This window comes from Amblyomma mixtum, chromosome 2, assembly GCF_055824585.1.
Source record: "Amblyomma mixtum isolate Tamu chromosome 2, ASM5582458v1, whole genome shotgun sequence".
Lineage (NCBI taxonomy): Eukaryota > Metazoa > Arthropoda > Arachnida > Ixodida > Ixodidae > Amblyomma > Amblyomma mixtum.
This window is the reverse complement of record NC_143013.1, coordinates 197,535,874-197,607,837: the sequence shown is the minus strand read 5'-3', so window position 1 is coordinate 197,607,837 and position 71,964 is coordinate 197,535,874. Positions and strand designations below refer to the sequence as shown.

The window sequence follows — 71,964 nt, the reverse complement described above, 5'->3', positions numbered from 1 at the left end:
CGGTACTAACCTATGGGGCAGAAACGTGGAGGCTAACAAAGAGGGTTCAGCTTAAGTTAAGGACAACGCAGCGAGCTATGGAAAGAAAAATGATAGGTGTAACGTTAAGAGATCGGAAGCGGGCGGAGTGGGTGAGAGAACAAACGTGCGTTAATGATATCCTAGTTGAAATCAAGAGGAAGAAGTGGGCTTGGGCAGGGCAACGCCCAAGCCCACTTGCTTATCATGCGAAGGCAAGATAGCCGCTGGTCCTTAAGGGTAACGGAGTGGATTCCAGGAGGCAAACGTAGCAGGGGGCGGCAGAAAGTTAGGCGGGCGAATGAGACTAAGAAATTTGCGGGAACATGGTGGCCGCGGCTGGCGAAGGACAGGGTTAATTGGAGAGACATGGGAGAGGCCTTTGCCCTGCAGTGGGCGTAGTCAGGCTGATGATGATGATGATGAACATTGCGGAAGCCTCTGGTGGCCCAAGGTTCAAGGTTCGTTTATTATATGTTTATGGTACAAGAATAAAATAACTGGAATACAGAAGGAGGTCGCAAAGTCTGAGAGTGTGGACGTGACCTCCTGTGAGAACAATTGTAAAAATGAATATGGAGACAACACATGCAAAAATTATGAAGGTGTTGACATCAGTAAAGAGCAGTAAGTTAGATACCAGAAAGAATGCAAACACTTATTTGCATGAAAAAGATTACACGCCTAAAAGCGTACAGAACAACACAAAGCAAAAATGAAAGAGTGATATAAATGACAAAACTAGTACCATTTACCATGAGAAATACTTTTAGGGGGATTGTACAAACTGACGAAGAGCGCATTTAAAGGCACAGATATTTGATGATTGCTTTATGGTAAAGGTAATGAGTTCCATAAAGTGGTAGTGGAGAAACGAACTGTTTGTTTACCATAATTAGTGTTAGGTTTACGGAGTAAGAAGTTATTCTGATCAGCAAAACGTGTGTCGTTGCGACGCGGAAAAGGAAGTAGTTCTCTAACAGATTTGTACATAATGGTACATAATTTGTATTCGATTATTTTGTGCACATACCAAATATCGTGGGAGAGGATCGAGCAGACGCGCATTTACAGAGTAGTGACAATAAGTTATAATGCGAATTCTTTGGTTTTGGACAGCTTGCCACAGATGATAAATGCGAATGATATGTGTTTCGCCAAGATGAAATGCAATACTGAATGTGGGAGTGGATGAACGATTCACTTTGCATGCCTCCGTAACATCTCTTCTACATGTGGCGCCCAAACCCTGTGTAAAATCAACCACAAGGCACGCGAGCTGCTATGAGCATCTCCACCGAGATGGAAAGCAGAGGTAGCGTAGGTTGACCGGTAAAGATTTATTCAACAGCATCGAGCATATAAACGCTGTCCAGTCCTCCCCACCCTCCGTTCTCTAGCAGCAGCAGCTCTCACATGCAGCCACTCTTTAGCGCAAGGGAGTCGGCGCAGCGGATATGCCGCTGTATGGGCCGATGAACCTAGCCGAGCGCCTCAGCCAGTAGGTGCAGGAACTTGACATGCGTGCGCACGAATGTCACATGGAGTACGGGGAGGCTTCTTTGCAGGCTTCGGTGGTGGCCACACCATCTAGGCCAGCCAGTGCTGGACCGCCGCTGCCGCCAGGCAGGAGCACTAAGCTTTAACATGTCGAACAGTTTTGCTTCTCTCCGGTTGCACAGCAGACTGTCGACACTAGTCAGCTTTCTTTAAAGTACATATCCGTGTTGAACTGGTAAAAGCAGATGACAAAAAAGCCACATCAAAGATCACAAAGAAAAAATTCTGCCTGTGATGTCAGCAATGCAACTACTCTTGCTTGTGCTAAGCACTGCTGCGCGGCGCCCACGTTGGTGTGAAGCTTCGGGGAAGTTCTTCATGAGCGCGCATGTTTCGTAGATGGTGAGTTGGTTTAGTGGTGGACGCACTCAGGGGAACCAGTCGTTTATAATCTCCAGTAAATATCACGACACGGCCTCCGCAACTGTTTGAAGCGGAGTGACAAAGACCAGACTGAAGCGTGGCATTGAACATTTACCTCGGTGCTCCAAGCCTCAAATGAACAGAAGTGCGACTGAGGCGCACGATTGAGGGTGTCACACCATAGAGGGACCAGTCACTCGGCTGTTTGTTAAACTGAGTGAAGTCAGAAACTCACATAGCACAACTATGACTAGGATGTCGGTACCTATTGGATCAAAGATTTAGAACACCCCTCTAAAGAGTGAATAAGGAGTGTTCTCGACTTATGCAACGTACAGAGGGCAAAACACATGCTAGAACAATCGAACTATGCGTTCCGCAGCTCCCATAGCCGTTGCGACCAGGAAGGCAAAAAATGACAATGAAATCTTGAGGCTAACTGCAGCACATGCTTACATCCACACCATTTTTATCCAGACACTATCGGTAGATATCGCGTGTTCAGCACGAAACAATTAATTTTGTCTGTTAATCAGATCCTCATTCATGCTGAGCAATTTCTCGCCGGAATTACTTAGTAAAGCAATGCTACCTGAAAATGCAGTTTCATAAGGGGCCCTTAAATGAACAGGCGGTTGCAATATCACGCTGCAACTGCCTGAATTATTTTCAAATCGTTATTGACAGTGCGCAGAACTCTTACGCACAAATTTCCACCACTACGTTCTGCTCATTTTGCGCTGTTTGAATTGTTCAGAATGCGACTTCCTCAAAATCTCAATGGAGGGGAAATTCTAGAGGTCCATGTGCTGTGCGATGGCAGTGCACGTTAAGGAACCCCATGTGATCGAAATTTCCGGAACCCTTCACTACGGCTTCTCTGATCATGGCCTGAGTCGCTTTGGGACCTTAAACCTCAATAAACCACAGACTTTCGCCAGATTATATGGAAATGACCACAGGCAATGAATGACCTGACGGGTAACCTTTGCTGTACTTTGTTCTGCTTGACAGATGTGCCACATGCAATGTTTGCTGCTCTTCGCGTTGTGTGGGGAACAGGTGCAGCCAAAATATTACGAAGCACGCTTCGGCCTTTGAAATTTTTTCGCGCGTTGCGTAGCGAAGATATCAAGTTTCTAACATACGTAAAAAGTACTTCCTAATTTTCGCTAAATATCGCGTTAAAAAAGGCTGATGGCCGACGCGGGATCCGTAATATTATGGCAAGGAATGTACCTGGTAAAGTGCTGCCATTCTGTATTACCTGTCAAGAACATGGTCGACTGCAACGTTCGCGAAAGTGACAACTAAAACTTATGAGACCTCAGTTGCACTGCCAGCGATAGCTGCGTCGCTCTAAGTGCTGGGTAGAAAAAATGCTCTCGGCATGACATACATTTCCGACGAGGCATGTGTTTTGAAGTAAAGCGGGGAAGTCAACAAAGCCAAATTTTTTTTTATTCTTATGTTGCTTGGCGAAGCTGGCAGCGCAATCACGTGAATTCCAAACACCCGAAGGTAATGTGTACGTTTTCCTCCAATAAAAAATTGCGAGAGTTTGTCATTCTGCGTCTGTGCCTCTTTTCCTGTGAGCCCGCAAAGCTCCTGAGTCCCGGAACTCAACACGTAAACAGCGATGAACTCGGATAGCATATCGGCACAGCAGAATCACTCGCTGTGGTCTATAGTGCTCTCCGGAGGCGACCCCAGGGTTCGTGATTGGCCTTTGATGGGATCGCTATCCCATCAAAGGCCCTTCGCTATCCGACCGATTGTGGTAGTCTACAACGCAGTGATGGTACTGATCAGCGTCTACCTCTTTTGTCGAGTGCTTAAGCTAAGCTACCTGCGCGACGAGGGAAAAGCTCCGCGATACAGCCTGTTCTGCCAGGGCAGCGACTCGACGTCCGGAACAGACGCGCTGCTGTACAGTGGGTGGTACTACATACTTCTAAAGACCGGAGAGCTCCTGGACACCGTTTTCTTCGTTCTGCTTAAGAAGAACGACCACATCAGCTTTCTGCACCTGCTGCAAGGGCGTCCGCAGAATTTTTTTCAGGGGGGGGGGCCATTGGTTGTTGGCGCCGGAGGGGGGGGGGGGTATATTCGTAGCGAAAAGGCACTATTTGCGGAGTAAATTTATTTATTTATATATAAATAAAAAATAAGTAAAATACACACATGAAAGAAAATTACAAGCAGCAAATTAAAGCGCGGATTGTAGAGATACATTGGAGTTTATCAACAAAGAAACAATTAAAATTAATAAAAATGCAAAAAGATACTATCAATACTCGAAGTGCTCAGTCTTACTGCATACGGGTTCTCGACTCACCCGAATTGATGACCAGCACGCAGCGCAATATGTTCACAAACACGCAACTACAGTCACTCAGTCAGTCTTCCTTGAACAGCAACTGTAGGCGCCTCGGATTTTTCTGGGCGAATTGCGTAGTTACACGGGTGATAAATTCATTTCTGTGCTTCATTACACGCTCTCAGTGCACAGTCATCATATATATTGATTGGAAAAATGGTTGAACGAGTACGTTGAAAACAAAAGATGACTATATACAACGAAAACTTATTTACAAGATAAATGCACGCTCGCAGCTTCATACACCTCGCTCCATCTTGCTCGCGCATCCGCACAGTCGAGCAACCGCACACATACTGCTCGTCGCTCGTCGTTTTCTCGTCCGCTGTCTTGGTTGTTCTCACCTTCGTTGACAACCCGCCACTAAAAACACCGAAGCACAAACACAGAGGCGCGCACATGTGCAAGGGCTTACTTGCCACAATATCCACGAATGTGCACTTTTGGGGTGTAAGGAACGCCGCGCGACTTCCGAGGGGAAGGGACACCCGCAACTAATTCGGTCGGAAAATTTGTTTTTGTGCTTTTATGGGGTTCAGAGCCCCAAAACGACTCAGGCTATAAGGGACGGAGTAGTACAGAGTTTCGGATAATGTCGACCACCTGGGTCTCTTTACCATGCACTGACACGCACAGTACATGGGCGCTGTTGTGATTTGAGGCCCAGCCAGAGGTGACAGGCGAGCCAGGCAGGCGCCATCGGGCTGCGTTGACCAAAGGCGCTGGTTTTCGGAGAAGACGCAAGGAACGCTGGTGTGGGGGCGCCTCTGGAGACTGCGTCGCCGTGAACAAAAGCAGCTAATCCCCTTTGCCGAAGGTTCTGAAAGCGGCGCTTCTACCGCACTGAGCTCTCCCGTGGATCGGAGGAGACAGCGAGCGGCGGCGGCGCCAACTCGTCGCCCGCTTGCCCCTGAGCAGCCCGACAAAGCGGGGGTGGACACGGCTGATTTGTCCTTCCCCCCTCAAGAATTCATCGGTGGCCGGCGTACGAACGTATCCTGATTCTAGCGAGCGACCTGTGCCCTCTTAGCGCGCGAGCGGCGCGAACTTGATTACTTTTGTATTTTGTAAATAGTGTACAAAGCTCTCCCCTGTCCTTTCTCGCTGTCGCTCCCCTCTATACTTCTCCTCACTATCCTCTCCCTTTCCCTTTCGTTTCCGCCGGCTGCAGCTCGGGTGCTTAAGATATTAGATAGCAATTGCCGCGGCCGGCAACACTCTTTTGCTTCACTTTTTATTTTTTTTTTTTTAAATAAACCACTACCACCACCACCACCTGTGCCCTGTGCACTGTCTGCCTCCGTGTCGCTATCTCTCTAGAGATCAAAGAAACAGACACCCATCTCGAAACACATGCTCGCCGGTGCCGCTGCATGTCTGCAACAGGTCGTCCTTCAGCAGAGCTGGCGGTGGCGTGGTTTGAAAACGGCGGAACGACGCGGCATTTCGCAGATGTGACCAAGCGTCGAAGCGGGGCTGCTTTTACCCTTTTGGCTGAGCGCACCACCGCCCCTGGCGTGCGGCCATCACTCACGGTTCGAGTGAGTGATTTTCCAGGGGGGTGCAGCCGCCCCCCCTTGCCCCCCCCTCCGGACGCCCATGACCTGCTGCACCACACGCTGGCGCTCTCAACCGTGTGGATGGTCGTAAACAACGGCATCATGGGCCAGGCGGTCATGTTTGCAGTTCTCAATACGGCCGTGCACTCGGTCATGTACGCCTACTACGGTCTTGCCGCGCTAGGGCCGTCGTTACGGCCCAACCTGTGGTGGAAGAAGTACGTCACGCAGCTGCAGATGGTCCAGTTCATCACGCTTATGGTACACAGTGCTATTCCTCTCTTCTACGGCTGCGGATTCTCGCGCGTCATAGCCTGGATCGTGATCCTTGAATCGGCAGTGTTCGCTGGATTCTTCTCACATTTCTACTACCGCACTTACCTGCTCGTACGGAAGGCTTACTAATTTGCCGTGTCTGTCCAGTGAAGAACACGCCATTGGCGTGACGGCAGTGTCGATTCGGTTTCCTTGCCTTCTTTCCCCCCCGTTATCTCTCTCCCGAAATGTTTTGCCACGCTGAACTGCGTCCTGGATTGAAGAAAGACATACAGGCACTTTTGCGTCTATTTCGCCGCTCTTTCCAATGGCGGGCGGCGAAGGTGTCACAGCTGTCTTTGTTCTCTTCTCAAACGCAGATTTCCTCAAGTCGCTCTTGGAGCAAATTAACCAAGAGCCGTTGGCACCTTCACTAAACACAAGCATTATTTCCTTAATTATACGTCAACACCCGCCGTCTAAAATTTATAGAAGGCGGCTCCTTAGATCAAATTTAATTTCTCTGCCTTTAAAGCGTACCACTTTGAATTGAATTATGTGCTTTGTAATTCGCACAACGAAAATTAGACAACTTATATCTACCCAGGATGTATGGAAATACGGCGATCAAATATTTTTTCCCTAATACCCACAGGTAACAAGCTGTTGTTTACATGCAGCACTTCACACTCGAAACTACTTAAACGAGGAATTGTTCTATTTTGTTTCCGAGGTTTCCTCACAAAATCTTGTGTCCAAAAGTCGGAGCACAGCTTTCACCATCAGCCTCGTAGGCCTGTGGCTTCCGGCTACCCATTGCATGTTCTGTCGTGGGTAGCTCAGAGGTGCGAAAAAAGTCCAAATGTGATGTAACAGTCCCTTCCAGTCGCGCTGGTAGAAGAAAAGAGAGTAGCAAATAAAAATCGATTAAGATAATTATTTGCTTGCACCGCATTTCAGCTCGAACAGACTTGACCACGGATGGAAGATTAAAGAAATTAAATGCAAAACTAACACTTATCAAAATGCATTTTTTCCATCTACCATTCATGACTGGAATCGCCTGCCACATGAAATTGTTGAGTGCCGTTCTGAATCTATGTTCCGAGCGCTGCTATCGGATGTATGAGCGCGTAGTTGGCTTCTTTTTTTGTACTTTCTTGTCATGCTTTGTTGTTTCTTCATATTCATTTTGTACTTGCTGTGTCATGCCTGGGTGTATTGCTTTTTCTTCCTTTTTTTCTTTTTTCTGGCCTATTCTTCTGTTATGTATCCTCACCCCCCCCCCCCCCCCCCCTTGTAATAATCCCTACGGGCGCTGCAGGTATTTCCAATAAATAAATAAATAGCCTTTACAGCTTACGTTCAGCTATAACGGCTATAACGGCTTCAGCTATAACAATCCCGGCCGTGGTGGTTGAATTTCCATGGAGCGAAATTTTAGAGGCCCGTGTACTGTGCGATGTCAGTGCACGTTAAAGAACCCCAGGTGGTAGAAATTTCTGGAGCTCTTCACTACGGCGTCTGTCGTAGCCTGAGTCGATTTGGGACGTTAAACCCCATAAACCAAACCAAACCCTCACATAATCTGGAACAAGTCGGTAAAAAAGTAGGTAAATTGTTAAACTGGTTTTCCAAGAAAGGATATGGCGCAGGATCTGTCTCACATATCTCGGCGGACACCTGAACCGCGCCGTAAGGAAAGAGAGGAAGGTGGGAGTGAAAGATGAGAGAAAGAGGAGCCGTAGTGAAGGTCTCGGGATATTTTAGACCACCTGGGAATCTTTAATTTGCACTGACATCGCACAGCACCCGGTCGCCTTTTGCGCTCCACCGCTAAGAAAACGCGGCTAAGTTTTGTTTTCGGCAAGTTCGTGCCCGTGTGTTTATAACTGTAAAAAAACTTACCGTACAGTCAAATATCCGCGACAAAATTGGTAACATGCTAAGAAAACATAATATATTCGATTCCTTTGCCTCGCGGCAACTCTTACATTGGTGAAAGCGGTCTTAGCTTACTAACAGGCTCGGCGAGTGTCGCAGCTATGTTACCAGAGGCGTTTCCTAGGTTGCCACTGCCGCCACTGTGCTTGTGTCCCAGTGTTGAAAAAGAAAAAAAAATATCGGTTCTTGATTTCCACTCAAATTTTCTGCTTAATTGCACGGTTTTCAGTGCCTGTGGGTACGTGATGGTCTTTTATAATGGGAATTTTTCGCTTTTGTCCGTTTTTTTTTATTTGCCTGCGCGTGTTCTCACGTTGGCGTGCCAATAAAGGTCAGCTGTTAGAGCTTTGTTGCGTCCTTTCTGTTCGTTTGTGTTCATGTGTTCTTGTGCTGTGTCACCCTTGCGATAACGAATAGGGCACGCAGGAAGGCAGTGCCACTTATCATGACAACTGTGGCCATCGCCATCGACACCCTACCGCAGGCTGCACATCCGCCACAGAAGGTCTAAGTGTTTGTCCCTTGAATGCTTAGGATTTAAAAGAACCGAGATATTACCATATGTAAAGATGGATGTTGGAAATTATAGTTACTGGCTGCTCAGCCACCACAGTGCCCCATGAAGAAAGTAATAAATCCCAATCAAGAAGGGTCCCAGGCCGTCAGACACGATCCCTCTAGCACTTTTCACATTATTTAATATGATTTTGAAGATTTTCGGATGCGTCGCTCAGCATTTGCAACCGCATTAGTGACTTCAAAGTGAACTTGCCCCAATTATCGTGAAGTCAAAAAACCCAGTGATTGCTCAGAGGAGCAACCTGCTTGCCGGCGACGCCGTGGTCGCCAGGAAACTGGCCGTCCAGGTTCGCAGCTCGACGGTGACGTCAGCGTGCACTTTTTCGCTGGCGGCAACCGAGGTCGAAACTGCCTGTACAAAATCGTTTCTAATCAATTCTTCATCAATTAATATCTTGGTGCGGGCTGGTCGGTCGCTCATCTTGGAAAGTGGCAGCGCGAAAGATAGGAGGACGAAGACGCAGAAGCATGGAAGACAGGACAAGCGCGTGTCTTGACTGCGAATTTTTGGAATACCAAAAATTAAGCTCCAGCAACCCATTTCAGCTCCACTTTTTGGTCGATTAGGTCCGAATGCACAGATTTGAAGTCTGTTTCCAAATAAATGGTGTTACAGATGAAGCTCTGCCAAGTGTTTCTCCCTGTTCTGTGTTTTCCGCTGTTGTAGTGCCGCTTATTTGGACACATCAGTTCCCGAAACCTCTAATTAGTGGGCAACTTCACATATCGCCTGGCATATATCAAAGCGCTCCACACGCGCACATATCTCGCACTGAAGTACAGTATCGTGTGCATAGAAGGCGCTGCAAGCGTGCCTGCCTCTTTACACAGCTGTTGTGCACTGCCGTGGCAGGAGCCATAAGCAGCTGCAGGGTTGCAGTGTCATTAAACCATCTGAATGCTTCCCTGTCTTTTGTAGGTACATTTGATGTATTGCCCACATCCATTTCTGAGCCGTCGCTGGCCTCCTGCGAAGCATGATTGCGTCCATTATCTCAAACGAAAAATAGATAGGTTCGATAAGCAAGCATGAATCAAAACTGAAAAAAAAGGCTCATATTCATCCAAAATCCTAAACCTGGTGAGCGTAAAATAATCAAGGTTAATCTTCCGGAACACAAAGGCTCTGTGAATAAGTCTAATACTGCTGTGTGAACTCTGCTAATCCTTTCGTCGTTAGTGTAGAAAAGACACCCACAAAAACAAGCAAAATGAAGATGACGTCAACCGATCGATTGAAGGAACTAGAGACGTTTTCTTAAATACAAGAAAAATGTCCTCCCACAGAAACATTGCGAGAAGTCCAGGAAAGTAGAAATAACCATTAACCCAAAAATCGATGCAACCGTATTAACGCAAAATATTTTCCCTGCGGAATTCGAAAGCTCGATCCAGGTAACAGCCTCGTTGTCCTATCCTGATTTTTTGCTAAGAAGAATAAATTCCACGGCAAGGCACGGCAGGCATGCATTAAAACAGACTACACTGCCTCTCTGGGCCACCTGAGAATGCAACTGTTGTCAGTGGGGAGCCATGCTGCTGTAAAAAATGCTTATTGCTTTTAGTTTTGACGCGCCAAAAAAGAAAACAACTGGCGGTATTTCGTGACTGACATCTGTGTAATTAAATCGTGGCAGTAGACTGAATGCAGGGCACTTCAAAAAACATGTTAGAATGCGTTGCTCTATTTGTCGCGCTGTCAAGCGGGCTGTCACAGACTGTTTCACTATTCAAGAATTATCCAGCATGTTACACGAGAATGGCCCCAATCCCCACAAAGGAAAGCGAAATAAGATAAAAGGAACACGGATTGCACGTTTCACCCGATAAGCTATATTTTTAGCGAAAAGCAGACACACATATGCCTACGGCAAGGAATAAAACGGTCAAGGAAAAAATTTAAAAGTGGGGCAAAACTACTCGCCGCACATGTGTGGTAGGTCATGAGGTGCTAACAATTGCTTTGGGCTACTGATTGCTTCACGTTTAGAAAGTCATCCTTCTTTTGCAGTGGTAAAAAACACGCCTCGAATGGGCACTTTTCCACTCCCTCCGTACAAAACTTCTTTTGAGTTGAGCGTCGTAGTACCTCCATAGCAGAAATTCGCTGTTGAGTGCATGCTTTATTGGGTTGCGAAGTCTGGATGCGCATTTCCTGCCGGGCTAACATGTTCTCTCGAACTTTATCCTGGAACATCAACTAGTTTGTCAAACTACAATGCTACATCAAGAAACTACCGCGCACCATAGCTTGAGCCAAATCTTGCAAAATCTACGAGAAAGGCACCGAATTTTGTGCAGTCGGGAAATTCATGAAACTGAGAAACATAAAAAAGCTCAGATGACGCACAAATATGTTATATTTAAAATTGCTTAGTTACTTTCTTTTATGATCGTTATGAGGAAATGCACTGCGGATATCGTTTAGAAGCAGTACTAATATCAAGCCTTCTACACCTTTGGCTGAGATCTCTCTGAAGAAAACCTACATTTAAAACTCTCTTCCTAGTCATGGCTGTTATGGAGTCTAACCTTACGTACAGATAAAGATAAATTACTCATGAGGCTGCGTTAGCTACTAAATCAACTCTCAAGGCATGCGAGCAGCTTCAACAAGCTGGAGTTCCAGGCAAGCGAAAATAGCCCGGTAAAGTGTTTGCTCAGCGTTAGCGTGATAGGGAACACAAAAAAATTACGTAAGCTCGCCGTAACGAACTTATTTTCGTTGATAGAGCTTTAGTATAGCGCTCAGAAAACGTTAAACGGGATCTATTCTACACGGAGCAGAAATGCCCACAAATTTACCAGACATTATATATCTTAGTCATTTACACCCAGTTATTACAGTAACGCTTAATTCCGCTGGCAAAATTTTTAAGAAATACCTCGGCAATTTAAATCCTGTGAAATAAGAGGCGTAAACACAGTGGCGCATTGTAGTTAAGGAAATTCAAAGAAAAAACCGCTGGAGCAGGAATGAATGCTTTCTATCACGTGACAGGTAATGTTCGAAATATCTTTGACAATTTTATACATATCGGCATGGTAAACTGTTGAAATTTACAAAACACAGTGACAAAGCTCTTACGTTCCGAGCAGTTGCAGACGATTGCATATCAGCTGCATGATGGTCGCATTAGTCTTCGGACCGCAGAATCGAGAGTGAATCTCCAAAATTGCGGCTGATTTACGGCTGGCACTTAGCTGTGGAAGCAAGGCCAATTAGAGGGAAATGCAACAGCACGAACCGTTGCCCATAAACGTGCCGACCAGAACCCCATCGACTGCTTATTTGGCTGAATGAGGTGGCTTTCCTCTTTCCCCACCTGGGACGCTTGGATTGCCTCCGACCAGCTCGAGGACCAGTTCTTCCTGGTGAGCCAGATCCATGACGTCATCTTCGGCGCCAGTACAATATATTACAAAGATTCTGTCTTTCTGTCTCTATTCACGAAGATCGGCATTTTATCTCTGTTGCCTCTGACTGAAGAAGAATATTGACAAGGATCTTTCTACTGTTTGTTCACACTCAAGGCCGCCGGCACTCAGCTTTATCATTTTGTTTGTGACGCGAGATTCTACCAGATTTATCTCGAATGATCGCAGCACTGCGGTACTGCTTGCGCATTGTTCCAGATAGTTGTAGTTGCTTTGGCGACTTCTGCGGATGGCTCCTTGCCAGCTTTAAACCGAGCGCCGCGGAGAGCGACTGATATTCTGCTCGACGACCACCAAGCACGCTTGGCTGAGTCGCGCCTACAAAGAACGATGCCGACTGTTTCTCAAAGTCTCTAGTTGAGGTTGCGCGCGAAGTCGAAGAACCGGACGAGCCGGAGCTGAAACCTCTCATAGACTTCCTCGAAGCCCGCGCTTCAGAGGTGCTCCTGCCCCTTGCAAGAACACAGTCCTCCTTTTGCATGCGCAACAACGTGCTGTACAAGGATCACTCTGCTCCAGCAGAAAGATACCACCTCCCCGTGGTCCCAGAGTGACGAGCCCATCGCCGGTCATCTAGGCTATGCCCGTACTCTGGCTCGCACCCATCATAACTATTACTGTCCGAAGCTGGACTTTCACATCCTGTACAAGTGCCCAGAGTTTCTATTGAGCGGGTTGGCATGGATCTTCTCGGCCCTTTTTCGAATTCATCTTTTGTACAACAGGTGGATCATCGTGGCCATTGATTATCTTACGCGCTAAGCAGGAACCAAAGCCTTCCAGTGCGGTGCAACAGCTGAGGCTGTGAATTTTTTTGTCGAGCAAGGATGCATGACGTGCCGGCACCTATTGTCGCGGATAGAGGCAGCGCTGTGAAACTCCTGGAATGCCTGATACAACTGAGCGGCGCTACTCAGAGGACAACAACCGCCTACCATCCCCACACGAGTAGCCTGACTGAGTGTCTCAATAAAACTCTCGTCGACATGCTGTCCATGCACTGTCAGCAGCAAACGTTTGCGGCATCTCCAGCGCGTGGCGGCGTGCCACTGCCACTGCCGCATCCAAGCATGTTGATGAGGCTCACGGAATTTTGAGTTTGAAGCACGCTTTGCGCATGCTTATCCTTTCTTCGCTATCAAGCATGCCTTGACGCTTGCTTCCCCGTGACGCGCTTATCAGACTCATGAAAGCTGCTGAGGCGCTGTGTGCGTTCGCAGCCAGTCCTACTTAGGCTCGCGCGAGATGACGGAGCACTGTTCACCATCGCAGCAGCCTAAACAGACGCGCAAGGATGGTGACGAAGCGATTCATTGCCAGCAGCCAGTGGCAAAACCGGATCCCGGCGAAGAACGCGATGAGCTATGTCTGATAACAGAGAAAGGACAGGCGTGCACAAATAATGGCCGCATTTGTTTTTCCAGTCCCGGACTACTTGCTGACAGGTCTCGGCTTCCGCTCTGACAGGAAACAACGTCATGGTCACATGACCTACTTGCCATAGGCTGCTTTCGAACTCGGCGCCAGAGCCGGGCTCCCCCTCGGTTACCGTACAAGGACGCTGTCATCTGCTAGCAGACGACGCAAGCCACGGCCACCACGACGCCGAAGCAACGCCGTGCGCTCGATCATGATACTGAGTCGATTTAAAGACTGTACTGTCAGCTTAGCGTAGGTGCATTACAGAACTCAGCTTCGGAGGTATGCTCGCCGCTACTGCTTGCGGCGAAGTTCGCACAAAGTAGCCCAACTCGTTGCGGATCGGCAGATAGACGAAAGCCTTCGCAAAAATGTTGACAACAAGCTCTATAGCTGCTCCAGTATACGAGTAGTTCACCTACGATGCTTTCAGGTAAGCGTACAGACAGCATGTCGCAAAACAAGCGAACGAGAACCTCTTGACGACACGAGCAAACAATACGCGCTCGCAGCTTCGAACGTGCGTCCGTGTGCGGTGGATTTCAAGAAAATAAACGAAGATGCAAGAACAAAAAGTATTGCGATGGCTCAGAGAGCAGCTACGGAGCTCATGTGAAGGTTTAACGCATGATATCGACCTCCAGGAACACGAAAAATACTCAAAATGCACACAGAGTCTAACTCAATATGGCTGCCAGCGCGGCGCGCAGCTATCGTCTGCTGCCTTCTCAGCAGCCCCAAGCAGCCCGCGGACTGCCATAGGCTAAAAACGAACGCGTTGCTATGGCGATGCAGGCAGGTAGGCGGAGCTTTCGGGCTGCCCGAGAAAAACAAATACCGGACTCGAGTCCGCAAGTAGTCCCGGGCAGTCCGGGACTGAAAAACAAATGCGCCCAATGGTTAACGCTGAAGTGCTGCGAGCCTCGACATCGGGCGTAATCACGGAAGATGGCGCTGGAATGCAGTTTTGCGTTGCTCCGCCACGGGCTGGAGATCCCGCAAACTTTTGCTGCTGACAGTACGTTGAACACGTTTCGCATCGGTCTTGGGACGTTATCATGCCATATATAACGTTCGCGTACAACACTGGATGGGTTTTCTTGGACTACTCGCCATCAACAAAGATCTGAGATTGCTGATGTCGTGCGACTGAAGGCTAACTTTTTTAGGAGACATTTAGCGCCTAAGCGCCGCGCGTTACCAAATTTTGTTTTTTTTTCACCCTGTTTTCTTATTAAAGCTTCGCGTCGATTCTTTTAACGCGAGAGTGTTAAGCGGCTTGTGCGGCGGAAAGCCGTGCATCGTCGGTGACGCCAGAGTCGCCAGAGTCTAAAAGCTGCCTCGGCTCTGCCGCGTTCGTTGGAAACCGAAGATGAACATGCGCTTTAGCAGCAGCATTGTCATGCTTGTGTGTCTGTGCTTGCCTTGGCTTAGGTCACCCTGTTTTTGCCGCTGCTCTCGTGGTCCCAATTCCTTCAAATAAACCCCCGTCTTACAAAAGAGGACGACTTGGTGGGAACTGCGCAAGCAGCAGATCCTGACTCGTCAGTACCCCAGGCATGTTGAGTCGCTTGCTGGGCTGACGCCGGCAGCTGACATCTCCTCGCTGCTTCTACAGATAAACGATTTTATGCGCGAAGAAGTGGCGCGTCAGCTCTCCCTTCTACCGAGCCCTCCAGAACCACCGCCATATTTGGCTCTGGCTCTGTGGCTTGCCATGCAAGCCGTAGAGCCATGCAAGCCTCTTCAGCCCGCCCATCCACCCCCACCTGTCATTGCTCCGCTGACATAGAACGAGAGAAAGAAAGAACTTTATTTGCCCGTTGAGGTTTGGGAGTTAGGACAGGTGAGTCGAGTGTGGTCCCCAGGTGGGCACAACTGGTACTCGTGTGTGCCAGTTGTGGGGCTACGTCTCGAGCCCACGATACAAGTGCCAATTGTGTATTCTTGTGTGGTCGTGCGAGAAGTTTGATCCAACCCTCTGCGGAGGAAGCTGGCAGTAAAATTTGGGGAAACGGGGGGGGGGGGGGGGGGCACTACCCTTGTATTCTCAGGGGATGTGTGCCTGAGTGGCGGAGACACAGGAGTCGGTTGGTGAGTTCAGCATAGAAATGGGGGTCCTCGGTGAAAGGATCCGGGTTCGAAGGCCCGGCTGCCCGTGTGGTTGGGCCTGAGGCAAAACGATTGTCCCCTTCGTTCCCATAGTTCCCCGCGTGGACAAGTACAGCTTACAGTGCGGTCGAGAGCGCGCCGAAGTCGGCGCCCTTCCGCCAAAAGCTGTCGCTGCTACAATGACGTACGCCGACCTCGTCGCCAGCAAGACCTACTGAACTATAGACCTGCACAAATGGCGGGGTCCTATGGAGCCGAGTGCGCCAACGTTCGTTAGCGTTTTGGCCGTTGAGGGCTCTCGGTTGCCCTGTTTGTCTGCTATGATCACCATCATTATTTGCCATTTCGTGCGCGCTATTTAGTACATTTGTCCTGTCTTTCTCTGCTACCTTACCATCAGCAGTGGAAATAACCATAATAACGACTTTTTTTCGCTCCGGAAGAGTATAAAAAATGTTTTCCTTTTTGTCCGCTTTCTTTTCGTCGGCACCACCGTGCCTAGAATGGATAATTAGATGATAATGATTACGTGGACAAACGACAAAACTGCCCTGCTTGAAATAAAATGATAGAAGAGGCCATTTTCTCAACAGGCATATATTATCACCACGCCGCCCGTAATGTTTCTACTCTAACGGCAAGACATGAACTAGAACATGCGCGCTAGAGCAGGGCCATCTGTGCAGGTCTGTAGTTCAGTAGGTCTTGGTCGCCAGACCTGAGCCGCCTAGCTATCCTTCGCCTCCTGTACCTGTGTGAGTGTCGTTACCTTATTTTCGACCGGCTCTAGCAGGCAGCAATCCCTAGCGCACCATAGACAAGCGGCCAGTTTTCTACATTTTCTGATTTCCTGGTCATGTGGCACGTCATTGCCGCCGTCGTCTCCAAGCCTCAGCACCGCCTGCTCAAACTTCTGGATATTGGGCTACCACTAATTGGTACTCCGCCCCTGCTGAGCTCCCACCAAGTCGTCCTATTTCCCTGACCGTTCGGCCCTGCCTACCCGCCGTCCACCTTCGCAGTGACGCCGCTCCATCTCTCCAATGCAAAGTCGCCCCAACGCTCCGCAAGAGAATAACTAGGCGCCACAGTTCCTGAGGCGAGAACTGCGCCCCCGTCCAACTTTCCAAGGCCTCATCTATCACCTGCTAGTGTGATTGAAGTTTCTGTCGAAGGCGTTTCTGTCATGGCGCTTGTTGATACTGGTCTTGCGATTTGTGCGTGGGATGAACGGCTTTGTCGCTCCATAAGGAAAGTGAAGACGCCAATCGATAGACCTTCGCTGTGCACGACCAGTGCTCAGCACATCAAGCCGTCCGTAGCGTGTGCCACTCGAGTCGTGATCCAGGGCCTTCAGTATACGATACAGTTCGTCATGAAATCAGTCTAGGCTAGGATTTTATGTCGCGCCATGTCGCTATCATCAACTGTACTCGAGCTTAGGTCGGGTTCTGTGCTCTACCCTAATCCTTGCTCCTTCTTTTCTTTCCCTGTGTGAAGGCCCTCGCTGCCGAAGACATCGATTTTGCTTCACACTCTTCTGTCCTTTTCCACCTCTCTTGTGACACTCTTCGCGAAGACACAGTCGCTTCACTCCGGCCCATGCTTTTCTGCACCGCAGCACTGACTGTATCCGATGCAAAAATCAGTCCTTTTGGCCTCTGGACTATTTTACTCCCTTATCGCGTTGCGCCTTGGGGAACGTCTCGGTGGTGTCCAACCCATCGAGTCTCTGCTCTCCCGCGAGGAGAGTGACGAAACACCGCACCTCCACCAAATGCAAGACAGCGTTTGCTTAAATGAATTGGGGTGATATGAGCAGCGGCGAACACACACGCAGGTTATCCAGATCGAACACAGACACACGCGGCGTTGGCAATGTAGCTGACGCGCATGTTCACCCTTGCGTTTCTCACGAATATGCGTCTTCTTCTTTACAGTTTACATTTCTCACGAGGGCCCCTAGGAGCATGCCACCGTGTGGATGGTATTAAGAGCGGGCGCTACAGCGTTTCACGCTTAAGGCGTAGCTTAAGCGTCTCCTAAGTTTTTTACAAGAGGAAGGGTACTGCGGCGCGTGTGCAACAATAGCAGTTTTGCGGCTGGTGGACACAAAAGCTCGTGCGTTAAGCTGGTGGATTTGATTAAGAAACTAAAGTTTCGCTCCGGCCGCCTTCCGGTGCTGTTACCGCTTCTCGGTGTTGAATTTCCGTTGCCATAGGCCTCGAATTCCCAACCTGAACTGCTACGTGACAATATTGCACCATAGAGTAAGGAGAGAGAGAAACAACTTCACTACACAGCATTACCGTCGAGAATATCTTGCGCCAGGGTCACCAAAACCAACTGATCTGTCAGCTGGTCGATGTCACATATTTTAGCGCATTGGTATTTTTTGCCACTATTCTGCAAAAACGTAACACACGTGTGTACACACGATTTATGCTCAGACCTGTGCGGCACTTGCTTTATGTATATCATTCTCACGCAAATTTTCCCATTTCTTATCATGGTTAAGAAGCACACTGCGCAAAACAAACATGCACGAGGGGGGGGGGGGGGGGGGGGAGGTGCGGGACAGATGCAGTGTTCAACACTTCGTCCATGTTTTTCGCAGTTCCTTCCCTAATGATGCGCGACCCACTCGTCTAGCAGCGTGTTCTCTTATTATTCGTGCTGTATGAAGCTTTTGTACAGCGTAGATTTTATGCACACATGTATAGCATGCCTTTTTGCTGTTTTCACGCGCTGGCATGTTCAATTTCGATTTTCTTCGGATCGTTAATTAGTACAAGTGGACATGGGCATTGCCACTGTCATATTCGCTGCCATCGCCTGCAAATACCGACCCTGTTGTCTGCATGGAAACCTCACAGGCCTTATGTGGGTGCCTGGCTCCGTCGTTTCCCCCTCCCCTGGTTTCTGCTATTACGGAGCACGATTGATCTACGGCAGGTGTGTGCTTTCTTCTCTGTAAGCCACTGCACTGCGATTGCTGTGAATTTTACTTTGCCATAAAGAAATTGATTGGGGCACTAACACCCTCACAGCATTAAGCACGTCATAAGCAAAACATTTACAAAAATTCTTTCTGAACTTTGGTCTCACGTATGTTATCTGGGCACCAAAAAGAATAACACTAAGAGCGCTAATATCTTATAGCTTATTACTCGCGAAACATCGTGAAAATGTAAACTCAGTTACGTTTCTTATGGCGTAAGTGACCACCAAGGAGTTCACTCTCGAGGGTAACAACGGAAAAGACGAGGGATTGGCTCTAATATAGTCTAACCTCGCTTTGACTTGAAGTTTTCAAAAAGAGAATCCGCTTGTGCGACAAGGGCGACTATCCTAATTTTAACAATGAACTCAACGACTCCTTAACAATTTTCGAAAAAAAATTCATAGCAGGTCCATGCAGGAAAAATTCAGGGGGCACTTTGACTGTCTAAAGTGGGTAGAGGCGGAAGCGTTTTCCGCACCACCTTCGCTGTTTCTGTGGCACCGGTGGCGTCACATATAACTGAGTACTAATTACTAAGTGATGACAAATCACTAATTAATGGTTAATTACTGATTAATGCCTGAATACTAATTAACTGCTAATTAATGACGCTTAAGCTTCGCCTTTAGGAGTGGAACGTGACAGCGCGTTGTAGCGCTGCCAGGGTGGTGGTGGTGTGACATTTTTATTCGAACATCCTTTCTGTTAGGCGTTCAGTACATCCTGGCCAAGGCGACGAGGGCACGTTGCAGTCTCAGTTCCAGGGAGGCGAGCCAGATGGGCCACGGTGGGGGTGGGGGGAAAGGATAGGCGGGGGACTGGAAGGCTGCGTGACACTGTGTAAGGCAGTGTTCTATGTCTGCATATGTGTGTGGACAGTTTGGGCACTGAGGCGCTGCCAGGGAGTCCACGAAACACCACCCGTTCAGCGCGATGCCTTGCCCTTTGAACGCAACGCTTTTTGAGGAAAGGAAATGGCGCAGTAATTCTCTGTCATCTCGGTGGACACCTGAACCGCACCGTAGAGGAAGGGAGGAAGTGGGAGTGAAAGAAGATAAAGAGGAGCCGTAATGAAGAAAATGAAAATTGCATTTGAGGAAAGGAAATTACGCAGTAACTGTCTCACAAAATTCAGGGGGGCACTTTTTTGACCTCAAGTGTGGTCACTGATGCCCCTAAGAGTGGAACGCGACAGCGTCTTGCAACGCTGCCAAGGAGCCCATAGAACGCCATCGCCCATTCGGTTCTACGCCTCGCTCGTCAGTAAATTGATTTTTGAGGAAAGGAAATGTATCTGTCTCTCATTTGTCGGTGGACACCTAAACCTCGCGGGAAGGGAATGGAGGAGGATGAGAGTGAGTGAAGACACCGTATTCACTAGACGCGCCTTTGTTCATTCCAAACCGTCGAGCTGGCATGGCGGAGTGGACAGCATGCTCGTCTCGCACGCCGAAGACCGGGGTTCGATTCCTGAGCTCGACCAATTTCTTAATCGGTTTTAGTTATTTATATGGCCTGACTAGTAAAGCTAATTAGGTTAATTGGGTAATTAAGCAATTAACTTAGCTCAGTCCCACTTAATTGGAGCATCACTATACGATCCCTTCAATTGGTTGCATGGTTACTAGCCAAAGTACAACTGGCCCCGTTTGAAATTCGCGCACTGTGACGTCACGACCGTTTCCACCAATTGAAAAGCGTGACATTTTCTGTCGACAACTGCTGCTTACAACGATGAGACATTAAAGGCTTCCGCCTTAAAATGCGACCACATTTAATGAACAAATTGCTGAATCAATCAACTTTACTTCAAGTTCACCTTTCGCGCTAGTTCGCCCTAAAACCCTAAAACGACTATACAAAATGAACAGTCGTCCTATTTGTGCATCAATGAGGCAAATTGAAAACACGGCCTAGGATAGGTACTACACTACACAAGATGAATAGAAAAGATTCGTTGGCAACGCAAAGCACTCTTTTTTTTATAAGCGGAACTTGCCCAAATTATGAGTACTAACCCTCTCAAATTCTTGGACATCATCAACTCCTCGTACACAAGTACACAGCCACCGAAATCGACCTCGATCTCGACATACCATACTCGTACGCTATGGTAAGGATCCTTCCCCTTCGCTGATCGGATCCTCCCCTGCACGTACTTAATGTATACTGCTCCCCGAAAGTGAAGCGAGTGACCTTCGCGGACCTCTTTAGCCGTGCACTTAAAGAGGCGGGTCGCGACCCCCTACTGATTTTGGGCGACTTCAACGCCCCTAGTCAGCTATGGGGCTATCGTAAGGAGAAAGTGCGCGGACGCATGCTGGCGGACCTGGCGTCCACACTGGGCCTCACCCTCCACACCGACCCGGCATTTCCTACCCGCGTACGCAACTCGGTGACCCGAGACACATGCGCGGACCTCACCTTCACTCGTAACATAAGACACGCAGACTGGATCAACACCGAGGATACCCTCGGCAGCGACCACTGCATCATCAACACCACTGTTTATACACGCCCCCTAAAGCGCCCTACCACACTAGCACGCATCCCCAATTGGACCACCTTTCGCAAAAATTTCCCATCCGACACCAACACGACTATCACAGAGCAAGGATACGCAAACTGGTCCCGGTCAGTCATATCGCACCTTGGCTCCCACGAGAAGCAGATACAGCTTACAGAGGTGGTCACGGACGCGGACAACCACCTCCTCCACCTCTGGGAAGCGCGCCGCGGCCTCACGCGCCGCTGGAAGCGCCAGAAACACAAGAAGCTCAAAGCGCGCATTGCGGACCTCACCCGGCAGGCAGCAGAGTACGCGGTCCAACTCTCTGACTCCAACTGGGTAGATCGCTGCAACACGGCGGCAAGGCAGATGTCGAGCCGCAACACGTGGCGGCTCTTCCGAGCCCTCATCAATCCAACACATACCCGCACAGAAACGCAGAAGCAACTACACAAAGCCATGCACGCATTCCAAGGAAATACAAAGCAGTTGGCACAGGCGCTCCGGGATCGCTACCTGTGCACAACGCAGGACGCCCGCAGATCGGCCTACTCCTACGCCGGCAGGGAAAACTCGGAGTTGGACAAGCCTTTCCAGCTTCACGATCTGCGGGCGGGTCTGGCCAAAATGAAGAGGGGCACCACGCCGGGCCGGGACAAGGTCACCGTCAAACTTTTGGCGAACCTTCCTGATTCAGCGTACCAGTGCCTTCTAGAATACATCAATGCGATCTGGACGGGGGAAACCCCGCTCCCCATTGACTGGAAGACGGCTCTTGTCACCTTCATCCCGAAGGCCGGCAATCCGATCGACACGGACAACCTCCGCCCCATCTCTCTCACCTCGTGTGTGGGAAAATTGATGGAGACGATGGTGCGGGATCGGCTGTCCGAGTACCTCGAACAACACAACACCTTCGCGGACACCATGGTCGGATTTCGCCCACATAGATCCGCACAGGATGTCCTGCTCCAACTCGACCGCGAAATCTTGAACCCCGTTACACAACCCCAAAACGATAAAATTGTCCTTGCGCTCGACCTGCAAGGAGCGTTCGATAACGTAACTCACGAGGTCATACTCACACATTTGAGTCAAACTCACTGCGGCACCAATACCTTCAATTACGTTAAACAATTTCTCACGGACAGACTGTCCTACATCCGAATACAGGACGAAGAGCACGGACCTTTCCTGCTCGGCACGAGGGGGACTCCACAAGGCGCGGTGCTGTCCCCTCTGCTATTCAACATTGCCATGATGCGCCTACCCGCCCTGCTTGGTGCGGTCGAAGAGGTCCAGCACGCGCTATACGCCGACGACATCACCATCTGGGCTACGCAAGGACGCCTGGGGGATATGGAGACCAGCCTGCAAACGGCCGCCAGCATAGTGGACCGCTATGCTCCCCGCAGAAATCGGAATTCGTGCATTTACGTCCCTCGCGCACATGCTCGACCCAAATCAATCTCTCGTTGCAAAGCGGTCCCATTTGCGAATCCAAGGAATTCAGAGTCCTTGGGCTCTTCATACACAACCAGCGACGCTGCGACACAACACTCGCCAAGCTCCGGCAGGTGGGGGACCAGGTGGGCCGCATGGTCCGCCGGGTTTCCAACAAGCGTGGTGGGTTACGATGCAAAGACGCCTTGCGGCTGGCGAACGCATTCGTGACCAGTCGAATCTTGCATTCGACTCCCTACCTCCACCTGCGGAAACAGGAGGAGGATTCCCTCGAGGTCATCCTCCGCAAAATCATGAAACGAGCGCTGGACCTCCCAGTTTCTACCTCTACCAGCCGGCTTATGGCACTGGGGATGGTGAACACTTTTAGGGAGCTTCGGGAGGCCCACCTCAACAACCAATACACTCGTCTCACAAAGACAGGGTCGGGTCGCCGCCTTTTAGCCCGACTACACATCCAGCACACTCAATTCACAGAGGAGAAATGCCGCCTTCCCGTACACTGGAGACGCGCCCTCCACGTGCGGCCTCTCCCCACCAATATGTCCAAAGAGGATCATAATGGCAGGCGCCTGGCGCGGGCGGAAGCCTTGGACCGCCATTTTCGGAGCAAACCAGGAGTCTTCTACGTGGACGCGTCCGGCCCGGACTCCAGGGGATGGTACACGGCCGCGGTCGTCCACGAGGGTAAAACAGTAGACGCCCTTACTTTCAAGGCCCAGTCAGCAATTCACGCAGAAGAGGTTGCCATCGCTCAGGCAGCCTCTGACACCTCCTCCAAATACATAATCACCGACTCACGAGGGGCTTGTCGAAACGTCACGCAAGGGTGGGTTACTCCCCTAGCTTATCGTATTTACCAAAATTGTAGCCGAGACTCGGATCCCGCGCACCGATCCATCGTTTGGGCTCCAGGTCACCAAGGCGTCCACGGAAATGAGGCAGCCGACGCCGCCGCCCGCGCGCTCTCTCTCCGGGCATTTCCCACGGGACCCGACGCCGACCAGGACTTCCATTTCAATCCGATTTACACTTTTAAGGAAATATGCGATTATTACAAATCCACGCACCAAACTCTTCCCACCCCATGCAAAGGGCTGGGGAAGGTCAACGAGCGGGTACTCCTGCGCCTGCTCACCAACACGATGTTGTGCCCGGCAATTCTAAAGCATTTCGATCCTAAATTCGACGGGCGGTGCTCACACTGTGGGGAGGTGTCTGACACCTACCACATGGTGTGGGCCTGCCAGCAGAACCCATCCCTACCCCCTATCCCGAACCCCACCCGAGAGGACTGGGAGGCGACCCTGTCCGGTTGCTGCACCCTCGAGGCCCAAAGGGCCTTAACGCAGCGCGCCCGGGCTGCGGCAAACGCCAATGGTGTGCCTGACTAGGCATCCCACCTAGTGGTTGTAAGGGCGTGACCCTTCAGGTCACGACCCCCAACACCTCTCTCTATGATTAATAAATGTTTTCACCACCACCACCAACACACAACTTAATGCGTTGCTACACTTCGAGATGAAGCCGGTGACATGCTCTGTTATCAGTCTTCGCACACTTCTTCCTAAATGCATTTAAATCCATGTTCAATAACAAAACGAACGCGCCATTCGCTGGGCTAAACAGCATCACTGATAATTCCATGCCACGTACTGATTTTGGCACCTCCCGAAATTTGTCATTGACTGCGAGAATGAAACTTTCTTCTTCACCTGGTGTAGACAGTATCAACTCTAAATTTCTAAATAACGGTAGACCTATCAATCCCACGTGTTTCTCTTTGTGCTTCCAATAATCTCTTTATACCGGCTAACTGCCTGATGATTTCAAAGATGAGTATGAGTATGAGTTTATTTCAAACAAGCATGTTTACATACATGTTTGGGGTGTATGGGAGTAAAAGCCGCTCAAGAGCAGCTTGACAAAGCTCCCATTACCCTTCTATACTCGGCAGTGCAGGGCAGAAAACACAGATTACACTAAAAAGATAACATAACAAAAATCAGCCAGAAGCAGTGCAATACAACCAAAATTGTACAAATACAATACAAGACATTATTATATGTTCACTTTATAATGGTACTCATGCAACAGATGTACAGGTACATTAGAAAAAAAGTTCTTTCCAATAAATGCCATTCCAATATTTTAACACCAGTTATTCATTATGTTACCGCCCAATTTTTTTTAATATGCGTACATTTCAAGATTGTGGAACACACCATACTCTTTCATGTATTATCACCTTTTTCAATTAAAATATTTTTTTCACCTTGCGCACCAGTGGTTCCAGAAAGAAATTTCCATCGACACCCAACTAGCTCTCTTCATTAATACTTGCGGCTCCATTGTTCTAACGTCAAGTCGCATACTGGAGAAGCCTTACAGCCAACGTCACAAAAATAAATTTTCCAATGAAATTCGCCTGTAGAGCCAGCGGTTATATATCACCTTCACAACACATGACTACAGATTCTAACACCAAAAAAATTGAAACTGGTTGTTTAAATGAAATTAAAATGAATGAAATTTTGCTATCACGATCACTGCTGCTCATTCAATAAATATTCAATAGTAGTCCAATGTTTGTGTAAACCGTGTTTTAATAACCTCGTCTAGTTACCTTTCCAAATTTTCACCAGTTTTCCACTACAATCAACTTGTAAAACTCTCCATACTCTCATTTTGCTGAACAATACTTTTCATTTCTTCATAGTAATTCTTTGCACCGCCGGTTTGCTAAAACTGCTTTGCTCCCCGGTCAAGCGCACAAACTTCGCCTCTAGTTGGGGCTTCTAAGCTCGTTTCTATCGTTTTGTTGTTATGGTAACACATTACGCGCGCGGAAATCATCTTTTAAGCTTTCCAGCAAAGGTAGGCGTTCCAGTAAAGTTGATAAACGGGGCAAGTTGCGAGTCTGCACAGGAACTGAATCACTCCAGTTCGTGTTTCTTGTTAGCGGAGCAATTAATTGTAGCTGATGTTGCGTAAAAACCTCCGTAACACCTTTCGTACGCAGAAAACGGCTTGACTCGTAGCCAGGCTTTTCATTAGAAGGATTTTACAGTATGAGTAGAAAAAAATTAAAACAAATAGAAAACTAACCAAGGCAAAGAGATATCCCGAGTTGTGTGTGCGTTCACGGCATGTTAGAGCGTTGTTGCAGCGTACACTGCTAGAAAATATAAGTATTTTGAAAATGGCAGGTATATCAAGTTCGAAATTGTTGTTGAGCACAAAATTCACGTTATGCGTTCTGTCGTAATTTTAGTTATGCGGAGAGCGTTGATCATTGCATTCGCAAAATTTATTTCTTACAGCAAACTGTGATGACCATCCGGACCGCTGGATCCATTTAAAACAATTTGTGCTTTTGCGCTCTTCTTGACGTAAAGTAAAAAATGAAACACGAGTCATAAATGTTTTACGGCACACAGTACACTGACCTTCTGTGGAATGAGGACAGTGAAACAGCCCGTTTTTTACCATTTATTCGCGGACTTCCACGAACACTTGTTACAAAACAGCACATTATAAGAGAACAAAAATTATATTGAACCTCTATTGGACAGCTGCCTGGAAGCACTGCGTGCGTAGATTCTGTGATATGTCGCAAGAGCTGTGCGTTGCGCTCGGGTACGGTGACGGAGTTATCAACCGGAGCGTTCGCTCGAAAAAACAGCGAGAAAATACTGTGCAAGGCAAGAGCTTTTTCTTTCACTGTACATGACACCTCATGCAGTGCATGGCTTCATAGAGCTACAGTGCCGCCTCGCGAATAACGTCTGTATTCTCCTCTGCAGTGCCAGAACGTTGTAGTATAGCTCCTCGTGCAGCGCTTTCTGACTTCGCCCACGGGAGTTTGGACCGTGAAGGTGTGCAGAGACGTATTGCAAGAGAGTTTGCGTGTTGCGGCACCCTCCAAGCTGACTATGCTGCTCTCAGGCGGTGACCCCAGGGTGAGGGACTGGCCTTTGATGGGATCTCCCGCACTCATTGTCTGCATCATAACAAGCTATCTTTACTTCTCATTGCGTCTTGGCCCGACGCTCATGAAGAAGCGCAAGCCCTTCTCCATTCGTCCGCTTGTAGCGGCGTACGACGTCATCATGGTGCTTCTGAGTGTGTATTTCTTCTGCGTCGTGCTCCAGCTGACCTATCTACGGGACGCAAGCAAACTGCCGCGATACAGTATCTTCTGCCAGGGCACCGATCCCACGCTAGACGCGATGCCAGTGCTGTACCACGGATGGCTCTTCATGCTGCTGAAGATTGCTGAGCTGCTGGACACAGTTTTCTTCGTGCTGCTCAAGAAGAACGACCACGTCAGCTTTCTGCACCTCCTGCACCACACGTTGGCGCTCTTAACCGTGTGGTATGACATAAACAACGGAATTACGGGCCAAGCATTCAGTTTCCCCATTCTCAACGCCGTCGTCCACGCGGTCATGTACACCTACTACGGCCTCTCCTCACTCGGACCCTCTGTGAGGCCTAAGCTGTGGTGGAAGAAGTATGTCACCCTGCTCCAGATTTTCCAATTCATCACGCTCATGGTACACGGTGCAATTCCGCTCTTCTTCGACTGTGGCTTCCCGCGCGGCATGGCTTACCTCATTGCCATTGAGATGGGAGTGTTCGCGGGACTGTTCTCTGACTTCTATTACCGCAAGTACCTGCTCGCAAAGAAAGCCGACTGAGCTACTGTGGCATTCTGGCCAAGAATTTGTTAGCATCTTGACGGCCGTGCCACCTAGGTTCCCTCCCCTCCGTTCCTCCAGCTGCTTCCCTTCAGAAATGCTATGCCACTCGGCAAGGTGTACTGGTTTAATGGAAGAAAATATATGCGTATATCATTGTTTCTATTTCGTGTCGTATTTTTGGTGCATTAGAAGGACGACTACTGACGCATTTGTGTTCAAAAACAAGCAAGTAATGATATTTATCTGAGTAATCCTTTCTTGTCAGAACTAGAGCTCGTTGAATAGATCTTGCGGGGAATTATGCAACAACCGTTAGAATGCGTACTAAAAATGGGTACGGCAGTAGTTACTTATTGGAGATCTTCACGATCAAGAGAAGGCGCCGCAATTGATCCAACATGGCGGCGCTACGAGCACTGCTCCCGTGGTCAGCATAGGTAGAAAAATTCAGATTTTAACATTTTATGATTACTAGGGTTTGTTTGTCGTTGGCGGATACATTGTGGGAGCCATACAGTGTCTCTTCTTCTGGGTGTGAAAGCAATGAACAAGATACAGGGAAAAAGTCGTTATATCGTTTGAAAACGGCCAGCGTGAAAGCGGAACCGTAGGTGGTTGACGGGCGCTTTGCTGAAGATCGACGATAAAGACTCCTTTACCAGTGGGGGCAAATGTAGCATACCCCCCCCCCCCCCCCCCACCTCCGAGTTCCGACCCGCGGCACTCTTCGTATGCGCGCAAACTGACAAAGCACTTCTGGTGTCGAAGCAGGCCCACAGCGCCGCTCTCGACACCAGAAGTGTTTTGTCAGGTGGCGCCCCCAACATAGAGTGCCATTGGTCGGAACTTTGAGGGGGGAGGGGGGGTCTGTCACTTTAGTCTCCGATGGTACAACGAGGTGAATGGCACAACTATAAGGTCTGATAGAAAGACCCAGCGACTGTCTCTGAGCATTGCTGCTTCTCATAAAACAAGCTAGAAAACCTTGCCAGTCACTGTCGCCTGAATTTACAATTAAGTGGTGAAGTACTGGATAAAACAGTGCAACAGAAGACGAGACAAGAGAAGGACAAACACCAGTGCAGACTAACAACCAAATGGTTTATTGCTACAGTTGAGGCAGCATATAATTAAAATGACACGAGTAAAAACACAAGGAAAGCATGAGAAAAAAAAGATACTGCACAACCACACAACCTGACTGAAAAAAGGCGCGTCACTGATTAAGATACGCATGTTAGTATACGCATAAGATACGCATACTGGCTCGCCGGCTAAGATCCTTCCTCCTCCTTCTCAATAGCGTCGGCTCGCGACTCAACCGACGCTTCGCTGGCTGCTTTTTCCAGGCTGCAAACCTTCAACGGCCGAGCTCCTCTCGACCATTCGTCCAATTCGAACGGTGGCCAGTGGCGTGACCGGATTGGAGGGCTCAAACGGCTGGCTGCCGCAACCGTCACCGGTGGCTATAAAAAATCTCTGCCTGTCCCGTAACCGAGAGTGCAGGCTGGCTCGAGTTGCCCCTCGCTCATTCGGCGGCCATTGCGGTCCCTCGTTATTTCTGCCGAGCTGCCTTCCTGGCTCATTTTACCTCTCACGTACCCTTTCCTGTAGTAGTTCATGCCGCGGGGATCGTTGCCAATTTTTTTTAACATGCGTGCATTGCAAGATTGTGGAACACACCATACTCTTTCATGTATTATCACCTTTTTCGGTTAAACTATTTTTTTTTACCTTGCGTGCTAGTGGCTCCGGAAAGAAGTTTCAACGACACACAACTAGCTCTCTTCATTAATCACTTGCAGCTCCATTCTTCTAACGTCAAGCCGCAGACTGGACAAGCCTTAAAGACAACATCACAAAAATAGTTTTTCCGAAGAAATTCACCTGTAGAGCCAGCGGTTATATTTAATCTTCACAGCACATGACTACAGAATCTAACACCCAAAAAATTGAAACGGGTTTTTTAAATGAAATCAAAATGAATGAAATGCTGCTAACACGATCACTGCTGCTCATTCAATAAAGATTCAATTGAAGTCCAATTCTTGTGTAAACCGTGTTTTAATAACCTCGTATAGTTACCTCCGCAAAGTGTCACCAATTTTGCACTACAATCAACCTGTACAACTCTCCATATTCTTGATTTGCAGAACTTTACTTTTGTTTGCTTTATAGTAATTCTTTTCACCACCGCTGTGCTAAAACTTCTTTGCTCCCCGGTCAAGCGCAGCAACTTCGCCTCTTGGGGGCTTCCAAGCTCGTTTCTATCGTGTTGTTGTCATGGTAACACATTGCGCGCGCGGAAGATATCTTTTAAGCTTTGCAGTAAAGGTAAGCGTTCCAGTAAACTTCATAAACGGGGCAAGTTTAGACTAAGCTCGGGAACTGAGTCGCTCCAGGGCATATTTCCTGTGAGCGGAGCAATCAATTGTAGCTGATGTGTAAAAACCTACGTAACAGTTTTCGTGCGCAGAAAACGGCTTGACTCGTAGCCATGCATTTTATTAGAAGGATTTCACAGTATGAATAGAAAAAATCAAAACAAATAGAGAAATAACCAAGCCAAAGAGATATCCCGAGTAGTGAGTGCGTTCACGGCATGTTATCTTAGAGCGTTGTCGCAACGTACACTGCTAGAAAATATAGATATTTTGAAAATGGCAGGTATATCAAGTTCGAAGTTGTTGTTTCGCACGCAATTCACGTTATGTGTTCTGTCGTAATTTTTAGTTATGAGGAGAGCGTTGATAATTGCATTCGCAAAATTTATTTCTTACGGCAACCTGTGATGACCATCCGGGCCGCTGGATCCGTTTAAAACAATTTGTACTTTTGCGCTCTTCTTGACGTAAAGTAAAAAATGAAGCATAAAGTCATAAATGTTTTACGGCACACAGTACACTGACCTTCCGTGGAATGAGGACAGTGAAACAGCCCGTTTTTTACCATTTATTCGCGGACTTCCACGAACACCTGTTACAAAACAGCACATTTAAGAGAACAAAAATTATATTGAACCTCTATTGGATAGCTGGCTGAAAGCACAGCGTGCGTGGATTCTGTGATAGGGCGCAAGAGCTGTGCGTTGCGCTCGGGTACGGTGACGGAGTTACCAACCGGAGCGTTCGCTCGAAAAAACAGCGAGAAAATACTGTGCAAGGAAAGAGCTTTTTCTTTCACTGTACATGACACCTCATGCAGCGCATGACTTCATAGAGCTACAGTGCCGCCTCGCGAATAACGTCTGTATTCTCCTCTGCAGTGTCAGAACGTTGTAGTATAGCTCCTCGTGCAGCGCTTTCTAACTTCGCCCACGGGAGTTTGGACCGTGAAGGTGTGCAGAGACGTATTGCAAGAGAGTTTGCGTGTTGCGGCACCCTCCAAGCTGACTATGCTGCTCTCAGGCGGTGACCCCAGGGTGACGGACTGGCCTTTGATGGGATCTCCCGCACTCATTGTCTGCATCATAACAAGCTATCTTTACTTCTCATTGCGTCTTGGCCCGACGCTCATGAAGAAGCGCAAGCCCTTCTCCATTCGTCCGCTTGTAGCGGCGTACGACGTCATCATGGTGCTTCTGAGTGTGTATTTCTTCTGCGTCGTGCTCCAGCTGACCTATCTACGGGACGCAAGCAAACTGCCGCGATACAGTATCTTCTGCCAGGGCACCGATCCCACGCTAGACGCGATGCCAGTGCTGTACCACGGATGGCTCTTCATGCTGCTGAAGATTGCTGAGCTGCTGGACACAGTTTTCTTCGTGCTGCTCAAGAAGAACGACCACGTCAGCTTTCTGCACCTCCTGCACCACACGTTGGCGCTCTTAACCGTGTGGTATGACATAAACAACGGAATTACGGGCCAAGCATTCAGTTTCCCCATTCTCAACGCCGTCGTCCACGCGGTCATGTACACCTACTACGGCCTCTCCTCACTCGGACCCTCTGTGAGGCCTAAGCTCTGGTGGAAGAAGTATGTCACCCTGCTCCAGATTTTCCAATTCATCACGCTCATGGTACACGGTGCAATTCCGCTCTTCTTCGACTGTGGCTTCCCGCGCGGCATGGCTTACCTCATTGCCATTGAGATGGGAGTGTTCGCGGGACTGTTCTCTGACTTCTATTACCGCAAGTACCTGCTCGCAAAGAAAGCCGACTGAGCTACTGTGGCATTCTGGCCAAGAATTTGTTAGCATCTTGACGTCCGTGCCACCTAGGTTCCCTCCCCTCCGTTCCTCCAGCTGCTTCCCTTCAGAAATGCTAAGCCACTCGGCAAGGTGTACTGGTTTAATGGAAGAAAATATATGCGTATATCATTGTTTCTATTTCGTGTCGTATTTTTGGTGCATTAGAAGGACGACTACTGACGCATTTGTGTCCAACAACAAGTAATGATATTTATCTGGGTAATCCTTTCTTGTCAGAACTAGAGCTCGTTGAATAGATCTTGCGGGGAATTATGCAACAACCGTTAGAATGCGTACTAAAAATGGGTACGGCAGTAGTTACTTATTGGAGATCTTCACGATCAAGAGAAGGCGCCGCAATTGATCCAACATGGCGGCGCTACGAGCACTGCTCCCGTGGTCAGCATAGGTAGAAAAGTTCAGATTTTAACATTTTATGATTACTAGGGTTTGTTTGTCGTTGGCGGATACATTGTGGGAGCCATACAGTGTCTCTTCTTCAGGGTGTGAAAGCAATGAACAAGATACAGGGAAAAAGTCGTTATATCGTTTGAAAACGGCCAGCGTGAAAGCGGAACCGTAGGTGGTTGACGGGCGCTTTGCTGAAGATCGACGATAAAGACTCCTTTACCAGTGGGGGCAAATGTAGCATACCCCCCCCCCCCCCCCCCACCTCCGAGTTCCGACCCGCGGCACTCTTCGTATGCGCGCAAACTGACAAAGCACTTCTGGTGTCGAAGCAGGCCCACAGCGCCGCTCTCGACACCAGAAGTGTTTTGTCAGGTGGCGCCCCCAACATAGAGTGCCATTGGTCGGAACTTTGAGGGGGGAGGGGGGGGTCTGTCACTTTAGTCTCCGATGGTACAACGAGGTGAATGGCACAACTATAAGGTCTGATAGAAAGACCCAGCGACTGTCTCTGAGCATTGCTGCTTCTCATAAAACAAGCTAGAAAAGCTTGCCAGTCACTGTCGCCTGAATTTACAAGTAAGTGGTAAAGTACTGGATAAAACAGTGCAACAGAAGACGAGACAAGAGAAGGACAAACACCAGTGCAGACTAACAACCAAATGGTTTATTGCTACAGTTGAGGCAGCATATAATTAAAATGGCACGAGTAAAAACACAAGGAAAGCATGAGAAAAAAAAGATACTGCACAACCACACAACCTGACTGAAAAAAGGCGCGTCACTGATTAAGATACGCATGTTAGTATACGCATAAGATACGCATACTGGCTCGCCGGCTAAGATCCTTCCTCCTCCTTCTCAATAGCGTCGGCTCGCGACTCAACCGACGCTTCGCTGGCTGCTTTTTCCAGGCTGCAAACCTTCAACGGCCGAGCTCCTCTCGACCATTCGTCCAATTCGAACGGTGGCCAGTGGCGTGACCGGATTGGAGGGCTCAAACGGCTGGCTGCCGCAACGGTCACCGGTGGCTATAAAAAATCTCTGCCTGTCCCGTAACCGAGAGTAGAGTAAGCATGAAATGTTTGCGGGCATAACACATTGGTTGGAGGTGGTACTAGTGAAAATCTTAAAATGGGTCTAGTGTTCAACAGACCACATTCATCTTGTCGCGTCGAAGCGATAGCCTGCAATAGTAAGGGTTTAGGCAGCCGCGAACCATGGCGGCCTTGTCGCTTTCGGGAGCGGCCGCATATTAATGGCATTGTCGGCAGGGGCGAGCAGTCTTCTGCTGTGGCGTATCACTCGCAAAGCGATCGCTTTCCGCAAGACGCTTCCTACCTCTCCTTTCATCAGGCTCCATTGCTCGGCTTAAGCAGCTGTGACAGTGGCGGCAATGAAATGCAGGACGATGCAGAAGCGTAGGCGGACACGACGAGACGCAGGCCTGACAAGAATGTATATGCAGCGCGTTCCAATACTCCGAGAGCGTGTATACATCTGCCAGACAAAGGGGGAAATGTCATGAGCTGAAGGCCCAGCAGCCGGTCTTTTACATGCGTGAGTGTGGGACCGCCGCGCCATCCTTGGGGACGGCGCGGAAACAGTTTTTTCGCCCAAAGTCCTTCTCGCCCTGGAGCTCCCCTCTTGCTCTAAGCGACCCTCTCTCAAAGCCCCTATCAGATCCCGCATGAGTCTCGTTAAATATCGTACGGTGCCCGGATGTTCTTGTTTCAGTGCCCGGATGAGTGGAATTCAGTGCCCGGATGTTGGCTCTCGGTTTTGGCGTGACCTCACCACACTGCCGACAACGGGAGCTATAAGCATTTCATGCTTAAAACAGAGCCGCGCTGAGCCGGAGCAGCAGACGGGTAGCGGACGAGCCATCACGCCAAAGAGACGCTCTCCGCACGGCTGCGCCCTACTCCTTTGTGCTAGCCCGTTGTACTCTCAGCCCTTTTACCTATTATGTAAAGCCCTTGTGCATACTGTGCATAAACATCCGTTGACTCACCGTCGCCTGGACCGTTTCTTCGCTCAGCTGTGCGCAACAGTGGCAGCAGGCTGAGATGCTCCAGTCCCAACAATGGTGACCAGGCTCTGAGGCCCAATCCCAATAGCGGTGGCAGCGGTGGGATATCCAGTCTTAACCCCGTCGAGGCGCTCCGGCCGAAAAAGGCCCCCACTGCCGTTTGCTTGCGGTTTATCTAACGCGGGACGGGTCACGTGCAATATTTACGCGCTGCCACACTGGGACCTGCCTGACATGCGCAATAAGGTCGCTGTCATTTTAGTGCAGCAGGGTGCACTCGCCTTCAACAGAGCACCGCCCACCGCATGGGTGCCTCGCTCGCGTCCTTATAGGCCGAGAAAGAGGGGCCAAATGCCCACAGTGAAATGACATTTTGGTGTCCGCACGAAAGCAATGTAACAAAAAAAATGGCAGCAGCTTAGCTCAGCTAGGCCAGGATATACGCAACGAAAGCAGTTTCGTCTACTGACATTTCGGTAGCGACACGCCGTCGTTGTCATTCAGCAGTTTGGCGGCTTCTCTCGTTCCTCTCGTTCTTCGGGCGTCTCGGTCACCCGCTTAGCCTTTCTCAAGGAACTTTTCATAGTGACCATATGCATTTTTTAGCCACGAGACCGCCTGCGTAGCATCGCTGCGGTTATTTCACAACACTCGATGGACTGAGACCAAGTAAACGCGAACGAGCCAAATGTGAAAGAAAAAAAAGTTCATTGTCGTCGCCAATGTTAGGGAAGCTGAGAGCTCTCAACACTGAATTTGAAGGGCTGAACACTGACCGTTGCTTGGCTTTTACTCTTCAGAATACACGCAAAGCAAAAAAAAACGACAAAACGCATGAACCAGTCAGTTACAAAAACCAGAGGACGATCTTGTAAACATATAAAAAAAAGAATTTCGCCCACGAAACAAAATGTGAGGACTCCAACCGAACACTGTTTGCAACAGGCTCAAACGCAGCTTTCTTTTTGAAGCTACAAAACATCAACAGTGGAAAAAAAATCTTTCACACGAGATAACGGCAATAACCTTATTTTGGCGTTCTATTCTTCTGCTGCGTGACCGTGTTTTGGCGTAAAAACTGCAGTGGCGAACCAACACGCTTCTTGCGCATCTTTTCCTGTCTTTTCCGTTTTTCTACTGGGGAATACGACCATTCTACTTTAATTTACCTGCTAAATAAATATAATAAAATAAATAAATATCAAATAACTCTTTGACAGAAAGAAACCCGCTAGACAGTCCCCACGGGATCTACCCTGTGAGTGCATACCGTGGAGCGAGAAGGGAGAGCACGGAGAGAGCGGATGAATGTAGCATGGTCCGTCTGCAGAGGTTTCGTCGAAACGCGCCTGCCGAGGAGTAGTCCAGCGGCGGACTGGAGAGGAGAGCTAGTTGTACGGCTATGTGTGAAAAACTAAAAAGAGCGCTCTACAAGCATGCATACCTGCACACCGGTCTCTAATTTTTTACCTCTCTATATATACCACAAAAGCGAAATACGTCAAGGACTGCCGCTGAGTATAAGTGGCTGCCTTCCGCTTTTAAACTCCTTATCATAAAATATTGCGAGAGGTGAAAACGAGGAAATCCTTCTATTTTTTACTGCGGTATAAAAGTCCATCAGTAAAATAAAGCATTCACATGCTTTACTACTTTTCAGACAGGAGTGCGTCGGCGTGAATACATCTTCAGATCACAAATGATTCTAAGAACTTACTAAAAGCTTATTATTACTTTGCTTGCGCCGCCAATCCGCGAGAGGCATAGCTCCGCTGGGCCAACATGGCGGTGCGTGACGCGTCGGCCTCCCCGCAGCCGCAGCTTACCGCCCGCTCCTATACGCGCGCTTGCCGCGATACAAGAGACTAGACATCATCGAACTGGGCAACAACAGGCTGCACTGAACGCCTCACTCAAGCCGGCAGTACTTCCGGAAGCAACGACTGGACATAATTTATCTGTGCAGCGTACAAATATTGGCATCAGCAGTTTCACCGCGCCGACAAGGCGGTGTGCTTATGAAGCATCAGTTTCTCTAGATCGCCTACACCCCGTTCATCCGCTGTATCTTCTTGGGAACCTGCCGAGATACAAAAGACCGGATTATCACCGTCGTATATAGGGGTAAGCGGTATTGAACTCTCATTTGATGTCATTGACGCACATGCACTTAGCGTCACTCCCTCTTCAGTGTGTGGTAAAGGCCGATTCACACGACGGACCGTTCGACCGCGGCCCGCGCACTACGTGCTCATGCGTCAGCACATTGAGAGGCGCGCTGCCGGCCGCGGCCTCTCACGGCCGGCAGCGCGCCTCTCAATGTGCTGACGCATGAATACGTAGTGCGCGGCCCGCGGGCGAACGGTCCGTCGTGTGAATCGGCCTTAACTCGTTGTGAACCTAGCAAAGAATTTAGGTGCGCCGAGACAAAAAGCTTCATCGTTACCTCGAGGAACCAACTCGCACAGCGGTCACTAAATGTCATAGAAATTTATTTTTACATGCGTCTGAAAAAAGTGTATGGCGGTAGAGTTGTGGCTCTTTACGTTAATATGTACAACTGGAAGTATGGAAAGTTTTTCTCGGGACCAAATTATCTGCACGCATTTACGCCCCATGCATATGGAAAAGCTGTCCAGGCAGTGAGCAGGGTGAAAATATGCGCTGCCCTTGGTGGTCCATGCATTTTTGTCACGTTATTGCGAACAGCAATGAGAACGAAACCTCGCCCTCCCTAATCGGTTGCTTCCTTTCCTGTGCTTTTAAGAAAGCCCTTTTATGCAAACAAACTAAGCGATTTTATTTTCTGTATTCATATCGTAGTAGATGGCGATGGCTTTGCGCCCAAGGAGATTGCCTAAATTGTATTTTACCAGTTGCAGGCGTCGAGGCGTAGCAGCGATTTTTGGCAGTAGACATGGACATGAGGTGGCAACCATATTGAGTGTTGCCTTTCTTAATCGTTAGGCATCTAGTTCCGAAATGTGTGGTCTTGTAAGCTGTTCGCATTTGAAAAATGTCAAAAGAAGCAGTTTCCTCTTCGCTTCCAGATTCCTAACATTTTCCATTTATGTGAAACTATGGTAGAGGCAAGTGTTCCGGTTCAAACTGCCGATCAGGGGAAGGCAGCGAAAGGAAATGAATAAAGCTGGCTGACACACCCTTGCGAATGATGCGACTGCAAAGCAGAATAGAAGACAGGTTGGGAGTGGGAAGAGGCTGATCGGAGGCCTCTGGTAGCTTTCCATTCGTAACAATAGCAAAGAAATTACAACGAAGCTTCGCTCCCTCTGCTTCATTAATTGCCCTTGCTCTTCCTTTAACCTGTACGCAGGATGATGACGCCGTGAAAATGCACGCCTCCAGGCTCTCCCAGGAAGGAAATTTAATCACGCTTCCTCTGCGTGTGTGCAAAGGGCTGCTATTTGTTTCCATGCTCCGATTTCAATTACTTTTGGTGCAACACGTCAAGAACCTTCTCACCTGTGGAAAAAAAAATCTTACAGTGTCCCTTCAGTGCAGGAAAGCAGCGAAAGGCAGTGCGAATGCGCAAGTGCCTCAGAGAGATACTTTTATTTTTGAATTTTCGTGCTTTATAGGGAAAAGGTTCTCGATCGACGCTGCTTTCTATATGCCGTGTTACGCTGATGGCTACGAAAGGAGCTCTCTCTGCAACTTGTGATACCCTGCAAACCGCGCTCAGCCGCTGCCATCCGACAGGGTACAGATGTGTACTATCTAGTAGATTAACTAACATTTACTACTAGCTCATCTTTTGCCATAAAAAACATTTAAACTTCAACGATGCCTGTTTCATTGAAAAATATCCTCTGAACTGATTGTGTTAACTTGACTCAAACTTCACTTGAAGCACCTCATATACTTCATCGTAGAGATGTAATTGCTTTCATCCGCTTATTTTTTTTTTCTACTCTTTCTTTCAGAAGGTGCCTACTTTGACATCGTGCCATGTAACCAGCGATAACATGACATGCCTGTATGTTGACCGCAAAGCTCTTCAAGGTGCCCTCCTTGCTTGCAAGGGTGGAATCTGTTTTCATTCGTCCGGGTACTTCAAATTGAATACCCTGCAGCGAACCACATGGAGAAAATCATGATGAAAATCGGCATGGTGAAAATCGGAAGCGGACGGCCTGGAAGCGCCAAAACGGCAGTAAATCCGCCCCTCCACCAAGTGAAAGGGGGGTTTCTGCACAAGTGGAACGGGGACGGAGTTCACGACTGGCGGCACAAAATGGGCGAGCAGAACGGCGGGCAGCGCAGAAGATGGCCAGTCCAACCCAAACAAATCGCGGGTCAAGGCATTCGTCTTATTTTCTCCGCCATGGCAGGGCTCCCTGGCTATCCTGCCTCTGTAAATGGCTCGCATCATGCTATATACGTGGACTATATTAAGCTCTGGACGACATTAGGATTGTTAGGCGATACGTCTGACCGCCTCCAGCTAGCTGTGAGCATAGTTGACCACGCCGGTCGTTTTGATTTACCTGCTCACCGGACAAATACGTGGTGATCAGAATTCACCACTTTCCATCCGACACCTCTATCCTTCTCATCATCATTACCATCAGCCTGACTGCGACCAGTGCAGGGCAAAGGCCTCTCCCATGTCTCTCCAATTAACCCTGTCCTTCGCCAGTTGCGGCCGCCGTATCCCCGCAAACTTCTTAATCTCATCCGCCCACCTAACTTTCTGCCGCCCCCTGCTACGCTTGTCTTCTCTTGGAATCCACTCTGTTACCTTTAAGGACCACCGGCTACCTTGCCTTCGCATTACATTTACTGCCTAAGCACATTTCTTCCTCTCGATTTCGAATAGGATGTCGTTAACCCGCGATTGTTCCCTCACCCACTCCGCACGCTGCCGATCTCTTAACGTTACACCTATCATTATTCTTTCCATGGCTCGCTGCGTCGTCCTTAACTTAAGCTGAACCCTCTTTGTTAGCCTCCACGTTAACACTGCTTCTAACACTCACCATCGCAGACAGCCCTGTCCATAAAGCACGTGCCCGCAAGGTGCTCGAAAAGTGGCTAGCAGCAAACTGGCGAGCGGACCATACTATCCGCACGATCGCTACCTCCGTCGCCCCGATCGGCAGTAGGATAGCCCGGATAGCCACAAGCAGATGCGGTCTGAAGGATCCTCATGTTGTTTGGCTCGTTCAGGCTCTGATTCTTAATAAGGCCACTTACAGTCCGCCCTTTCAAGCACTAACAAAAGGAGGAAGAGATCAACTAAACGGCTTCCTTCGTACAGCATACAAACTAGCCTTGAGACCACTCTCGTCGCACTTTACATAATGGTTTCATGTCTGGGGCCTAAAAATTAGTTTCCCAGAACGAGCGAAGGTCAGGCTAGCAGATGAACGCCACCTCTTAGCCGCCATCCCGCCTGGTCGCGCTCTCCTAACTAAACTTGGCTACTCTCCAGAAACCCCGTCCGAAGCGAAGACTGCCCTTGTACGCGATCTCCTCCGTTAAAATTTTCACGCCCCGCTGCTTCCTTGAAACGTGCTCTCCATCTTACACCGTAACAGGCGAAGGACCCGCGTCCGCGCCCTCCTACGCCAGCACGGGCGCTCCCCGCACCTCCACTAGCCTGGCGGTTCTGCATATGACTTTATAGTTGCTATAGTTCTTAACGGGAAGACTACGGAGCGAGTAAGCTTGGCTCTTCCTTCATGCACCGCCCAAGAGGCCGAAGAGACAGACATCGCCCTCGCTGTTCATGACGCCACCCACCTGCTCTTCGCCTACTGCCTCGGCCCAAAGCGGCCTTGGACTCCCACTTGATTGTGTGATGCTATGCGGGCAAGGCAGACAAAGATGCGGTGAATGCACGAGCTCGAGGTTATACTAACCGAGGTGCGCAACCCAGTCATTCCACCGGACCTGTTGAACACTCCACCACCGACCTCCGCGTGGACTACCTCGGCTTCTCTTTACGTCACCCCACATTATACTAACCTTGGAACAGGAGTTGCACTGGTGGCGTTTGCAGGCAGACACCTTCTCCTCCCTATCTATATTTAACAAGGTCCATCTCACCTTCTACTTCGACCCCCCCCCCCCCAACCCACTTACCCGTGAAAACCCGGGCCTGCCCCAGGTCCCCCACTTACTCCACCCACCACGATCCTTCCCATGTATGATGTATAGATGCACTGGCCTGCTTGGATCTGACCCCCCGGCATGAGCTGGTGGGGCTAGCCGACCGGGCGGTCCGAACAGCTGGGGCCTTAGAGCAGGAGCTCCACATTGCAATGGCTTTATATATTTTATTCATAATAATAAAGTTTTCCAGCACCACCACCATATCCTGAGCACGACGACGTCTTTTGGCAAATGAAAGTGTTCACGCACCAGTTCCGAACAGCTAAGAGGCGTCCGTGAGGTATTTTCACTGAAACACACCTAAACGTCCGGCTTCAATAATTCATAGAACGCAGCTTTTGCCTCTCCATTGTTTAAAACACTTATATGACGGGACTTGGTATGAAATATATTTTCGTCATAGTTTAAAATCTTCTAGTTGTCTTTCGTGCCCGTTAGTAAATTGTGAAATCGTGAAATTCATTTTAGCACATTTGCGGAAACTGCAATCCTTTAACCTAAGGGTACTAGCTAGCGATTATAAAAGATATGCTGGAAAATAATTCTTAAGCACTTATAACTGGAGCCGAGCGTTTTGTTCTCGGACAGGACGCATTATTAGGCCTTAATTGCACAAAAAGACAACCAGCCACAGCTTCTGCTGATATTCATCGTGAGCTGTATCAGGCGATCGAAGACACTACCTCTCTTCCTTATTAGATACCTCTACGGAACAAATACTGCTATGGTTGTTTCAGGAACAACTATGAGTAAATGTTGTTGTGGAAGGGGGGGGGGGCGGGGGCGGGGGCGCTGGGCCTCTGTTCTGGCAGCTCGTTTAGCAGCAGCGGGAGACGGAGGACTTCCACCAGTTGCTTCGCTCGTGTCCCAGAAAGAACTGGCACAGAATAAATGATGTACATAGGCAGGAGGTTCGCAGTGGCGAACAGCGGCGGCTATCCGTTTCGGCTCGGGTGGTGCGCATATCGAGATCCGCCGCCACTGATCCGGAGCTCTGATTGCCGCCGCATAGGGGTGGCATTGCTGGAGGAGCGAAGAGAGCAATTGAGTTATCGGTAGGTCCCGGGAGATGGCGCCAGGAGCGCCCGCAACTAAAGCAGCGCGCTGCCCCGGCTGAGGAGCTGATTACGGGGGACAACGGCGACGCCGCGAAACGCGGGAACGGGCGCTAAAGAGCTGCGCTCTAAAAATTAGCCCAGTTTCACTGACTTAACTTCACGAACGCTGATGTTAACTGCAAAGCTGCCTGGCGTTGCGAAGACGTGGCAAGACGAGTAATCCGTGCACGTTGAGAACAGGTTTCCGATTGGTAAGAAAGACTCGGGCATGTCTGTACTTTCGGGAGCGATAGTTGATGGATTTCGGATTGAAGAGAATGCTATGGGTAAAGTTATTGAAGACACCCGCCAGAGCTGAGGCCAGGATGGGGCGTACTTGATCAGTGTGGAGTACTTACGAATTTTAACTGAACAAACACATATTTAGCGTGACGTGCGCGCAGAAGCCAAACACATATTCCAGGAAAAGGTGTTCCTGCTTCACGTAATGGGTAAGACAAGTACTGATGACTTGACCGAACAGCGTTCCCAAGCCGAAACTGAGTGAGATAGGGCGAAGTGTACAAGTTAAACGGCTGTCTTCGACTTGAGAAAGAAAGGTATTTGACCAGCCTTCTACGAGTAAGGAAGTGCACCTCGTGCCCAGCATTGAGAATTGAGAAAAAAGACGAGGACTCAATTGCCCACATTAAAGAGCAGTTTGCCCGTGATACGATCCGGCCCGGGAGCCGCAGCTTTCAGCATATATCGTCCAGTGCTACCTTAGTTCAGAAACTGTGACATCAGCATCCATGGCGGCGCTTCGTGTACCTGTGGAGTCCGGGTGAGAGGTAGGAGGGTCGGTCCGAAGAAAGTTTGTAATAAGGGTGGCGAAGAGATCCGCTTTGGTGCCTATGAACCCATGAATGAAACGGGTTAGTGCTGCTTTTTATGCGTAGCATACTGCAATCACTCAGTTCAGCCCTTGGGCGCGGCCGGGCAGCCACCAAACCACGTGATGTGACGTCACATTGTTTGGTGACGTCACGTCACGTGGTGACGTGGCGTCACCGAACCACGTTTAAAAAAAGAAAGAAAAGAGAACAAAAAAGGAAAAAAAGGAAAGAAAAGAACGGCTGAGCATGGTGGCGGTTGCCACCGCCCCGTTTCAAAGGGGGCGCTCCTATCCATCCATCCATACGTCACGGAGGAAAAGCTGCTGAGAAAATCGAGTGCCGCCAAGCAATACCTCGCGCAAAAATTACCGCGCAATATGCAACGCATTCTTGGCTTAACCAAGCTAAGCCTGGGCCTTTTTTCTCTGCCGTTCAGGTAGCGGTGTCACCAAAGACATGCGGAATCTTGCGGGTTTGAGACGCCTCGTTGGCTTCGGAGAATGTCGTATAGGAAACACCAGTCCTGATATGAGAGTATATTCGGATAATCTGCCCCTGCTGCGGCCCATAATTTGTTGTTTAAGCGGGCGATTGAGTTTGTGCTTTTTTGAACGCTTCCTGAGGGTAGGGTGCGCCTAAAATAGGTACAGTAGGTGAGGTTCAGCAGTTGGGGTCTCGTTGGGCGTGTGGAGGGTGGTGACGTAATGCCAGACCAGTGATAGTTTATTAGATAAACATTCATAAATATCCAATATATCTTGTGTATGAGTAGCAGTAGCAGCCATGCGCCATTTGTCAGAGCGAACAATATAGGCAGTGCCCAACGGCTGGCTGCTCTTGTTGCATCCTTTTATAGTGGAGATAATGCAGTGGTCACTGCCGTGTGTTTTATCGAGGTTGTTCGAAGTAGGATTATGGCAGTGTTTCACAAAATTGAAATCAGGGCAGATGTCCCGAGTGACACTGTTGTGTGGGGTGTGGGGATTACGCTAGCGTAGTGAAGGCTTCATTGTCCTTAAAGTCTACCAACCTACATTCCTCGGGTGTTCTAGACGCTTAGCCCTTGGCAGGGTTGGGGGGGGGGGGGGGGGGGAATTCAAGTCTCCTGCCATGAGGGCAAGGGCACAGGCCTCGGGCTGCGTGTAAGAAAACGTTTCATGAACAAGCTGAAGAGTGAAAGCGTTCTCTAGGCATGCAGACAGCTGATTATACAAGTGCGCAGGTTACGGGCTGAAGTGCCTGCGGCGTTCAATTTAAACCACAGGAGCCATTTTGGCATTTTATATTCTCATCGTTCCGTATTGCTTCGTCGCTTGGTGAAACAAAAAACAATAGTCATCACAAATTTTATCGCCGTCAATTTGGGCACCCGCGAGGCAAAAGAAAGGGAATATCGTGCTAATATAGGACAAGGAGTCTCGAATCAGACGCCATAACCACCTCAGGACGTCACACGCAGACGTTCCGTTGGTACTGCGCTTTCTGAGCGCCCCATTTGTTGCGGTTTCGCAATTTTGAATTTTAACAACCACCAGATTTATCGATGGTGTACCACTTTACCGAACAACTCTTTCTCAACTTCAAAATCTGTTATAAATTCATTGTTTGTTCCAGCTAGCTCGTCGTTGGCACAAACCACTGGGTATGAAATAATAAACATGAAATAATAAGTGTTACTTTTCGCCGCGGCACATTGCACCGATTCTTAAATTACTGACATATCGCATTCCTAACAGTTTATTCCTTAAAATACATTTCTTTCAATTTCGAGCAGCATGTTCTAGTATTTTTGAAAGTGCTCGCTTAATACCCGGTATAAGCAACTACTGCCGTGTCTTTATTACGTATCCTGGGGAATAATGTGCAGTATGGTGCTTGAGCTATTGAATGAACGGTTGTGACAAAAAGGATCAAGCCACATGCAAAGAATTGCAACCCCGTCGTTGAGCACAAAAGCCTTAGTAGTTGTCCTAATACCACGCAAAAAAAATCCCGCAAAATGAAGTCAAGTGAGATACGAATGTATTTTATTCCACGAAACCAAGACGTTCTGCCGAGTGGCAAAGTGTTTCTGAAGGGAAGCAGCAGGAGGATATGAGGCGAGATAACCTAGGTGGCGCGGCCCTCAAGACGCGAACTAATTCCTGGTCGGAGTAGCACAGTAGCTCAGTCAGCTTTCTTTGCGAGCAGGTACTTGCGGTAATAGAAGTCAGAGAACAGTCCGGCGAACATTCCTGATTCAAAGACAATGAGGGAGGCCATGCCGCGCGGGAAGCCACACTCGTAGAAGAGCGGAATTGCACTGTGTACCATGATCATGATGAATTGGACAATCTGGAGCAGGGTGACATACTTCTTCCACCACAGCTTAGGCCTCACAGAAGGTCCGAGTGAGGAGAGGCCGTAGTAGCTGTACATGGCCACGTGGACGACCGCGTTGAGGATGGGGAACATGGCTACATGCCCCGTGACGCCGCTGTTTACTGTCATCCACACGGTTGAGAGCGCCAACGTGTGGTGCAGCAGGTGCAGAAAGCTGACGTGGTCGTTCTTCTTGAGCAGCACGAAGAAAACTGTGTCCAGCAGCTCAGCAATCTTCAGCAGCATGTAGAGCCATCCGTGGTACAGCACCGGGATCGCGTCTTGCGTGGGATCGGTGCCCTGGCAGAAGAGACTGTATCGCGGCATTTTGCTTGCGTCACGTAGATAGGTCAGCTGGAGAATGACGCAGAAGAAATACACACTCAGAAGCACCATGATGGCGTCGTACGCCGCTACAAGCGGACGTATGGAGAAGGGCTTGCGCTTCTTCATGAGCGCCGGGCCAAGTCGCAACGAGAAGTAAAGGTAACTGGCTATGATGCAGACGATGAATGAGGGAGATCCCATCAAAGGCCAGTCCCGTACCCGAGGGTCACCACATGAGAGCAGCATAGTAGACATGGAGGGCTGCCGTAACACAAGAACGTTCTTCCAATGCCTCTTTGCGCACCTTCTCAGTGCGAAATCTATCCGTCTAACTCAGAAGGCGCTGCACAAAGAGATTATATAACATTATTACAGAGCAGAGAAGAGTACCGACGCTGTTCGTGGGGCGGCAAAGTAGTACTATCAAGTCTAGCGCTGCAAGGCGTGCCATGTAGAATGGAAGAAAAAAAGTGGTGTATCAGCTTTTGTAGCTGTTCTTTCTAGCAAGCGCTCTGGGTAATAGATCTATTTCATTACCTGAACACTGTGAACAGCGCTTGCGAGTAGTTGCACAATTTACGCAGGAGTTGCTACAGTACCCTGCGTCGTGAAACGCGCTGTAATTGAGGCTTTGTTTTTTTTTACTGTATGTCACGGACAGCGTAATATCACAAGTTGGCCTAATTTAATCAAACTGTTCTAAGGGTCATCACAGGTTGGATATGAAATGAGCCTTGCGAATGGAATTATTTATGCTCTCCCGTTAACTAGAAAATGAATCTGCGGAGCACAATCTGTGGATCGGAGGACGTATGTCGGGCGAACGGGCCGCTGTCTGAACACATAGATAAAGCCAGGACGCCAGGTTGCTAAAAAATACTGGCGGTTTTACATTTCTAAATTTCTGGGGTGGGCCAAACCTATTCTGGGGGTGTCCGAGGTCTTTTCCAGACATGGGTCAAGTCCGTTTGCAAATGTTTGGTTGTGGGAAACACAGGTTTTGTGGATGGGCCGACCACATTTTTGGATGTGGACTAGTTCCATTTTCAGACTTGGTCAAGTCTTTCTTCCACCCGAGCACACCCAGATTCCCCGGCAGTAAATTTCGGCCAATATCCTCCCAGGAGCAATTTTCGAGTGTCCTAACCATTATTGAAACATGCCTCATGTGCCGCACTATGTACTGCATTCCTTGCCCTGCAGGTTCGTCTAAAAAATTTAGGTTTCCCTGTTTCATTCCGATGCACACCCATTCCTTTACTGAGTTTGGCAGTAACTTGATTTTCTTCGCTTGAGACACCGTCGAAATCCCTAGAGTAGTCTACAAGCGTTTTCGCACTAGAACAGGCTCAGGCAACAATATAGGCGTGCATTCCAAAAATTGTCCTTAAAAAAAACTCTTCAGATTGCCTGGACAGCACTCTTGTCCTTAAGAAATACTAAACCAAAAAAATCAATGGAAGTCCTCTGAGCGCTAATTATTCACCGGAGACATTACAGCGGCGTCAACAAGCCATGGCAAGGGTGCTGGAATAAAATTAGGGTAAATAGGCAAACAAACAAAACTAGAATACGATAACGGAACTCTGACAGTGTACTGTGCAATGTCAGTGCACGTTAAAGAACCCCAGGTGGTCGAAATTTCCGGAGCACTTCACTACGGCATCCGTCACAGCCTGAGTCGCTTTGGGACGTTAAACCCCAATAAACCAAACAGAACTGTGACAAGAAGAAAGAAAAAGGAAACAATGATGTCAGGAAATTTTAAAAACAAGTGCACAGTGCATGACAGTTTTACCCAAGACACTGAAATTATACTGGTCATGAATGCTCAGAACTTAAGAAAGTAACAAAGTAACTCAAAAACTAAAGAACAAAAGCGAAAATATTGCGCAGTCATCGTGACAAAGGCACACAGACGGCACCAAAAAAAATCATGAGAGAGAAAATAAACTCATTACACAACAAAAGAGCCCAATCACATTACAAAGCACCTAAAAAAGCGAGAAATGCTGATGGGAATGATGATAAATCGGTTAACGCGGCGATATTAGGCTGCAACTCATTACATTCGTTTACTGATAAATTTAGCGGTGCATTTTGGTACTTCTTGTACGCGTGAACATTGGGCAGACCGTTTGTGTGGCCTATGCGAGATGCAGCGTGAGGAGCAGGAAGAAGATGGGAGCGGGTGAATTCCGATATCATAAGGTGGTCGAAATTTCCGGAGCCCTCCACTACGGCGTCTCTCATAGCCTTAGTCGCTTTGGGACGTTAAACCCCATAAACCAAACCAAACCATAATATAAGGTATCAAAAAATGATAATGGGCAAATTTCCTCCAGCTCGCAAGAGAAGTAACAATACTCTTTGAAATCGTGACCATGATGATGAAATCAACATTGCTTGTTTTGTTCTGAACAGATTCGAGAAGACTCGAAAGGAAGTCCTGATGAGGATGCCATGAAATAAAGCATATTTTAAGGATGGCTTGATCAATGAAGTGTAAGCTTGATATCTTGTGGTAGAATTTGCAAGGTGTAAACGCCGTCTTAGCATGCCAAGTTTCCTGAATGCCTCACTGGTAATGTGATCTATGTGATTATTCCATGAAAGTTTAGAATGCAAATGAACTAGATATTGTATGCAAGAGACAGATTCAACACTTCTATTGTTTACTGTGCAAATGGCACATAACGGTCCAGGAGCAGGAGAGAATAAGATGCGTTTAGTTTTTCTGCATTAATTTCCATTCATCATTAACGCACCATTCAGTTAGTTTGTTTAAATCAGATTGAAGCTCGTAAGCATCGTTGGTGTTAGCACGCAGACGTCTGAGAAAAGATGAATTGATGAGACGATGTTGTCTGCTATGTCATATATATTGTAACGTACTACTTGCTGACGAAGGGGGCTTTAATACCAAGTGCGAAGACACAAGGCCACGCAAGCTGGGGCAGCAAAGGCGACAGATTCCACACGGCGCGAGCCCTACTTCGTCGTCGTCAGCTATGCGCCACCTGGCAATGCTAGGTGGCATTATTCCCCCCTTGTGAAAAAGAAGAGCGCTGTCGACATAACAAAAAATAAACAAAAAACGAGCAAAGTTCCGCAACTGAAGCGTTCCAAGACATCAACATGTTTGCGTTCCCGGGTATAGTACGGCTTAAGCCGCACAACGCGCACAATGTCAGAGCTGGGCTGTCGGCGTCGGGGAGGCGCAACACCGTCCGGAACTACTTCATAGTTAACGTCACTCACACGCCATACCACTCTGTAAGGGCCAAAATAGCGGCAGAGCAGTTTCTCGCACAAGCCTTGGCGACGGACAGGAGTCCATACCTAGACTTGGCCACCGGGTTTGTAGTCAACCTGTCGGTGGCGAAGGTTGTAACGGCGCGCATCGGTGCTCTGCTGTTGCCCGATGTGCACGCGGACCAGCTGACGGGCTTCTTCAGCACGTTGGGTAAATTGTTGAGCGTCTGGGTCGACTAGGTCATCCTCTGGGCACGGGAGCACGGCATCAAGCATGCTCTGGACTTCACGTCCGTACACAAGGCGGAACGGTGTAAAGCGCGTAGTTTCCTGCAGGGCGGTGTTGTAGGCGACGGTGACATGCGGCAGGACCTCATCCCAAGTTTTGTGTTGGACTTCTACGTACATGGACAACATGTCCGCAAGGGTCCTGTTCAATCGTTCGGTCAAGCCATTGCTCTGCGGATGGTAGGCCGTGGTCTTGCGGTGCGTTGTGCAGCTCAGCCGAAAGATGTAGTCGATTAGCTGCGCTGTAAACGCCATCCCTCTGTCTGGCGCCATGTCGCAGGACGATGTTGTGCATGAAAAACTCTGCGACTTCTGAAGCTGTGCCACGAGGGATCGCCTTGGTCTCGGCGTAGCGAGTCAAATAGTCGGTAGCAACTATGATCCACTTATTGCCGCCCTGCGACAAAGTGAAAAGGCCGAGGAGGTCCATGCCGATCTGGTCGAACGGAGCGCGAGGGGCTGTAACGGGCTTGAGAAAACCCGCCGGCTTAAGTGGTGGCGTTTTCCGGTGCTGGCATTCTCGGCAGCTTTTAACGTAGTGTTTGACATCAGCAGAAAGTCCAGGCCAGTAGTACATGTTCCGCACTCTGGTGAGCGTACGTGAAAAGCCCAAATAGCCAGGCGTGGGCTCATCGTGGCAGGCGAAAAGAACGTCAGCTCGGAGATCGGGTGGAATGACGAGAAGGTAAGGTCTATCGTTGCCTCTCGAGTTCTTCTTGTACAAGATACCTTGCCGCAAACAGAAGGATCCAAGACGTCAAGAGAAGTGGCAAGGTATAGCCGTATCGCTACCTTCAAGGGCGTCAATGAGAGGGCGAAGGTCCGAGTCCGCCCTCTGCCGAGTCAGTAGGTCGTAGGCGGTGAGAGTACCAAGGAAGACGCTGTCGTCATCGGGCGCTGCGTCGCCAGGATCAACTGGTGCACGCGACAGTGTGTCGGCGTCTTCGTGTCTGCGGCCGGACTTGTAGACAATAGTAATCTCAGAATCCTGGAGCCGTAAGCTCCTGCGTGCCAGGCGTCCAGATGAGTCTCGCAAATTTGCCAGCCAGCATAGGCAGTGGTGATCGGTTACGAGCTTGAATAGGCGGCCGTATAGATAAGGGCGAAACTTCATGGTGGCCCACACGACCGCAAGACATTCTTTTTCAGATGTGGAGTAATTGCTCTCGGCGCGGGAGAGAGTACGGCTAGCATAGGCGATAACCCACTCAAGGCACTCTTGGTGTTGAACAAGGACAGCGCCAAGACCGATGTTACTGGCGTCGGTGTCGACCTCGGTATCGGCATCTTCGTCGAATTGCGCAAGAATGGGAGGTGTTTGAAGGCGCTGGCGGAGCGTAGAGAAAGCGGTCTGTTGCTCAGTGGTCCAGACAAAGGAGGTGGTATTCCTGGTGAGGCGCGTCAATAGCTCGGCAATTGTAGAAAAGTCTGCAATAAAGCACCGATAATACGCACAGAGACCCAGGAAGCGCTGGACAGCTTTCTTGTCAGTTGGAACGGGAAAAACGCGCGACGGCGGCAGTCTTTTCGGGGTCCGGCCGCACTCCCTCAGCGCTCAGAACGTGACCCAGAAATCTGAGCTCTTCGTGACCGAAATGACACTTCTGGGACTTCAGGGTAAGGTCAGCCGAGCGGAGAGCGTCGAGGACAGCCCGCAGGTGCTGGAGATGTTGATCAATCGTTTCCGAAAAAACGACGACGTCGTCCAACTAAACAAGACAGCTTTGCTACTTGAGGCCTGTGAGGACGGTGTCCATCATCCTTTGAAACGTAGCCGGGGCGGATCACAAGACGAAAGGAATCACTTTGAATTCATAGAGGCCATCGAGAAGAACAGGTATGTCCAAAGAAACGGGGCTGTCTAGGTCGGATAACGGTGCCATCTGTTCACGGTCACAGCTTAGCGGCGGCGACGGGAGCTCTTCAGCGCAGCGACTCCCAGCGACCTCGCCCCCGAAGGTCGCTGGTCTCAGTTTTCCCGGCGAGGGCTGGGCGAGCGACCCTGTGCTGCTCGCGAGGAGCTGTGGGGGTTCGGGGAAGAGCGCCTGGGAGACGATGAGCGTGGCTGACGCGGCGCGCGGGCTGAAATTCGCTGTTTCGCTAGGAAGTCTTCACTGGCAGGGGGCCGATGGCCAAGCCGGGGTCTGGGCGAATCGGCTCGAAAGCCCTGCAGACCGAGTGCCGATAAGAGCAATGACGGTAGAGATGACCTGGTTCTCCGCAGTGAAAGCAGAGTGGCCGGTTTTCAGGTGTGCGCCAGACATCGGCCTTCCGCAAGGGCGCTCGGCGACCGTCGAAATGCTGCACTGGTGGCACTGAGGACCGCGGCTCAGAAGGCGTTACCAGAAACGGTGGCGGCGAAATCGCAGCCGGGCACATCGCAATTTCAGCATAGGTGGGGCGGTGGCAGTCTCCTGGTAGATGAGGTGTTCCTACAGCAGGAGCCCTGAACGCCTGTTGCACCTCCTCGTGAACAAGAGCAGAAATCGAACTTAGCGCAGGCTGCGAAGGGCTGCAAAATTTCAGGACCTCTTCCCGCACGATGGAGCGAATCAGTTCGCGCAGATCGTCAGGATAGCACCCGGAGGTAGCGAAGGATGCGGTGACAGCAGCAGCCTTCACGGGCCAGTTGTAGGTCGCAGAACGTTGTTGCAGCACCTTTTTCCATCGTTTTGACCTCTGTAAGGAATGCAGCAACAGTCGATGGTGGGCTGCGCACGAGGCCTGCGAAAAGCTGCTCTTTGACGCCACGCATCAAATGCCGGACTTTCTTTTCTTCGGGCATGGCCGAGTCAGCTCTTCTGAAGAGGCACGTCATGTCCTCGACGTACATCTGAACACTTTTGTTCGGCAGCTGGATGCGAGATTGTAGTGCACGCTCAGCTCGTTCGCGGCGATGCACGATTGTGTAGGCCTCCATTACCCGACGATGGAACTCATGCCACGATATTAAAACGACCTCTCGGTTTTCAAACCAGGTGCGAGCGCCATCCTCGAGGCTTAAGTAAACGTTTCGGAGTTTGTCTCCGTCATCCCATTGGTTAAACGCAGCTACGCGTTCAAAGTGAGGAAGCCAGTCCTCCATATCCTGAAAAAGTTCCCACGGAACGTCTTGGGAATCCACGGAGGCTGCAAGGTGTACTGGGATGACGCGGCAGCGGCGGTTTGCAGAGGAGGAGGAGCGGCTGTCGCCATGGCGCAGCTCTCTAATGGTCCAACCTCCGAAGGCAGTCCATGGATCCTCCGACTGAGGCGATGTACCGGGGTGTCAAGCGGTACAGGGCTGGCGCGACGGCTGCCTTGAGGGGTCTCTTGCATGAGCTCACGGGTACCCAGCACCTCCACCAGACTGTAACGTACTTGTTGACGAAGGGGACTTTAATACCAAGTGCGGAGACAGAAAAGGCCACGCAAGCTGGGACGGTAAAGGCGACAGATTCCACACGGCGCGAACCCTACTTCGTCGTCGTCATTTATGCGCTACCTGGCAAGGCTAGGTGGCAATATAAATTAAAAAGAGCAAAGGCCTGAAAACTGTCCCTTGTGGGGCGCCTAATTGCACACGTGCAGGGTTAGAGATGCAGCCGCTTATCTTATCAGATTGGAACCGTTCAGTCAGGAATTCGACGATCCATGTGGTGGTTCTATCATCAAGCTGTAGACATTTCATTTTTAGCAGAAATCTTTTCTGAGGCACACGTTCAAATCCTTGAGAAAAATCGACAAAAAATGCGTCTGTATCACCGGACATGTTCAGTGAGGAATGAAGGTCAGTAACGAATTCAAATAACTCGGTTTGGCAAGATATTTTATGCCGGAAACTGTGCTGTGTTTCGAGAGGCACATTATTTGGGTTTAAATGGTTCATAATGTAAGTAAATAGGATGTGCTCAAATAATCTGGAGCGTGTTGATGTCAGAGAAATCGGTCTGTAGTTGGTAGGGTCAGAATGGTCTCCTGTTTTAAATATGAATATGATATGAGCAATCTTTCAGACATCTGGGACGCATCCTGAGTCAAGCTAATGGTGAAATAGCAGCACCAAAAGGAAAGAGGATTCATGACATGTTAATTTGAGAAGTTTAGAGGTGATGCCATCGGGGCCTGGACTGGTTGAAAGTGGAAGTCTATCTATCGTCTTTACCACGCCGTCTGCGCGGATTACGATAGGCGAGAAGTTGAATTGAGGACAGACACTACCTGGTCCCACTTGGGATTCATTGAGCGCCAGAAGTTTTTAGGACTGCTATCCAGCAAATTTCAGACGGTGTTGCTAAAATGCTTTCCTTTAGATTCTAGAACTGCAGCTGCAGTTAGGTCGGAAAGGTTACTATATCTTTCCCAGTCAGTGGGTGAGTTGGTCAAGGGGCTTTCATGTATGCCCTCTTCTTTCTATTCGGGATTCTTTAGACATCATGTGTGAACCATGCATCACTCGATCTCGCGTTAACAGTGAATTTCGGAATGCTGGTGTCTTCAACGTCTTTGAGTATATCGCGTACCAGACACCAGTTCTCGTCGGAGATTCGCATTTGATAAGTGTCTGCACGCTTGCGCGAAGCACCTAAAATGATTGCACCTTCTGTATCGGGGTTATCTATAACATTTTGCGTTTTGTTGTTCTGATGCCTTTCCAGCTGCATATATTTCGCTTCCAGCGTAATAAAAAAAAACGAGTTTGTAGTCAGCGTGCTGTGCCGTCGTGTTTCTTCTCATCCCCTGTTTCTGCGCTGTTTTTCCTTCTTAAGCAATAAAGTATAAAAATAAAGTGAATTTTCTTGTTCATAAACTTCTGAGCCAACATACCTGTCCTGTTTCAAAGGCCTACATTATGTAGTATTATGTAGTAGCGCACAATACAACGAAGCTATCAGACTATTATGGACTGAACTCGCTCTCTGGGAGCTTCCTTGGCTGTGCTGTATACTCTGTCAGCCGGTTAGTCAGTTCTCTATTTCCCAACATTTTTTGTCTGTACTACTAAAGCACTCTGTTCCGCTAATAAGAAATCCGGTTGTGAGACGCGGCGCTTTCGGCGCACGATGAATGTTAACAAAGTTTTTATAAAATCTATGTTACAAGTAACTGTTTCGCTCACAAGAAGTATGGCTTAGAGAGACTCTCAGTTCCCAAGCAGAGTTTAAGTTGGTCAGTTCGTCAATATTACTCTCACGTCTACCTCTACAGACACTGGCTTGGCACTAAGGTGATGTTCCTAATGAAACGGAAGAGACCACTTCCGCGGGATATATTACCGTGATATCAAAATTATGTAAACGAGGTTGCAAGCCTCCACGAGGGCGAAACATGCAACGCCTGACTGACAGCCAGAACCCCCAAAGCAGACTGGTGGGATGAAGAATTATTATGAAGAAAACTAACGTAATGTTTAACAAAATAAGAAAACTGGAATTTCTGAAAGTTGGTTGCAGTATGATTTTGAAGGAATTTCGCAGCGGTAAGTAGATTGGGATACGAAAATGCGCATCATACAAACGTTAAAGTTCAGTTGAATATTTCTTGAACAGAGAGCAGCAAGCGCGATAGCAGCATTTCACTTCATTTTTATTTCCTTAAAGACCTCTTTACTCAAGTTACCTGCTATATTCTGTTTTTATAATTGCATACGGCGGCAACTATGATCAAGTGAGACGGGTATTAGAAAACTACATTGAATCATTTGTGTATCGCAGCATTAGGTCCAACGCAACTGATTAATGGTTGCTTTTCAACCATAAGCTCCTGCTTCTTGCTCAGCAGCATATTATGTACACCATTCCTGAAACAGTACTAAGAGATATTAAGAAATTTTTTACGAATAATATCAGATCGAAACTGTGAATTTAAACGAGACTTGCGAAGTCTAGATAAGCAGCTATATAAACTTCTAGAGAATTTGGGTGATGAAATTATATCTAAAACCAAAACGCCCAAGAAAAATAATTTTCCAGGCTTGTATGAAAGGTTAAGAAAAATCCTGATGAGTTTTAAAGTGGGTCCAGTAAAACCGAGAGGACGATGGTCACGATTACTTTCAATAAAACGCAGTACATAATGACATCTGCAAGGAAAACATCTTTAATGATTACTTCGAATCGATTTTTTTTTCCAAGGACTCCACCTAGCCAACTGCCCGTTTCCTCAAGAATGTATTTTTGAACCCATTCCTCATGTTTGAATTGAGAGCTTTGGAATATTCAGCTTACTGGAAAAGCTAGAATTCAATTCAGTTTCAGGCCCTGACAGTATTCTGGACTTACGCAAATGCTTGCGAATATCTTGCCGCAACATTTAACGTATCTCTTAGCAGTTTTGATTTACGGGAAGACTGGAAGATGAGTCACGTTGTACTTTTCATAAGGTTGGGTTCTGGAGCCAAGTGATAAACTACAAAAAGATAGCTCTCTTTATAGTGCAGAATATAGCCAACGCGTGCATATAACCTTCGTGGATTACGAGAAACCATTTGCCCCAGTCGAAACCTCAACAGTCATGCCGGCATTGCGTAATCAGTGTGTAGAACAGGCTTGTGCAAAAAATAGCGGAGGATATCTATAACGACCACGCAGTTAACATAGTCCTCCATAAAATCAGCCATAAAATTCCAATAAGGAAGTGTTTCAGGCAGGGAGACACGATCTCGCCAATGATAATCACTGCCTGTTCACGGGAGGTATTCAGAAGTCTGGATTAGGAACAGTTGGGTATAGAGTTATTGAGGATACCTCAGTAATCTGCGATTCGCTGATGACATTGCATTCCTAAGTCACTGAGGAGATGAACTACAAAGCATTATTAATGAGTTTGATAGGCAGAGCAGAACAGTGGGTCTAGAAAATGGCTGGCGGTTTAGCGTTGCTAAGAACGAAATATTGTGCGAAAGCAGAGCTTTTTACAGGCGGACAACACCGCCAAGTACCTGAAAGCGCAATTGATGTGTCCACTGACCCAGGGAGCCAGTTAAGGACGTCCTCAACTTTTCCATCGTCAATGCCAATTTACCCAATGTATGCGGATGGCCTGAACTTAGTGCCGCATTTCTGCAGCGATGTTTTCAACTCCAACGCGCATTGCCCTAGTGACGTATTTATGCCAAAATGTTGCCCACGCTAACGCATGCAGCCCACATCTCTCTGTCACTACCACCACATAGCTCAAACCATGAATATTAGAAGAGGGCAAATACGGGCTGCTTGGTACATGTTTTACGAATTGGAAAAACAGCGCAATCAAAGACGAGACACAAGAGAAGGACAAAACACCAGCGCTGACTAACAACCAAATGGTTTATTGCTACAGGCAAGGCAGCATATATATGAAATGGCACGAGTAAAAACTCAAAATGAGGATGGAAGCAAAAAAGGCTGCCAGAAGAAGCATAAGCGGAAGTTCGTTCAGTGTCGTGTTGGTGTCGTTTACAAGATCCCGACCTCTTGCGGCAGTTTCTACATCGGTGAGACGGGACGATGCATCAACGATAGACTGCGCGAACATGCAAAAGATATAGAGAACAAGTCTCGCAGAAACCACCTTGCTGTGCACTGTGCTGAGTGTGAAGATTGCGAAGCGCACCTCAATCGGACCACTATCATCGCCCGTTATAAAGATGAGACCACAAGGCTAATTTCGGAGGCTTGCCATATCAGAAAGCTCGGTAACACCTGTATCAGCAGCCCATCCATAAATCTACTCTCAAAGGAACTTGCGTATCTTAATCAGTGACGTGCCTTTTTTTTAGTCAAGTTGTGTGGTTGTGCGGTATCTTTCTCTCATGCTTATTTTGAGTTTTTACTCGTGCCATTTCATATATATGCTGCCTTGCCTGTAGCAATAAACCATTTGGTTGTTAGTCAGCGCTGGTGTTTTGTCCTTCTCTTGTGTCTCGTCTTTGATTGCGCTGTTTTTCCAATTCGTAAACCATGAATATTAGTTTGTAAGCAGTATTAGTTGATGAAGAGGGCGATGAGCAATGCACAGCATGAGAGTGTACTGCAGTTTAACACGAGGCGTGTTCGGCTGTGGTGATAGCCTAGTGCTAATCCGTTCGCCCCGCAGCGGGTTCGAATCTACGCCGCGGATATTTATTTGATTTATCTTATTTATTTATTTCACTTGGCACAAACTCACGGACATTACAAGATCTTGGTCGAGGTTTACCCGTCGCAACAGTGTTTTCGTACTAAAATTAATATGCGCAAGGGAACAGCAGTTCACGATTGGTAGCTAGGTGCTCGAAATGGTAAGGGAATACGTCTACATAGGGTAGGTAGTGACCGCTGATTGGGCTATGAGAGGGAAATAACTAGAAGAATATGAAGGGTGGAGCGCGTTTGGCAGGTTGTTTCAGATCGTAAATTTAAGTTTACTAGTATGCCTCACGAGAAAAGCGTATAGCTGCTGCACCTTACAGGTACTTACCTATGGGGCAGAAACGTCGAGGCTAATGAAGAGGGTTCAGCTTAAGTTAAGGACAACGCAGCGAGCTTTGGAAAGAAAAACAATAGGCGTAACGTCAAGAGATCGGAAGCTGGCGGAGTGGGTGAGGTAACAAACGTGGGTTAATCATGTCAAAATCAAGAGGAAGAAATGCGCTTGAGCAGGGCATGTCGGCTGTGTCGGCTCTCCTTAGCGGAATGCGGACATTCTTCCCCTATGGCGGGTAGATCAATTAACACTTTTAGTGAAGCTTTGCCGCAGTTAACGCCAGTGTGTTCTAGCAGCCACTGTAAAGCGATCTCTTGACCTTTTTCAAGTACTCGGTGTTGCGTACGTGTGAGATCTGGGACCAGTTGTTCGTGACCTCCATGGCGTAAAGTTGTTTTCAAGCACAACATGGGAACTTTGGAAGAGGACGAACAGAATAAATGTTATTAATGAGAAAGCATTTCTATGTCGACTGTGTCGTGTCACCAAAACGTGCCAGCAAAACGTGTCCGCAGCAGTTGTGACGTTCTCAAAACAGGTAGCATCAAACGAATGATTGTGATCGATAGAGGACGGTGTGAGGATGATGCGCGAAATGAAAATTATCACCAAGATGATTAGATAATTAATTACAGCCAATAATTAAAACCAACATGTTGTAATAGCGCAGACGGCAAACACAGCACAGAATTGTACAAAATGAGTGAAAAAATAAAACTTCTAAATGAATTCAAACGTATATGGTGAATGAAATCTAAAGTAATCAATTAAAAATACTTTTGATGTGGAGTAATAAGTTAATTAATTAGAAGCAAAATCAATGGAGGGTTGAATCGTTTGGACGGGTATGTAGTAAGTGGACGGAAAAGCAATTAAGGCGCCGAATTTGAACAAAAAATGGTTAATAAATCATCGACCGATGAGATTCAAAAATCAATAATTAATCAATTGGTTAATAAATAATCAGTTTACCGATAGTCCGTCGTTCGACAGAAAATTAATAATTTCACAGATAATTAATCATTTCACCCGTAATGAATAATTCTACCGATGATAGATCATTTGACCGATAAGTAATCACTTGGTAGATAATCAATCCATCTATAATTAATCAATTGGTCGATAATTGATCAATGCGCTTACCATGACGTCGCGTGGTGTCACTATGACGCCAGAGGAGAATGCCCCCCGCGGTGTCTCGGTGAGCCGCCACGAATGATAACATGCACGCCTTCATGAATTGTGACGTCGGAGGCAATTCAAAAAGAATCAAAGAGGGGTCAAAGAGGGATGACGAGTGCCGAGGAGGCGAAATTGCTTTCGCATTCCTCCAATGCGTGTGGGCGTAGTGATTTCTAACTTTTTAATTCCAAAGATAAAAACCTCCCCGACAGAACTCCGGAAAATAGAGCCGATCTTTTGACGTAGACGTTCCAGTGACAGCAGCAAGCTGCGCACAATGAAATTCCCCTACGGTGAATTAGAAATGGGACATACTCTATCGATGTTTCTTGCAAGAAAAGAGCGAATCGTAACGCAGGTTGTCTCGAAGTTCCTTAGTGCAGCTGCAGGCTTCTCGAAAAGTTGTTTAGAACAAGTGTTTTTCTGCCGCTTTTTATGTCGTCCTGACTTCTTCTTTGCCTGAAATGTCTGAAGTTCCCTTCCACACGCGACTTGTGCCTGCACTCTTTACAGACGGATCTATTTACTACAAGCTTGAGCTACTACTATGTCCGTGATTATCAGTATTACTGTAATTATGTTTACTTTTTTCGGTGCGCACAATACTGTACTCATGTGCGGGACAAGGGTGGAGAAATTATTCCGCTATCAGAAAGTTGGCTGAAATAACAGCGTAGGTGCTGCAGCTGTGAACAAGCGCTCTGCACGGTGTTCCGGGAATGCTGATCAACTACCGTCCCAAGCGGTTTACGAAAGAAATAGGGGAAAAGCTCACGAGGGGAAACAACTACGAACAGCAGCTGGCATTCCATTGAAAACCTTGTTTACGGTCCCATAGAGCAATAAACAAGGCCTTTTGCAGCGCATTATAAATAAGACCTGCAGGATGCCGCACAGGTGGAACTCACAATGTACGCGGAGGTGTGCTTCCGAGAGCAAAATTCCACGGGCCTAGTCCCGCGCGAGCTCCGCGCTGAGTTGCAAGGACGACAAAGCAGAGTGGTGAGTAAGGAAGGATCGGGCGAGACCCGTCTGTGTAATTACAAATCATTCTTGGCTTCATCTCTGTTTCCTGCACGGTTGCGCTGTATCGCGACAATATCCTGCAGTAGCCTTGCAGTAGCCCTCCACTCCATCTATGCTGTTCTCGGGAGGCGACTCGCGGGTGCGGGACTGGCCTTTGATGGGATCTCCCATGGCCATTGTGACCATCATAGCCAGTTACCTTTACTTCTCTCTGCTTCTTGGACCGACACTCATGAAGAAGCGCAAGCCCTTCACCATACGCCCGCTCGTCGTGGCGTACGACGTCATCATGGTGCTTCTAAGCGTGTACTTTTTCTGCGTCATGCTCCAGCTGACCTACCTACGTGACGAAAGCAAAGTGCCGCGATACAGTGTCTTCTGCCAGGGCACCGATCCCACGCTAGACGCGATGCCAGTGCTGTACCACGGATGGCTCTACATGCTGCTGAAGATTGCTGAGCTGCTGGACACAGTTTTCTTCGTGCTGCTCAAGAAGAACGACCACGTCAGCTTTCTGCACCTGCTGCATCACACTGTGGCGCTCTCAACCGTGTGGTATGACGTAAACAACGGAATTACGGGCCAAGCTATCAGTTTCCCCATCCTCAACGCGGCCGTCCACGTGGTAATGTACACCTACTACGGCCTATCCTCACTCGGGCCCTCTGTGAGGCCTAACCTGTGGTGGAAGAAGTATGTCACCCTGCTCCAGATTGTCCAATTCATCATGCTCATGGTACACGCTGGAATTCCTCTCTTTTACGAGTGTGGGTTTCCACGAGGCATCGCCTATCTCGTTGTCATCGAGGCAGGAGTGTTCGCATGCCTGTTTTCAGATTTCTACTACCGCAAGTACTTGCTCGCAAGAAAGGACTGTTGAATTGGTGGGCCATTGTAGCCAAAGACTCCTCATCGTGTCGACATGTGTTGCACCTTACCTTACCGCCTTCATACCGCCCTCTGCTTTCCATACTGAAGTGTCCAATGGAAAGGTTGGTAGTCGCCTCGTCACAAACATGCCCGTTTTTTTTTTTTCAAAAATCAAACCTTATCTAATTGTTTTTATTTCCGTACACATTAGGAACATTGGCATATATCTCCCACTCCTGATGGATGCCACAAATATCCGCGCATATTCAGACGACCGGCGTAGCCCGAAAGAAATCTCGCCAGCGCGCGGCGTTAGAACAGTGGAGAAAGAAGCCCCGGAGAGCGCCTAACCTTGCATGTGTTGCTGCCCTGTTCACAGCGCTCGCCGGCGCGGCGCCAAAGGAATCACATCCTGGCGCGCCGTCGATTATTCGAGAAGGTTTGAGTAAATTCTATTCATTTCCGACGGAGAGGGCGCAGCCTTGAGCGTGATGAGCGATGCCCTCTCCTCTTCGCTCGCGCGCCGGGAGCAGTGCAATGCAAGAACTGGAAGATTCTGGAAGCCGGTCTCCGCGCCTGACCAATGGTTACGCGCGCCCGGCTGGAGAATGAAAGGAAGTTGTACTGTTAATACTGTCTGTATGTGCGCGCCTACCTTGGCGCAAAGAATGAAGAGATGCGGTGCGTGCCTATATATGAAGGGAATTGAGCGCTGTCAGCCCGAGCCGCCGTTTAAGCTTCAGACAAGAGCGCCCGCTTGACTCCCTGGTCAGCACCAGTCGCCCAGCCAGCGAGCCAGCCGCGCCTGTCTTCGGGGCGTCCCGTCGGGTTTCGGGTCCTCCGGTCGTCTAACTGTGCAGTGCCCCGTGAACAAATTGTATTCTGTTTGTTTACCTCTTCCGCGTTAAGTGCTCTTCAGATGCAATATTTCTCTTGTACTGTAGTCTCTCTGTCGTGTGTTACTTTGCACGCGTTGCATGGTATTGTAGATCACTTTGTATGTCTTATTACGAGTGATTGTAAATTCCTTTGTATCGTCTCTCTGCTGAATAAACTTTGCTTTGTTCGTGAAACTTTGGCTCCGGCCCATTCTCTCGCTTGCGACCGACGAAAGCTGACCACCAAACGACCATCCACATTGTCACTTGACAGCTGGTTTCTGGCTTAGCTTGCCACGCTGAGTCGAGGGCATCTCCTTTGAGACTGAAACCGCTACCCCCCCATGCTCTAATGGTGCTTGCGAGTGCACGCAATAGGTGCGCGAAAAGGTGACAATGGATTTGACTGAGCGAATGGGGACATGTCGCCGTATATTCCATGCGCCCTGATAGAACATCAGACTTCGGACAAATTTACCAGTGAGAGAAATAAACTTGATTTTATTCTTAACTGTGTAACAAGAGGTCAAGAAAATATTGTAGCTCTATGAGAAAGGAGTGACTCTTGGTAATGAAAGATAACAAAGCGCCTACTATAGCGCCGTTGATCAAGCCTTATGTAATTCCATCTCCAATCACTGTGTCAGCATTTCCTTTTGTTTCTGTTGGTGAAGGTTCATACTTAAAACAGCGCGAAAGACGGGACAAAAGGAGGACACAACGCAAGCGCTGACTGACAACTGGCGGTTTTTTATTCCAAGAAGCGCAGGAATATATAGTATATAGGTTCAAAAAGATGAACAAAATGCACAAAATCAACATAGTAATAAGCAAGATTTGCTGCACAACGCAACATTAGAGGGAAAAGGGACGTGCCCGGCTGGGCTGCTAGGATGGTCTCAAGAGAACAACCGGAAACTGCAAAAGCTACAAAAACTAACAACAAAAAGAATATAACAAGAGTAAACAGTTCACAACAAGAAAAGTGTATGAGAGAGCTAAAACCTAGCGGCAGGGCACGCGTTCTTTGAGTTTGATCTCAGCTATAGCTGTCGTAAGAACACGATTTAAGGAAAACCTAGCTTCTGAGAGGCACAAGCACTTGGCAGTGCCAGTAATAATATCGTTGTATTTGCTTTTAAGGTAAATTAGAACCAGCGCGCCATCAATATAACAGGGATTATGGCCAAAAAGCCCCGTCTTCCGCCTTGTGCCTTGCCTCCTCGCATATGCATTTCAGCACCTAAGGCTGTGTTGAGATCATAACTGAAAACGAAGTGGAACTCGCTTACACTAACGGATAGGAATATAAATTCTACCATACTCCCTTTTTTGTCAAGTGTAAGTTCCAGAGCTAAGAGGCACGCAGTACTGTTTTACAAAAGTGTGCACTGGGAACGGCACACAAAAGGCAGGCAACGCAGCGCGCGAACATCCACTGTTAATTGCTAGTGGGTTTTCCTTTACATACGCACGCATCAGTATTAACGCAAGGAAATAAAAACAGGACTCGAAAATAAAAACGGAACACCATCATAAGAACGAAATCTAGCAAGCCCATTCATGAATCCAACTTATGAAATCTTTTTTTTTTTTTACTGTTAAGCCCTTCAAAAAGCGAGTGGATCGGAGGGGAGTCCAAGCTCTTCTCGATCTCTATGCTGCTTACATTGCGAAACAAAAAGAAATCTTTGAAAAAATTGCCACAAAACTCCAAAAAGAGCGGGGGTTGTAAGAATCGGTGAGAAGTGTTTCATAAGTTACGAGACAAAAGAAAAAGAACTGCTATTGCCGGCAACAACAAATCGCGCAACTCAAGGCAAGACGTTATTTATGAAGACGAGCTGGAAAAAATTGGATGGTTGTTGAACCCGATGTTTTAATAGCTGGCATTATTTCAAGGAGGTCTCGCATTTAGCCCTCAAGTTTAAGCTACTGACAGACAAGAGGCCCCAAATTCTCGGCAACAAGAAGACTCGGCTGCTGAAAAAGGAAGAAACAGGCCTTGTACAGCAAGGATGAGGGACATGGATTTATTTCTTCAAAAATTGAAGTAGAAGAGCAGAAGGCAAAAACAAAAAGCCTGCAGAGAGAGAAGCAGCTAGAAAAGTAGAAAGAGGGAAGAAAAGGGTGCTGAAAGAAGAAAGAAGAGAGTGAATGAACAGAGAAAAAATGAAGCTCCTTCGCGAGACATTTGCTTTACGAAATGAGGAAGATTGGTTTATTGGGGTTTAACATCCCAAAGCAACTCAGGCTATGAGAGACGCCGTAGTGAAGGGCTCCGGAAATTTCGACCACCTTTGGTTCTTTAGCGTGCACTGACATCGCACAGTAAACGGGCCTCAAGAATTTCGCCTCCATCGAAATTCAGCCGCCGCGGGCAGTATCGAACCCGCGTCTTTCGGGCCAGTAGCCGAGCGCCGTAACCACTGAGACACCGCGGCGGGGAGTAACTTCATAAAACCTTTACCAAGAGACATGTGAAAAGTTTTTTTTCCCCTTATTTAGAGCCTCTCGCTTCAGCTGAGTTTCTGTCGCCGTCAGTAGGCCGCAGCCCCCACTTTCTTCAAGTGGGAGGATCTCCTATTCAGCATTTGATGAGTCATCATCGGTGATCGGTGGGACAGTAGTGTCACTTTGTTAATGTTAGGTTGTGCAAAACACAGCATGCCACAATTAACATGTTCATCTTGTCCACAATGAAGTAGACGTGATGTAACTGGCGGCACCTACAGTTTATATCAACAAGAGATTTTTTTTTATTTTGACAACTTTGCAGAAAACTTCATGTTGAATACCTGTATTCTTTCCCTCGGGTTCAGGTTTCTATACTTTCGGAAGGATATCAGGAGAAATTCTCCGAGCGGGTGGGCTGCGTCCCCAAGAACCTGACCCCTTCTGCACAGATGTCTGCAAGATTTTTCGGAAGTTCCGACTTTCGAAATATTCGAGAATCATGGAGCACATGCAAAATTTTTTGTTATTGTTGCGCACTGCCCATAAGGTCCTGTTGATGTAGGTCGAACAAATCTTGATAGCTGAGCAGCGGATGTTGATGTAGGACCCATCAGTGCACCCGGTGGTGCCGGGCACACCAGACGCGTGCATTAAAAAACAAAACCTTTAAGTGCAGCTTACTTCAACTGCTTACCTACCCATGGTCTTATTGTTGTGTAGAATTCTCATTGATGCTTTATTCTTAACACGTTTGGTTCGTCGTGGGCCACCGGTGGTTCACATCATTTTTTGACGCTGTGCGGCCACGAATACTGGCGCACACAATGAAGCAGTGGGACGGATTGTTGGGTGAGGTCCTCCTCTTTAGCCCTCACAATAAGATCTCACCTATGGCTTCATTATGTGAACCAGTATTCGAGGCCGCACAGCTTGGATATTTCATGTTCTAGCAAAAAAAAATAAAAACAGCAAACCCCAAGCCACAGGACCGGAACAAGACACACGCGCACACTTTAACACCGCTGAAAGAGTGTAAGAGTGTGCGTGTGCCTTCTTCTGGTGCTCTGTCTTGGTTTTTGCAGGGTTTTTTTCAGGAACAAGAATAACCATTTGGCCAGCAATTCACGCTTCTGAAGCCTAGATAAGTGACGTGACGTGCCGGTGACCCACGACGAAGTGAACCCCAAGCGACTCAAGCTATGAGGGACACCATCGCAATTACAGAGGCATAATGCATTTCACCTCCATTGAAATGTGGCTGCCAATCTGCGCACATGCATGTATTTTATATTTATGGAGCTAGTACTCATTTTAGTTACTTGAATAAGAAATGTTTGTTGTTCAGAGTGCCACGGTTTTGCACACAATGATATTTTGTTTGAATTGTGAAGTATTACTGCTGTTGCCACCTCATTTGCGCAAACTGCATACGTTAATTTCCTCATTCACAGTACACATTTTTGTGTCTACCGATAACCATTTGTTTTCTACTTTTTTCTGCCTTTAGCAGCACTGCATTGCAATTTAAGAAAACTGCCTGCTTCTTTGAACAACTTATAGGTTGTGTATCATTGTATATAATTGGTGTCTTCGTTTCACCATGCTTCTCCTTGAGCACATTTTTATCATGTGCATTGACTGCTTATCTTGAAATCTTGCACTCTTTGCTGTTAAATAATATTTTTTTGATACGCGAGATCCATCTGCTTCTGCTCTTTAATATCACCACACGTAACGCATTCTTTCACTAGGTGGTACCTGAATATTCAAGGGTATCTCAATTACAGGTACAAAGAACCGGTGTATAATATTCGGTACAGGAAGTTACAGATAGGCAGATCCTATTCTACTGTGTATGTGTTAAACTTGCCTTCCTATCTGCAGCTCACTGCAGCTCGCTGAGGTATGACCTGTTAGTTTCTTTTTGTTAGCATCGAATATGTTTGACTGCATTGGCACTGAGTAGTAGCTTTGTTTACTTTGAAGATGAATAACGCAATGTGCAGGCACCATGGTGAACATCTGCTGGTGCAGCAGAGGAAACAGGTTGTACGTCAAATAAGCAGCACTGCTGCGCACTTTTTGCAGCACGCACCGAGCTTTGGCAATGCAAGTGGTCGCGTATATACACGCATGCGGGTGAAAAGGCCACCTGTGAAACAGCGGAAACACTGGCGTTCCTGCTGGGAATACTTTGAGTTGCGTGGCAGAACTTTTTTTTTTTGTTATACGGTTATGTCACAAACAAACGTGGTTTATATTGGCTTTGCAAAAGCGGCAAAATGACCGTTGGCTGAGCTCAGTAATTGTTTCCTCCCCGTTTTATCCATAGCACTGTTAGCGAGCTGGTTCACTACCAAAGCACTTAAATTACCAAGTGCCACACGCTTTCAGGACACCCAGAGCATGCTCCTCGGCCGTTTTTGTAGGCGAACCCCCGTTGTCAGAACGAGGATACATGGGCTCTCTTAATACTCGTATTCAAACTCCAATGAACTGTCATCAGACATTTCAGCGCCCACTCGATTGCAGGCGACGCCATGCCACACATTGATATATGCGCGCGAAAAACGGCGATGCCCAATGTGCTCTACCAACATATCTGAAACCCCTAAAAACAGCCACAAAAACTCATAACATCCGGAAGTATCGACATCGCCGTTAGGAGTTCCGGCGAGATCCGACTATGGTCGGCGGATCAAGCTAGAGCGCTCCGCTGCGAAAGTAATTGCTCCAAACGACAAGCAGAATTCTAATCTTCATCGCAGAAAGAGAAACACTGCTCTTGCACGACCAGTAGGAGTCGCCATTAGTCTAATGTTCAGACAGCGGCCCGTTAGCCCGGCATATGTTTTCCCAGGCAAGCCGCAGATTGCGCTTCACAGATTTAATTTCTGGCTCGCCGAAGAGTTTAGACAATTGCATTACTCAACCTCATTTCATACTCAACCTATGATGACCCTCACCACAGCTGGATATATTTACGACGATCTGCGTTACTATACTGTCCGTGACATACAGTAAAAAACGAACCGTCAATCATTACCGCAGGCTTGCCGACGCAGGTTACAGAGCCGTGGCACGACGACAATGAAATGGAACTGGCTGGAACAACCGTGTAGATGTTTCAGCTACACAAAAGCGCTGTTAAAAGCGTTCAGGGAATGAAACAGCTTATAACTGGAGAGTTTGCTTGAAACAACAGCTAAAAAAGCTGATACAAAACAGCAGCTTTTTCTTTCATTCTATATGACACTCCTTGCAGCGCCAGACTGGATAACGCTACTTTGCCGCCCGTCGAGCAACGTCTATACCTTTCTCTGCACTGTAATAACATTATAGTGCCTCTTCGTACAGCGCTTTTTGAGTTAGCCCTCGGAATTGTGCACTGCGGAGGTCAGAAAAGAGGTATTGGAAAAACATTTTCTTATTACAGCGACCCTCCAAGTCGACTATGCTGCTATCAGGTGGCGACCCTCGTGTACGAGACTGGCCTTTGATGGGATCTCCCATGGTCATTGCGTCCATCATAGCCAGTTACCTTTACTTCTCGTTGCGCCTTGGTCCGACTCTCATGAAGAAGCGCAAGCCCTTCTCCATCCGCCCGCTCGTGGTGGCATACGACGTCATCATGGTGCATCTCAGTGTGTATTTGTTCTGCGTCATGCTCCAGCTGACCTATCTACGTGACGCAAGCAAAATGCCGCGATACAGTGTCTTCTGCCAGGGCACCGATCCCACGCATGACGCGATCCCGGTGCTGTACCACGGATGGCTGTACATGCTGGTCAAAATTGGTGAGCTGCTGGACACAATTTTCTTCGTGCTGCTCAAGAAGAATGACCACGTCAGCTTTCTGCACCTGCTGCACCACACGTTGGCGCTCTCAACCGTGTGGTATGACGTAAACAACGGAATTACGGGCCAAGCATTCAGTTTCCCCATCCTCAACGCGGCCGTCCACGTGGTAATGTACACCTACTACGGCCTATCCTCACTCGGACCTTCTGTGAGGCCTAAGCTGTGGTGGAAGAAGTATGTGACCCTGCTCCAGATTGTCCAATTCATCATGGTCATGGTACACGGTGCAATTCCCCTCTTCTACGACTGTGGCTTCCCGCGCGGCATGGCTTACCTCATTGTCTTTGAAGCAGCAATGTTCGCGGGACTGTTCTCTGACTTCTATTACCGCAAGTACCTGCTCTCACAGAAAGCTGACTAAGCTACTGTGCTACTCCGACCAAGAATTTGTTAGCGTCTTGATGGCCGCGCCACCTAGGTTATCTCCCCTCCTTTCCTCCTACTGCTTCCCTTCAGAAACGTTTTGCCACTCTGCACAACGTCCTGGTTTCGTGAAAGTAAATATATTCGTATCTCACTTGACTTCATTTTGCGGGATTTTTTTCCCCGCTATTATGACAACTACTAAGCCTTTGTGCCCAACGACGTGGTTGTAATTCTTTGCTTCTGGCTTGATCCTTTTTGTTACAGCCATAGTTCTTTCAGTAGCTCAAGCACAATACTCTGCATCATCCCTCATGATACGTAATAAAGACACGGCAGTAGGCGCTTATAGCGGTTATTTAAGCCAGCACTTTCAAAAATCCTAAAACATGATGCTGGAAATTGAAAAAAAAATGTATGTTAAGGAATAAACTGTTAGGAATGCGATATGTCAGTAATTTAAAAATCGATGCTATGTGTCGAGACAAAAGCTAACCCTTATTATTTCACGTTTTAATCATCACATTCAGTAGTGTGTGCCAACGGCGACTTAGAAGGAACCGACAGAATGAATTTATACCAGATTTTGAAGTTGAGAAAAAGTTGTTCGGTAAAGTGCTACACCAGTGAAAAATCTGATTATTTTCAAAATTCAAAATTGCAAAGCCGCAACGGATGTGGCGCTCAGGAAGCCCAGTACCAACGGAACGTCCGCTTGTGACGTCCTGAGGAGCTTATGGCGTCCGATTCGAAACTCCCTGCCCTAAAGTAGCACGACATGCCCTTTCTTTCTCTTCGTGGTTGACCGAAATGACGGCGATAAAATAAGTGATAACTATTGTTTTTTGTTTCGTCAAGCGTCGAAGCAAAAGGCAGTGATGCTAATGTAAAATGCCAAAATAGCTCCTGCGGCTTGAACTGGACGGCGTAGTCATTTCAGGGCGCCATCAGCGCACGTTCTAATATTCCGCTGTCTGCGTACCTAGAGAACGCCGTTACTCCTTCTACTTGTTCATCAAACGCTTTCTTACATGCTGCCCGGGGCCTACGCGCTTGCCGCCATGGCAGGCGTCGTCAATGCCACTTACCATGCCAAGGCCTAAGCGTCTACAACACCCGAGGAACGCAGGTTGGTAGACTTTAAGGACAATGAAGCCTTCACTACGCTAACGGAATGCCCACACCCCGCACGAATGGACCGCAGTGTCACTGCAGACACCTGCCCAGATTTAAACTTTGTGAAACATTGCCCTAATCCCACTTTAAACAGCCTCGATAAAACACACGGCAGCGACCACTGCATTATCTCCACCATGAAAGCATGCAACAAGAGCAACCGACCTTTGGGCACTGCCACCATTGTTCGCTCTGACAAATGGCGCATGGCTGCTACTACTACTCACACACAAGGTACTATATATTCGATATTGAAGACATTTTATTTAATCAAGTCGCAAAGGTAGAGCACTACATCACCACCCTCCGCACGTCTGAGACCCCCCCCCCCCCCCCCCCTGGTTACCTTAACCTACTCTACCTGTGAGAGGCTGCCTGCGGTGGCTCAGTGGCTGTGGCGCTCGAGTGCTGACGTGGGTTCGATCCCGACCGCGGCGGTCAAATTTCGATGGAGGAGAAATTCTAGATGGCCGTGTACTGTGCGATGTCAGTGCACGTTAAAGAACCCCAGGTGGTCGAAATTTCCGGAACACTTCAGTACGGCGTCCCCGAGTTGCTGTCAGAACCCCCCAAAACCAAATCTACCTATGAGAGGGGCGCCGCACTGTCAGCAAGTGCTGAAAAAAAGCAGAAACTCAATCTCAAGCTTAAAGAAGGAATTTACTGCCGCACAAGACGCGGGACAGACTACACGAATACGCTCCCTCATCTTGACTGGCGTTTCCTAAGCGATAGTCTCCGAAACCAAGTAGTTGTCGCCTAAAACCTGGAGCATTCCATCTGTCCTTACTGACGCAGCTAACCGAACGACAGAGCAGAAAGCGACACAAACCCGTGCTTTCCACGGGATCACAGGTACCGAAGAGGATCTCTTCGCCGCCCTTACCAAGAACTTACATTCGACCTGGACGATATGGTGAAAGCTGCGGCTCCCTGACCTGCTCCCGGACCTAAACTGCTCTTTCATCATCATTATCATTTATTATGCCTTAAATGCCCCTAATTGGGGTATTAGATAGGGGGGGGGGGAGATTGGTAGCATATGTATTAACGGTCAGTAATAGCGAAACGAGAACAGGCACTACAATGCAGTAATACAATATCAATACAAGGATACCATACATTGTAACAAACAAAATTCAAAAACTCCTAAAACAGTCTATATGCAGTACAATTAAGTACAATATAAAAAAAAACGCAAGACGGACCACTATCACATAGACTCGAACGAATAACAAATCATGCAAAAATCAAGCAGATGTAGTTATCTGTTGAGATAGGCAGCAAGTTTAGTCCTAAATCTGGATGATTCAGCCCTCCTCCTTTTGCTGAGTTCTCAATGCTGGGCACGAGGCGCACTTCCTTACACGTGGAAGACTAGTCGAATGCGTTTATTTTTCAGGTCTAAGAAATCCGTTCCAGTTGAACACATTCGCCCTATCTCCCTCAGTTTCGGCTTGGGAACGCTGTTCGATCAAGTCATCAGTACTCGTATTGCCCATTACGTGGAACAGGAACACCTTTTCCCGGAATATGTGTCTGGCTTCTGCGCGCACCTAGTATCTCTTTGTTCAGTTCAAATTCGTAAGTACTCCACACTCTAAACACTATCAAGTTCGCCCCATCCTGGCCTCAGGTCTTGCGGGTGTCTTCAATAACGTTACCCATAGCATTCTCTTCAATCTGAAATCCATCAACTATCGCTCCCGAACGTACAGATATATCCGAGTCTTTCTTACCAATTGGAAACCAATTCTCAACGTGCACGGACTTACTTCAGCACCTATCACACTGGGCTCTAAGGGCACACCTGAGGGCGCAGTTCTTTCACTAGAACTTTTCAGCATCGACGTGATTGACGCTCCCGCCAAACTCAACACCCGCCCTTCCCACCCCTAACACTCGGAATGCCCTCTATGCGAATGAAATCGCCATTCGGACTACCCGTGGTAATGAGGGCCAGATCCAAATAAACCGCTAAGCGGCGACAGAGCTGGTCCGCGCGCATGCTGCCTCTTGTGGCCTCGTTTGTCTGCTGTAAAATACGAACTTCTCCACATTGATCGCGGCCGCTACCCCTCTCATAACTAGCATGCTTTGTTTCCCATCTCTCCTCTGCCTTTGGTACCCTAACGTCTACAGCCCTAACTGCTCTCACTTCGAGGAGGGTGCTGCGTCCGGGTACGCCTGCCAGATCACTCCTTATTTTCTTCCATTTCTCCCCCCTGTTCCAAGGAATGGTGAGCCACCTTGTAGGACCTTTACCCGTACACAGCGCTGCAGCTGCAGCATCGGCCAAAGTGACCCTAGAATCTAGAAAGTCGTATAACTGTGTGACAAGCTGCGTTCTGAGGTTCCTAGTTCTGTTAGTGACGTACAACAGTCGGCTAAAAAAATGATCTTCTTAGAATGATCCTGGCGTTATAACATACTACTACAGTCTCCCAGAAAAATATAACGACGGTGGCAAGAGCTTATGAACAAGGATTGAGATCTCATTTCAGAAAGATTAGCATTCTAACGGCGAGAACCAAGTTCTGTTCTTGGATCGGTAGACCACGCGATGAGCGTCCGCATGTTGTCATAAGGAAAACATTGAATTATTTCGGTAAAATTTCACTAATTCTGCGTAGCCGAACATTTCTTTTTGTTGTCATCGTTTCGTCATCGTTAGACAACGATGACTTGCAAAAAACAAAAGGTTGCTTACGTCATTCGAGGTTCACGTGGCAAGTGTCACGGGACAACATTGACTTTCACGAAATAAGTTGCTGACGTTCAAACGCCAATACTTTCGTAATTCTCCAGTGCAGCAGACTGCAGTGCTCTCCAATTTTTACAATATTTTGTACAGCTCTTGCGGCAGTAGGAACATCGCCTTTTTGCGGTGATAGTTCAGTGTTGGAATGTCGCAGTCGAAGGCTCCAAAGAAAAGTTAAAGGTGAAAAGCGGTTTTTCGTCCTCGATGGAAGTAGTGGTCTTTCTTCGCTGTATTTCTTCACTGTCCCTCTTCTTAGAAATTATATAATAATGGTTTGCCAACGCGCCTTAATTTCTCAAAACGTTTTTGTATGCAGGTGACACAACTCGCCTCTGGTATGACTCCGACCTCAAAATTCACATCACTAATTTGCAGGCTGACCAAGTAGTCTTATGCACTACAGCGCCTATATATGAATGCCTTGTAATATGCATTCATGCTTCTACCTTCACTTTAGACGAAGACACAAATTTCACAGTTCTTACATTTAGGAGTACCCTCCTTGCATTGCTTACCGCAGCAGTTCTTAGTATTATAGTTTACGCTAATATAAAATGTCACTGTTCGACTGTTTCAGTTTGAGAAAAAATTCTTATAGCACACGTTAAAGGGAGTTCTTGCTTGATCGTAACAACGACTTTATTCTTTTGCACCTTGTATGTTACTTCTTGCTTTTTTTTTTTTCACGTTGTCAGCACTGGATATCGCGTGCTCGCGGTTACATA

At 48.1% G+C, this 71,964-nt stretch overlaps 6 pseudogenes; 5 read left to right on the top strand and 1 right to left on the bottom strand.

Moving 5' to 3' along the window:
- Positions 1-3,580: 3,580 nt before the first annotated feature.
- On the top strand, positions 3,581-6,285 carry LOC149362143 (very long chain fatty acid elongase 4 pseudogene; annotated as a pseudogene).
- Positions 6,286-26,539: 20,254 nt separating this feature from the next.
- On the top strand, positions 26,540-27,307 carry LOC149362142 (very long chain fatty acid elongase 1 pseudogene; annotated as a pseudogene).
- A 3,397-nt stretch (positions 27,308-30,704) lies between these two features.
- On the top strand, positions 30,705-31,472 carry LOC149362141 (very long chain fatty acid elongase 1 pseudogene; annotated as a pseudogene).
- A 12,704-nt stretch (positions 31,473-44,176) lies between these two features.
- On the bottom strand, positions 44,177-44,953 carry LOC149362140 (very long chain fatty acid elongase 7 pseudogene; annotated as a pseudogene).
- Positions 44,954-58,985: 14,032 nt separating this feature from the next.
- On the top strand, positions 58,986-59,753 carry LOC149362139 (very long chain fatty acid elongase 1 pseudogene; annotated as a pseudogene).
- A 5,323-nt stretch (positions 59,754-65,076) lies between these two features.
- LOC149362138 (very long chain fatty acid elongase 4 pseudogene) lies at positions 65,077-67,300 on the top strand (annotated as a pseudogene).
- Positions 67,301-71,964: the final 4,664 nt, after the last annotated feature.